Source organism: Lycium barbarum, chromosome 7 (assembly GCF_019175385.1).
Source record: "Lycium barbarum isolate Lr01 chromosome 7, ASM1917538v2, whole genome shotgun sequence".
Taxonomy (NCBI): Eukaryota; Viridiplantae; Streptophyta; class Magnoliopsida; order Solanales; family Solanaceae; genus Lycium; species Lycium barbarum.
The window spans coordinates 93,942,655-94,014,743 of NC_083343.1; the positions used below are offsets into that span (position 1 = coordinate 93,942,655).

A 72,089-nucleotide genomic window follows, 5' to 3' on the forward strand; every position below is an offset into this window, starting at 1 on the left:
CCCTAGTTCTTCGAATAAGTGTAGAAATCCCTAGAATTGGTTAAAGTTCTAAACTTTGTTATTAAGAACCTATTGTAGAGTGATTGTTGAACTGTGGAAATTCTGTTGGAACCATTTTAGCGGGATTTTAGGTATATCTCTTTTTAAACATACTCCTTCGATCTGTTTTTATGAACTCTTTGGTTGTGGTTTGTGTGCGTGAGAGACAAGCCCACATTAAACCTTGTTTGTACTATACTATATATACCTCATGATTGTCTTCCTCTCTAAAGGATGATTTAAGATTGAGATATCAAGCTTTGGTATTCGAACTTGAATTACCCCATAAGGGATGTTTAAACTTGATAATTGAAAAGCTTAACTATATCATGTGAGTGCTCTATAATGGATTATGTTGAACTTGAAACTTGTTTAAAGAAGTGAACCCGGTATCCAAAACTAAAATGACTCACTATAAAAAAATGGATAATTTACAGAGGCTGAAAGTTGCAATTCGCGGAGGTTTTAGCCTCCTCTAGCAACTAGCGGAAGCTAAAACCTCCGTGAATTGCAACTTTCAACCTCCACAAATTACCCTTTTTTTTTTTTTTTGTAGTGACTTGATGTACCCCTTGTTGACACCCAATTTTGTCCCACCTTTCATTCGAAATATCTATTTACGCTTCTAATATTTTTGGCAACTTAAGAAATAATATTTTACTATAATTATTAGCTTTTATTAATACCGGCGTTTCATTATTCTATTGCAGTCACTAGCTGTCATCATCATCATCATCATATTTTACTTATTATTATTATTATTATTATTATTATTATTATTATTATTCTATTGCAGTCACTATTGTTATTGTTATTATTGTTGTTATTCTTATTCTATTGTTATTGTTATTATTGTTGTTATTCTTATTGTTGTTATTGTTATTGTTGTTATTTTTATTATTGTTATTGTTATTGTTATTGTTATTCTTGTTATTATTATTATCATTATTATTATTATTATTATTATTATTATTATTATTATTAGTTATTATTATTATTATTATTACAACTTGCATTATAATCACTTCAGCATTTTTTACCATCTTATGCACACGCATCGCATTTATTTTTCGCATAATTACATAATAGCGTTTATTTACTATTGAACTTTAGAAAATGTTATGGCACGACTATTACGACGTCGTATAATTTTATTTTATCCGGGCACTAATAATTACATATTTTATATTAGGTAATATTTTAGTCCGTATTAATTCAGTCCATAATTAAATCCTAAAAACTATTTGGGCTAAGGCCTAATTCGTGAAACCAGCCCACATTTTAATTCACTACTCAGCCTACATTTTATTCATCAGCCCCATTTTAATACCCGGCCCACATCTTTCAGCCCACTACTCCTTTTGGTCCGACCCAATCCATTATTTGAACTGACCCGGTCCAGCCCAGTGACCCGACCCAGGTCAGTGAACAAAAGAACCCCTAGGGTTCCTTCACTTTCATCCGCCGCACTCCCTTTTTTTTCCCCTTCCTCTCTTCTCCTCTCTCTTCTCACTCCCTCTCCCTTCTTCAACAAAAATAGCGAATCCGCAGAACCCTTTTCGTGGTCACAGGCCATGCACGGCCAAATTTGGGAATGGAATTAATGCTCTGTACCCCCCCCCCCCCCCCCCATCCGGATTCAACCTTTGAAGGAGGTGAAAATTTTGTCTTCTCCTTTTTTCTGTTTTCGATCTGAACGACCTTGATGAGTTTTTGTCTGTTGCGATTTCAAATCGATTTCGTTTACCAGTTCCTTTTATTTTCGGGTACGAGGGTTTTTAATGGCTTTTGTCTATTTCTTCCCTTTCTGATCAAGGTCTGAGGTATGGACAAGATCTGAACGTTTGTACCTGGAGTGTAACGTTGTTGACCAAACAAATCCCGCCCAAAAATTCAAATCCCAGCCTAAAAAAAACCTAGCAGTTCCCCTATAAATAATTGCTAGATTGAGTCGTTGAGGAGAGGTTCAGCCGCACAAAATTCCCCTAAGAAAAAAAAGAGAGTTCCTTTTAGCCTCCTTGAATATTCTGAAAATATAAGCTTTAGCCGCCATCGAATCCCTAAAAATACGAGTCTTTTTTAACTAGAGAAATTCCCTAAGATTAAAGTTCTTTCAGTGGCCGAAATCCTCTAAAGAGAGTTCTTTTACAGCCACCCAAATATTTCTAAAAACATTAGTTTCTTCTTAGTAATTGTAAGAGCTCTAAAATCGAGTCTAAATCTTAATTTTGGTCTTCTTTCTTTCATCTGTGGTTGAGCGTTCGAGGGTAGATCGAAGACTCGAAGCCCCACTTCACTGCACCCGAAAAAAGTAATTCTCCATTCCCTCTTTTATTTCTGTTGCATTTTTTGTTGCTCTGTGTTATTTTAGCTTATTGTTCCGTGATTCAAGCATGTTAGTTTTAGTTAAGTTATTTTAATTTGATAGAAAAGTCTGATTCTGTGTTAGTCTGTTTGTGTGATTAAGCATGTTTAAGTAGGATAATGTAGTTTAGTTTGTTTAAGTATGTGAACAACTCTTCTTTATTTAGTTGATTTTAGTTTTAGCAGTTTAAGATGTGTTCGTGTGTTTATGCGCTAAGTTTCAATTCATGTTTAGTTTCTATGTTAGTTGACTTAGTTTATACAGTTAAGCCATGCTTCTTGTATGATATTTTAGTTTAGTTGGTTAGTCTTCACATTAATTCAAGCTTAATCTGTTTTAGTATGTCTCATGTATTAACCTAGAGTAGTCTTTTAAATTAAAGTATGCTCTTATGTGGCTATATGGTATTTGGATTTGGTTAGTCATATTATAGCCTTATGTGTCCTAAAATCTACTGTTGTAACTCTCCTTCTAAATTTTCTGCATTTTTTGTCGTTCTTTAGTTGTTCTGTTAGTTTAGTTTACGGTTTGTATGTTGTTGCTTGAATTAAGTAGCTCAGCATGTCTATAAGTGTTAAATTAAGTCCAGTTTGTTCAAGTAGGTTAGTTACACTTCGCTCAGTTTAGTTGTGTCTAACGACAGAATTATGTATGCTGGTTTGGTTGTTTCTTATTCCTCACTGGCTGTTTATGTGGTTGGCCGCGACTAGTTGCTATGCCAATGTAGATTCATTGTTTCATTTGTTGAAGAATTGTACTATGTTTAGCCTGATCAGTTTTAATAAAGATGAATATACCTTACATGATTTGGTTGCTGAAATTGCGAACATAGTTGAAGGAATGTCTATCATCCCTAATCGCCTGCGACTCACCTAACTACTAGTGTGTGCTTTACAGTAACTTGCTATCTTTGGTTGGTTTATTTTTACCTTTCTAAACCATTTTGAGTGCTACTTGGTACCTGAGTCTGCTTAAAATTCTTTGGAGAAACTTGGTTTTCACTCATGAGCATCTTCGTTTCAATTGTTGGATTTTTACCTTACCTCTGCTTATGTGCTTTTGATATCAAAGTTGGTTCTTAAAAGATAAATTAAGGTTGCATTGTATTAATGCGCTATTGTATATTGAGGAAGAACCCTTTTGTTGTTTGAAACCTTTTTTTTAGTTTGATATTTAGTTCAGCATTCATGATCGATCTTAAAGTCCCTTTCTGAGGTCTGTTAGGATGAGTAAATACTCACTGTAATGAACCAAACTAGATCACGCTGGATAATGCATTTTTTTTCTATGAACTTGCTAAACTTGCCAACTGCCGAGATGCTGAAGCCCGCCCCTTTAAATTGTATGGTTGCTTTCCTGCCTACCTATCCGTTGGGCTGCTGCATTTGTTTCAGTTCTTTTTTTACTGTTTTGTTTAGGAAGCCGTTAACATATTCATTAAAGCAGTTTTGCTGTTTTAATTAAGTCATTAGGTCGTTAATGGACTGTTGTAATATGTTCACTAAAATCATATTATGTTGTTGTATGTTCACAAATATACATAGCATGTATACAAGTCTCTGATTTATTTGTTTGAGTTTACCTTTTACATGTTTAATCTTATTCGTTGAGTATATACTAATCTTTTTCCTTTCATTTTTATGCATGACCATCATATACGAGTCCGAGGGACTCGTTCTTCTTGCACATTCGGTGTTGGGCTAAAAGCCCAACGAAATATTTTCCGTGTCCAGCCCATCCGCAGCAGTGTATAAAATCTCTACTGGGCCGAGGCCCAACAGCAGCAAACAGATCGTAGCAGCTTTAAAATGGGCTGAGCCCATGCTCGATTGCAACAGCTCTTTTAAAAAAAAAATGGGCTGAGCCCATTTAAATTATCTACTCTATTTATTTTGTGCATTTAATTTGTATTATGCAACTAACTCTTTGTTTGTTTTGTTTTCTTAGTTTAGATAAATCCTAATGAATTATTAGGTTTAGTTTTAGTAATGGGTAGTTAGTTTAAGGAAGACTAACAATTAATTCCATAAGTTTTATTCTCTTCTTTTCATGTTAAAACTATTTATAACGTCTAATATTTATTTTATTTGGAATAATTGATTTGCAAAATGGCATGACTATATATTTTAAGTAAAGGGAATCATATTTTTATCATAAACATTTCAAAACGTCACTAGTACGCAAGTATAAACTCAAGTATATTTTACAAATGACTCTTCAAATTTGAATCAATTACGCATATTTTTAGCTAAGCATAGTTAATAAGAAATAATAAAAGGAAAAAGAAAACTCACTTCCTTTTGAATCCTATTTATAAGCCTAGATTTTTCTACATTGCTATATTCATATAACATAATTTATCCAAAGTTTAAAATTGCTAAATCTCTTCTCAAAAGCTATTATTTATGGGCAAATTATCATATTTCCTACAAGTCTTATCTTGATTAGCATCTACTATATTTTCATATAAGGTCTTAGCAACATTTTAAGCTTTATTTTAAATAGCATTTAAAATCTTCTTTTATGCGAGCTATTATATTTTCTACAAGTATTATCTTAAATAGCATTATTATTGCTTTCATTTAAAGTCTAAGCAATTTTTATAAGTCTTATTCTAAAATAGCATTTAAAGTCTTCTTATTATATTTTTTGTAAATCTTATTTTTAGACAACATTTTTATTTTTCTTTTAAACCCTTAGCAATATTTCCTAGCCGTTCTTTCTAAAATTTAAGCACTATATTTGCACCTTTAGCCTTAATTAATTAACCTAAGTTGGACGGTAACCATAATTAATGGATTCAAAAGGATGTCTAACCCCTTCCCTTTAGGATAATCTAGAACCCTTACCTAGAATCATAAGTTAAGCAGACCATTAACGGAGGTTTAGTTAGCTTTAACTTAGTTAATAAATTAAGTATTCTAATTCACCGTTAAACTAATTAGGCGGCGACTCCTTAAAATAAAACAAATAGGAATCACCAATATGTTGTACCTATTTTAACCCGTTTAAAATGGGGTATAACACCCCCATAATGGGATGAGGAACATAATCCTTAATGAATAATGTGGCTATCATGATATGACTTGTGATTCGGCTTCCATGCCATGATTTGAGTGATTCGGCTTCTATGCTAGGATGGCGATTCAACTTCTTTGCCATGATTTATATTGTTTGTGTTTGACCTAGTTACTCGGGAGGAAGGGTAGTCACTATGAATCCTAGTGGGGTTAGCCTAGCCATTCGGGAAGAAGAGTGGCCATCGAGGATTCGCAATTCCGGTGTGGTCTCTCCCTAGCTATTTGGGAGGAAGGTAGCCATTGGGGTTGATAACCCCGATGTGGTGCTTCTATGCGGTTTAGGGAACCTCAAATAGTCGTCCCTTCGTTATGTTGATTTGGAACTGTATCGGCATGTGTTATACTTTGGTTGCCTGTGAGTGGCTTGTTGATAATCTTGAATTCATGATTGAAAGGCTTAAACATGATAAACGACATAACGAGCTGAAATTGATTTATTTCTTCTTTAAAGAATTTCATTAATGGTGTTACTAAGTTTGGTGATTTATTCTAACTGCTTTTATTGACACCGTTGTACTGATCCTTGTTATATTATTGAGTTATTCTAACTATTGTCCCGGAGACACTCACTGAGTACCTAGTACTCAGGCATACCATTGTTGTTTTGATGGTGTGTTAGGTAACGTTGAGGAGCAAGTTCGTGATACGCACACGGATTAAGAGAGCTTGCTTCTTTCTGGACTATTTGGTGGGCCCACATGCTTGTTCGTGGGGCACCATCCTATCTTAGTTATTGTTTTAGTTTCCGGACTGCGTCCCGAAGTTAGATTATGTTTTATTTATCATCTTAGAGGCTCTATAGATAGACATTATTTCTGTGGGTAGTTGTTGAAGTCATTGCTTGACTCTTTTAGATGTTGCTATGTTTTATAAAGATACATTTATGACAGACTTCTGCTGATTTTTCTTTTTAATTATTCTTTGATGGTGGGCATGAGTTACTTAGCTTTTATAACGTATCGATATAATTCTCGAAAAAGATCAGACGTTTATTGATTTTATAAGGTGCTTCTGGTATTGTTCATAGCATCGGATGCTTGTTACGCCTAGAGTGGGTTTTGGGGCATGGTAATAGCGATGCTGAAGTTAATGAGAATATTGGTGCTCTGGTGATGAGGTTGTTTATAAGAGTGATGTTCATGAAGAGCTAAACTTAGTTAAAGCAGATTTGAAGAAAGGTCAAGAAAGACAAAATTTACTGGGTATTTTCTGGGAGAAGTAATTCGCATAGATCTAGTCCGATAGGGGGGATAGTATACATTCAATCTGAATAAGACACTGACATAAAAGACGAATCAAGCAAAAAAGGCAGAAAGATGGTAGCTTTCTTAAGTGAGAGTTCTTTTTTTGGCGTTAGTCTAACTGTTCTCATTCTAGTTGGTAAGCGTGCGAGTAAGAGGATAGTAGGTGAAATTTTATGAATTGAATGATGCAGACATAGACGAAATTAAGAAAAATCCAACTGGTAAACTAGTAGATGATGAGCCTTTCCATGACAAGTCAGATGCAGATAGTTTTGAGAGTGGAAGTGAAGGGGAAACAAGTGATCGTAGATCAGTTTTGAGAGTGGAAGTGAGGGCGAAACAGGTGATGGTAGATCTAATATTTTAAGAGCAAGGAAGAAGCACAAGAAGGTCTCATATGATCCAACATGGAAGCATGTTGTGTGTCAACTAAATATGGTCTTTGGGAGTGTTCGAAAATTCAGGAAAGTTGTCAGCAGGTATGCAATTAAGAGAGGTTGTCAACTAGATGAGATCCATAATGATAAAAGAAAAGTTTGAGTGTGTTTGGTATGGAGGAAAACAAATGTTTTCCAATTTTTTCATGTTTGGTTGGTCAAAATATCTTGTAAAACATTTTCTCTAGGAAAATAAGTTCCTTGAAAATGAGGAAAATTACTTCCTTAATGGAAGTAGGGAAAACAATTTCCACAAGTAACATTGCAAATTTGCAAGTTCATTGTCTTCTCCCCACCCACTCAACACCCCCAACCCCTCAACCTCCCCATACCCCGCCACCCCCGATCACCCACTCCCCATCCCCTACACCACCCAAACCACCCTCACTTAACCACCCCTACAACCCCACTACCCCACCCCACCCCACCACTTAACCACCTCCTCCTACCCCCACCCCCACTACCTTCCCACCCCTATAACTACCCCTACCTCTGAGCTCCCTACCACCACCCCTTATCTCTCAACTTTGCAAAACCAGGCACTTTGTGAAAGTAGTAACTTTCAAAAATAGCAACTTTACAAAAGTAGCCGCTTTTTAAAATATTACTTGCGAAGAGTAGCTACTCTTCAAAAATAGTCATTTTGCAAAAGTACTAGTTAAGAAAATAGTCATTTTTAGAAAATAGCCACTTTGTGAAAGTATATACTTTTTAAAAATAGTCACTTTTTGAAAGTAACCAATTTTCATAAATAGTCATTTTGTAAAAGTAGTTACATTTAAAAACTAACTACTTTGCAAAAGTAGCCATTTTTTAAAATAGTCTCTTTGCGAAATTATTAAAGTTACCATTTTTGCAATGTACCCTTTCTAATATAGTGGCCACTTTTGTAGTAGCCATTTTTAAAACGTGACACAAAAATAGCTACTTTTGTGAAGTGACAATTTTTGAAAAATGACAAAAAAGTTGCTATTTTTGAAAATTTGCATTTTCGGTCATTTTTCAATAAATATATTTTTTCAAAAATAGCCATTTAATGTCACTTTTCAAAAAAGGGCCAATTAACAAAAATAGCCATTTTTGTGGCACTTTGAAGAATGGGTAGTTTACAAACATAGCCACTTTTTTTGGGTTGTCTTTCAAAGCGTAAAATAGTCATTTTTTTGGTTGTCTTAGAAAAAGGCCACTTGCAAAGGTATGTACATATTTAATTATCTTATAAAAATAGCGACTTTGTGAAAGTAGCATCTTTTTTCAAAATAACTTTCATCTTTTTTCAAAATAAACACAAGAAAATAAGTATGAAAATAACTTGTTTTCCAAAAAATCGTTTTCTAGGAAGGTTTTTTCCATGAAAAACATTTTCCATCATACCAAACACACCCTTTGAATGTCCTTGGTTACTTTCTGCTTGCAAAGATTCTAATTTTGTCAATTTTTGTTTATAAGAACTTACAAGTGTTATAAGACCAACACCAATTCACTGTGCAACTACAAGTATTTAGCTAGGTACTATACAAGAAGGACTATTTGTAAAAAGGAAAGCAAGAAAGAAAGAAAGAAAGAGAGCTTTTTATACTCTTCAACAGTAGAAATATTTTACAGTAGCAGTAAAAATCGCCTTCACGCGAAATTGTTGTGTTTCTGCGGAAAAAGTAACAATCGCTGGAGATGGTGATTCCGGCATGAATCCTTCTCTGCATCATATTATGGTGGTGGGTTAACGTCCCACATTGATTGAAAAATGAACCGGTGATCTACTTATATGGACTTGGACAATTCTCTTGTAATAAGCTCGCTTTAGGGTTGAGGCCAAATGTCATTTCTTACATACATTAAGTTTTGACTTGAGGATTCAGAATATTTCAGATAGCCTATCAAGAAACAAATCCAATATTTGATTTCTTTTGGAGTATTATCATATTCAACTTTACAATTCGCGTATTCAATAAAGTCAAATCCGAATGTCCAATTCCTCACTTCACTAGATAGCGAACGCACAGGCCCAACACTACGATGTACATTACACATCAATGTATGTTCTAGATTTTTGTTCCTTCAAATTATCCATTTTAATATGATATAACACAAGGAATGAAAATTGTAGATGTCTGTATTATGTTCATGCTGACATGTCTTCAATTGAATCACGACATTTGCCTTTCAACAGAGCTAATGTTACATCTCGAAAATTTCGGATTTGTTGCCTTGTGAGTAGACTAACGTGAGCGTAAGGTAATTATGAAACTCTTACCATATTAAGGGAAGTAGTAGATAGCTTAAGGTGCATACTATAAAATTTCGAAGTCATACAAATATGTAAAGTTTAGTTATAGAAGGAAGTGAAATGTAAGTCGTGTTCGGAAAGGTTTCCGCTATAATTGAGCTAATGTCTATTTAGAAATATCTTGAGGGGATGCTATAGGGCCTATTGTATGGTTAATGAAGTGTTATATAAGTGCCAAGAAGGTTCCACGAGGATTGGAAGTCAAACGAGTCGACGAGAATGAAATTCGAAAATTCCCAGTTGTACGGCCATTTGTACGGACCGTATAAATTATACGGCCAGTATAATGATCCGTAGATTGCTTCCAGAGAAGGGTGATCCCTGGTGGGATTATACGGTCCAATTATACGGACTGTATAATTGGCCGTATAATCGGGTCGGGTCAGATTTTTTATTTTATAAACATGGACGACCCACACTTTATTTTTCATTTCCCACTTTCTCTAAACTCTTCAAAGCTCTAAAACCCTTCTCTAAGCATCTTACACTCAAACCCAAGAGATTACAAAGATCAAATGGCAAGAATCAAAGTGTTCATGGGTTAGAAGGCTTCCTAGGGTTGGCAGATTTCAAGATTTACTTCGGTATTGTAGCTAGGGTTTTTGCACAAGTTGATAGTTGCGCAAAATCTTGTTCCTATGGGATAAAAAGGTTAGTCTTCATGTTATTAAGAATGCTTGGTTGTAGCAAACTTGGTAGAAGAAGAAAGTAGAAAATGAAGTCTAAATGTAGCTTTTATGATGTTTTTGAGTAGCTTAAATTGTGATTCTTAGTATGAAGTAGATATGTTCTTGTTATAAAAGATAATAATGGTGATGAGGAAGCGTTGTATGAAAATGTGCAAAAATTGGTATGAAGTAGCTAGTATGAGTTGACTATGAGAGTGCATATTGAAGGTTTAATGTAATGTGATTACTTGATTATGATATTGTGGATGTTTGGAAGTTGTATTGTAATATAGTGGAAGTCGATGAAATAGGGGAAATGCTGCCCAATTTTCGTTATATCATGAATGGTTCTAGTTTGGGTTTAAGAGTATCCTTAAGGCTTAACTAGGGTACGAATCCTTCTAAATGTAGATTTCTCAAGCTTTGACGATGAACATTAAATAGTTAAGAAGACAGCGAGGTATGTAAGGCTAACTCTTCTTTCATTAAGGCATGCTTCCTTTGCTATGTACCTTTTCATGGGTTCTAAAATGTTTCCAAATGACTACATCCTTAGCATTACTAAAGTACATGACTCTCAATATTTTCACGATGCCATTGCCCCCTTCTGTTACATCTTTCCTTAGAGGATCAACTATCATATAAAGGGGGGCCCCCTTTATATGACAGTTGATCCTCTAAGGAAAGATGTAACGGAAACGATGTCGTGGATAATACTTATGTACTAGTATGTATACGTGTATAAGAATGAATGGCTATTATGTGACACCGAGCTTATATGGTCGGGTATGATATTTATCGCGCGCACACCACTGCAGTTGGGTACGGATAACACTGAGCCTTGGTAGGGCCAGGTATGTATAACACCGAACCTCATCAGGGTTGGGTATGTAAGACACCGAACCTCTACGGTCGGGTATGATACTTCTGAATGTATGAAATGGAAGTTTCCCATTAGAAAGAGGGTAAGTAAATATGACGAACGTCGCTAGAGGTATTCTTAGCTCTTTCATTTCATGACCCGTCTATCTTATGCTATTTCTTATGCTTTCATTATGTTATTGATTATGCTTTAAATACTCAGTACATTATTCGTACTGACGTCGTTTTGTTTTTGGACGCTGCGTCATGCCCGCAGGTGGACAGGAAGACACACTTGATCCATAGATTACCCGTTCAGGGACTGCATAGAGGAGCTCAATTTCATCCGGAGCTACAGTTGTTGGTATTATTCTTTTGGGTACATACATAAGGGCATGGCGGGGTCCTGTCCCGTCTATGTGATATTACATACTCTCTTTAGAGGCTCGTAGACAGTTGTATACAGCTAGATGTCTTTTGGCCTTGTCACCCCACATTTTGTATATTATGTTGTTAGCCACGTCGGCTTGTGTATACATGGGCATTGTTGTTGATGATGATATAAATGTGTCGTTGCCCAACGTGATTAGTATTGTTGATGTATAGAAATCTTGAGTAGGCCATGTGGCTCACCTAGATGTGAATATGAATGTACGATATGGCGTGCCCGGATGGGTTAGCATCGGGTGCCCGTCATGGCCCTCCGGTTGGGTCGTGATAAAAGTGATATTAGAGCATTTCTGTCTTAGGGTGTCTACGAGCCGTGTCCAGTAGAGTTTTTTTTATGGGTGTGTTGCCCGCCACACTTATAAACAGGAGGCTGCGGGTATTTTTAGAAATGAATGACCTTCTTTCTTCTTTGATCGTGCGATAGAGCCATAATATAAGGATTTCCCTTTCCTTAACCATATATTATGTATTTCAGAAATGCCTGTAAAGAGAAAAGCTACGGCAGCCCAAAAGGACAAGACAGTGGCAGAAAAGCAGGCCAAAAGAGTACCGCCAACGGTTATAGAGGAGGGTGAGTCCCAGAATGCGGCTCAATCACAGTCCTCTCGCTCATTGCCTATTTCTGAGGAGCATGAGAGAGCCTCAGCACCAACTCCTCCACCAGATGCTTCGGGCCAAGATGTGAAAAAGGTCATTCATTTACTCACTTAGTTGGTTGCCGCTCAGACCCAGGGGCAAGGTATAGGTCAAGGTGATAGGGCTGTTAGTGCAAGAGCCCGTGATTTTATTTGCTTAAACCCACCGGAATGCTTCGGGTCAAAGCCAGATGAGGACCCTCAGAGCTTTATTTATGGGATGTTGAGGACACTTCGGTTAATGCATGCTTCAGACATTGAATCGGTGGAGCTAGCATCATATCGATTGCGGAATGTCGCGGTTCATTGGTATACGGTTTGGATGGCTTCAAGGGGAGTTAATGCACCGCCCCCGGTATGGCAAGAATTTGTTGATGCCTTCCTCCGACATTACTTGCCTCCAGAGATTCGGCAGGCTAGAGCCGATAAGTTCTTGAATCTTAGGCAAGGAAGCATGAGTGCTTTAGAGTACAGTGTCCGCTTCAATTCTTTGGCTAGGTACGCTCCGGCCATGGTAGCGGATATGGGTGATCGAGTGCACCGATTTGTGAGTGGCTTGGGTCCACATTTGATGGACAAATACTTGACTGCGTCCCTTCAGGACAACATGTATATTTCACGCATTCAAGCCCATGCCTAGAATTTAGAGGAAGGCCAACAACAGCAAAGAAGTGAGTGTGAGCATGACAGAGGGTATACCAAGAGGACTAGATATTTGGGTCCGATTAGTGAATTCAGAGGAGGGCAAAGACAGCAGTTTTCTAGGCATTCAGGCAATTTTATAACTAGTGCACCTCCACAGTTTACGGGCCAGAGATTTGATAGATCTACTCACTCCGGGCCGAGTCATAGTTTTAGGGCTTCAGGTTCTCATTTAAGAGGCGATTCGGCTCAGGCAAGGCCACCCGTGCCATGATGTTCCCAGTGCGGAAAGCTATATTGGGGCCAGTGTCGACTAGGTTTAGAGGTTTGCTATACATGCGGTCGGCCAGGCCATATCATGTGTGATTGCCTCTCGATTGGTGGTAGGCGTAGGGTCCAGCCTTCAGGATCGACAGCCGGGTCTTCATCATCTATACGCCCTATGGGGCCGCAGGCACCAGTCAGCCATGGTAGAGGTAGAGGGAGAGCTCCCAGTTCTAGTGGTCCTCAGCACCGTTTTTATGCTTTGGCTGGACGGCAGGATCTTAAGTCTTCTCCTAATGTCGTCACAGGTATATTGTCGGTACTTTCTCATGATGTATATGCATTGATAGATCCGGGCTCCACACTGTCATATGTTACTCCATATATTGCGGGTCGATTTGGGGTCAAACCGGAGTCAATCAAACCTTTAGTGGTATCGACACCCGTTGGTGAACCGGTAATAGCTAGTCGAGTATATAGAAACTGTGTAGTTATGATTTGTGAACATCGTACTATGGTTGATTTACATAAGTTAAAAATGGTGTACTTTAATGTCATCATAGGCATGGATTGGTTGGCTTCTTGCTACGCCAATGTTGATTGTAAAACGAAAATGGTTCGCTTCCAGTTCCGGGAGAACCAGTTTTGGAATGGAAGGGGAATACAGCATCCCCGAGAGGTAGGTTTATTTCCTATCTCAAGGCAAGGAAAATGATTGCTAAAGGGTGTATCTACTATCTAGTTCGGGTTCAGGATGTAGATTCGAATCGTCAACTCTCCAGTCTGTCCCCGTGGTGAACGAGTTTCCGGATGTATTCCCCGATGAGCTTCTAGGCCTCCCTCCTTAGCAGGAGATTGATTTTGCTATTGATGCGCTACCGGATACCAAGCCCATATCCATTCCTCCTTATAGAATGGCTCCTGCAGAGTTAAAAGAATTAAAGGAGCAATTGAAGGACTTGCTTGAAAAGGGTTTTATTAGGCCTAGTTCTTCCCCGTGGGGAGCACCCGTGTTGTTTGTGAGGAAGAAAGATGGCTTTTTGCGAATGTGCATTGACTATCTGCAACTGAATAAAGTGACGATCAAGAACAAATATCCGCTTCCAAAGATTGATGACTTATTTGATCAATTGCAGGGTGCCAAATGGTTTTCGAAAATAGATCTGAGATCCGGGTATCAACAGGTGAGAGTTAGGGAGAAGGATATTCCTAAGCCGACTTTCAGAACAAGATATGGCCATTTTGAGTTCCGGGTAATGTCATTTGGGCTAACTAATGCGCCGACAATATTTATGGATTTGATAAACAATGTGTTCAGGCCTTTCCTTGATTTATTTGTGATCGTGTTCATTGATGATATCCTGGTATATTCTCGATCCGAAGTAGAACATGCGAATCATCTGCGTACCGTCCTTAAGGTTCTCCAGACTCGAGAGTTATTCGCCAAATTTTGTAAGTGTGAATTTTGGTTGAATTTGGTGACCTTTTTGGGGCATATTATTTCAGCCGATGGTATTCGGGTAGATACCCAAAAGATTGAGGCTGTGACGACTTTGCCAAGGCCTACAACTCCTACGAAGGTTCGTATTTTTTTGGGCTTAGCAGGTTATTACAGGAGGTTTGTAGAAGGCTTTTCTTCTATCTCTGCACCACTCACGAAGTTGACCCAGAAATCAACAAATTTCAATGGACGGATGCTTGTGAACGTAGTTTCCAAGAGCTAAAGAATAGATTAACTTCTGCCCCAGTTCTGACGCTACCAGAAGGGTATGTTGTCTATTGTGATGTTTCGGTGTTGGATTAGGATGTGTATTGATGCAGCATGGTAAGGTAATTGCCTACGCCTCTAGCCAGTTGCGCAAACATGAGAAGAATTATCCGACCCATGATCTTGAGTTGGCTGCAGTGATTCATGCATTGAAGATGTGGAGGCATTATTTGTATGGCGTCTACGTCGACATTTATACAGATCATAAGATCCTCCAATATATTTTCAGGGCAGAAGGAGTTGAATTTGTGGCAAAGGCGATGGTTGGAGTTGTTGAAAGATTATGATGTTAAGATCCTATATCATCCCGGGAAAGCAAATGTTGTGGCTGATGCTCTTAGCCGTAGATCCATGGGAAGTTTATGCGATGTTCAACCAGAGAAAAAAGAGTTAGCTCGTGAGCTCCAGCAATTAGCTAGCCTAGGAGTTTGGGTAGTGAACTCAGGCAATATGGGAGCTACCATTCAGAATTCAGCGGTCTCGTCGCTAGTAGTTGAGGTGAAAGAGCGTCAATACGAGGATCCCATGCTAGTTCATTATAGAAATACACTCCCTGAGAAGAAGAAGTCATCCTTTGAGATTTCGGGAGATGGAGTCCTTCGATGTCGAGGCAGGTTGTGTGTTCCTGATGTTACAGGATTACGCCACCAAATATTGAGAGAAGACCATTGTTCCTGTTATTCCGTTCACCCCGGAGCAATGAAAATGTATCATGATCTTAGATCTATATATTGGTGGAATAGCATGAAGAAAGACATAGCGGAATTTGTAGCCCAATGTCCTAATTGTCAGCAAGTGAAAATTGAACACCAAAAGCTCGGTGGATTGTTGCAAGCTATGGAAATTTCGACTTGGAAATGGGAAGTAATTAATATGAATTTCCTTGCAGGTTTACCCCGTTCTTGACGTAAGTATGATTCTATATGGGTGATTATAGATAGACTCACGAAGTCAGCTCATTTCTTACTGGTCAGGACTACATATGTAGCAGAAGATTATGCAAAGCTTTATATTAAAGAGATAGTGCAACTTCACGGTGTTCCAGTATCTATTATCTCCGATAGAGGGACTCAATTCAAAGCCAATTTTTGGGGACTCATGTGAGTCTTAGCACAGCATTTCACCCGCAAACTGATGGACAAGATGAACGTACCATTCAAACCCTTGAGGATATGCTATGGGCATGTATATTGGATTTTGGAGGTAGTTGGGATGATCATTTACCGCTTATTGAGTTTGCTTACAACAACAGTTATCATTCTAGCATCCAGATGGCCCCGTATAAGGCTTTATATGGACGCAAGTGTAGATCTCCAATTGGGTGGTTCGAAGTAGGAGAGACCAAATCAATAGGGCCAGACTTGGTCCAGCAAGGTATAGACAAAGTCAAGCTTATACAGGGTCGATTATTAACAGCTCAGAGTCGTCAGAAGTCCTATGCAGATAATCGTCGAAGGGACTTAGAGTTCCAAGTAAAAGATTAGGTATTATTGACAGTGTCGCCAATGAAGGGCGTTATGAGATTTGACAAAAGGGGCAAGCTTAGTCCTCGGTATATTGGACCTTATGAGATTGTACGCAAGGTAGGACAAGTGGCTTACGAATTAGATCTACCTCTTGATTTGGAGTCAGTTCACCCAATTTTCTATGTATAGGGGAAACTCTGGCGAAATTTTTATAGAATCCCCAAGAACTTAACATTCGAGGACGAATGTTCCTAAGAGGGGAAGAAGGTAACATCTCAGAAATTTCGAATTTGTTGCCATGTGAGTAGGCTAACATGAGCCTAAGGTGATTATGAAACCCTTACGAGATTACGGGAAGTAGTAGATAGCTTAAGGTGCATACTATAAGATTTCGAAGTCATACGAATATGTCAAGTTTAGTTGTAGAAGGAAGTGAAATGTAAGTCGTGTTCGGAAAGGTTTCCGCTATAATTGAGCTAATGTCTATTTAGAAATATCTTGAGGGGATGCTATAGGGCCTATTGTATGGTTAATGAAGTGTTATATAAGTGCCAAGAAGGTTCCACGAGGATTGGAAGTCAAACGAGTCGACGAGAATGAAATTCGAAAATTCCCAGTTGTACGGCCATTTGTACGGACCGTATAAATTATACGGCCAGTATAATGATCCGTAGATTGCTTCCAGAGAAGGGTGATCCCTGGTGGGATTATACGGTCCAATTATACGAACTGTAAAAATTATACGGACTGTATAATTGGTCGTATAATCAGGTCGGGTCAGATTTTTTATTTTATAAACATGGACGACCCACACTTTATTTTTCATTTCCCACTTTCTCTAAACTCTTCAAAGCTCTAAAACCCTTCTCTAAGCATCTTACACTCAAACCCAAGAGATTACAAAGATCAAATAGCAAGAATCAAAGTGTTCATGGGTTAGAAGGCTTCCTAGGGTTGGCAGATTTCAAGATTTACTTCGGTATTATAGCTAGGGTTTTTGCACAAGTTGATAGCTGCGCAAAAGCTTGTTCCTATGGGATAAAAAGGTTAGTCTTCATGCTTATTTCATGTTATTAAGAATGCTTGGTTGTAGCAAACTTGGTAGAAGAAGAAAGTAGAAAATGAAGTCTAAATGTAGCTCTTATGATGTTTTTGAGTAGCTTAAATTGTGATTCTTAGTATGAAGTAGATATGTTCTTGTTATAAAAGATAATAATGGTGATGAGGAAGCGTTGTATGAAAATGTGCAAAAATTGGTATGAAGTAGCTAGTATGAGTTGACTATGAGAGTGAATATTGAAGGCTTAATGTAATGTGATTACTTGATTATGATATTGTGGATGTTCGGAAGTTGTATTGTAATATAGTGGAAGTCGATGAAATAGGGGAAATGCTGCCCAATTTTCGTTATATCATGAATGGTTCTAGTTTGGGTTTAAGAGTATCCTTAAGGCTTAACTAGGGTACGAATCCTTCTAAATGTAGATTTTTCAACATTCGATGGTGAACGTTAAATAGTTACGATGACGGCGAGGTATGTAAGGCTAACCCTTATTTCATTAAGGCATGCTTCCTTTGCTATGTACCTTTTCATGTGTTCCAAAATGTTTCCAAATGACTATATCCTTAGCATTACTAAAGTACATGACTCTCAATATTTTCACGATGCCATTGCCCCCTTTATATGACAGTTGATCCTCTAAGGAAAGATGTAACGAAAACGATGTCGTGGATGATACTTATGGACTAGTATGTATACGTGTATAAGAATGAATGGCTATTATGTGACACTGAGCTTATATGGCCGAGTATGATATTTATCGTGCGCACACCACTGCAGTTAGGTACGGATAACACTGAGCCTTGATAGGGCCAGGTATGTATAACACCGAAACTTATCAGGGTTGGGTATGTAAGACATCGAACCTCTATGGTCAGGTATGATACTTCTGAATGTATGAATGTATGAAATAGAAGTTTCTCATTAGAAAGAGGGTAAGTATATATGACGAACGTCGCGAGAGGTATACTTAGCTCTTTCATTTCATGACCCGTCTATCTTATGTTATTTCTTATGCTTTCATTATGTTATTGATTATGCTTTACATACTCAGTACATTATTCGTACTGACGTCCTTTTGTTTGTGGACGCTGCGTCATGCTCGCAGGTGGACAGGGAGACAGACTTGATCCATGGATTACCCGTTCAGAGACTGCATAGAGGAGCTCCATTTCATCCAGAGCTACAGTTGTTGGTATTATTCTTTGGTGTACATACATATGAGCATGACGGGGTCCTGTCCCGTCTATGTGATGTTACATACTCTCTTTAAAGGCTCGTAGACAGTTGTATACAGCTAGATGTCCTTTGGCCTAGTCGGCCCACATTTTGTATATTATGTTGTTAGTCTCGTCGGCTTGTGTATATGGATGGGCATTTTTGTTGATGATGATATAAATGTGTCGTTGCCCGACGTGATTAGTATTGTTGATGTATAGAAATCACGAGTAGGTCATGTGACTCACCTAGATGTGAATATGAATGTACGATATGGGGTGCCCGAATGGGTTAGCACTGGGTGCCCATCATGGCCCTCCGGTTGGATCGTGACAGCTAACCAGAAAGGCCTTCAACCAAAAATTAGCTTCGTAATGCATTGGACATCGAAGATATCAAATCAATGGAAAGATTTAATTAGCATTTTGATTCATATAATAGAAGTGTAAAGGCTCGAACAGATTTATATTCAGTAATTATAATTACGTTAAAAGTACAATAGTATGGGGAATAAACTGCAAAAGAAATATTCATAGCTTTTTCCATGCAGCGGAGTTCCAACATTCGTTCTCCAACTGCATAGCTAGCATTCTCTAAGATTTTTGTCATTAAATAAATCATATTTGCATCTACAAAAATGCATTCACCAGAATTATTGTTAGAACATTACGGCATGCCTTAACCAAGCTAACTATGCACTCCCTTCTTTTTCTTTTAGATTTTCATTTGGTCTCAAATATTGTAACATAGAAATGTGAAACCAAAAGCATCTTTCACATGTCTTCTTAAAGAGAGTAAATTTATGGTAACACTATCAGAAAGGTTCAAGATTAAAGAGTCGTCAATTATCAGGCATCTTCAAAAAAAAAAAGTATTGTTACTTGACCAGCCATCAAGAGAAGCAAATACTCTCATCTTCCATGAAAGAGACTTAGCCTTCAATTAGAAGATGGATCATTTACCTGCACGTGTTTCCTTTAACACTCTTCGAGAAAGGTATTAGAACATGTCAATTATAGGAAGAAGCCAAGCAAGATATCTTATCTAATCATTAAAATGACTTTGGTGCTAAATAGAGAGAAAGTTTGACTTGTTACACAATATTATCTGGTATTTGCAGAAAATTAGAATGGAAAAGTACATTTTAGGTTCAAAACTGCAAACTAACCTATGTGAGAGACCTGTCCAACATGTTGATAAGAGAAATAGTATAAAAATTAATCTTCCCTTGTACCCAATAATCAACTCAAGTTTGATTTACCGGCGCTAGAAGCCGATTTTCAGTTACATTATGGCACCCTCAGAGCACATTACTCCGCAAAAGAGATGGACAATAACTGGCACTTTTAAAACCAAATTAATCAATAAATTTTGTAAACAAAACATCATCCAATGGTTAATATAACAGAGTTGCGAGAGAGATGGGAGAAAGCACACTGAACATAATGACATATAACATTTGCAGAACTTCAACAGATATGTTCGTCACCCCTAACAATCAGATTACCCTTATCTCACTCGTTGTCAACTTATCATTTCAACGGCCTCCTTCAAGCTAGGTGGTGAAACAAGGTTCAGCACACCTAGCTTGGATAGCAAATAACAATGCCGAGCATTTCCAGGTCCTTTGTCAACTAATCTGTCTCAAGTTCATTAGATGGGATGTATTCAAGATGAACTAAATCTTGTTGCATCTTCTCCCTTATGAAATGAAGTCACAAGTAGAAACTCAAGTCGTTACTTTCTAAGCTTTCTCTAGGACTCCTTTTAAGTCAACATTTTGAGCATGTACCCTTTCTCGTCTAAGAAATTGTTAAGCATAGATGAAGAAAAACTCACGAAGTAGTAAAGGCTTAACACCAAAGTACGTAACAGTTGCTTTGTTTGTCACAAGCAGGGGCGGAGCCACATTGGCTCCAGGGGGTTCATCCTCGGTGAAAAATTACAGTGTATTTTTAAAGTTAAAATTATTTTGTTATGTATATATAGTAGATGTTGACCCCCCTGACTTCTTCGTGTATTTACCTTTTAGAATTTTTGAACCCCCTGGATGAAAATCCTGGCTCCGCCACTGATCACAAGTAGCAAAAATAGTAGAGCAAATTTTCTAGGCAAACTAAGGAAAATTTTACATTGAGATATTGACATAGGCATCAGTCATTATCATAGTTGAGTTTTACGGCAATATAATTGATTATACAACCACAAAAAAGTAGTAATAGATCAAAGATTATGAGTAAAAAACTTATCCTTGTCTGATGTTATTCCACCAGTTCAAGGATTTGACGGTTAACATCTCACTTATTGTTACATTGAATCAATCTGGCTATTGATTAAAAAGTAAATGAGATCGCTCACTACAGAATTCACCTTTTCATTTATGAAGTTCGTTGAACTCCTCAGTCGCTCATATCAGCCCCAGCCTTTGGAAGAAACTAAGTTTATTTCTCAAATTTCAGTGATTTTATTTTCATATATTTTGCTTCATGTTGATCACTTATTCATCATGATTCTCTTTGCATCGTTGTAACGTGATATAGGTAGGAAAAATACGTTGTTTCTTGTGTTTATTAATTAATTTTGCTCTGAATTCAAATTAAAGTTCCATCATTTTGATTTCCATTTGTTGGGTTTGATTGATTTCCTGGACTGTTCCTACTATGTTTTTTTTTTTTTTTAATTAAAATAAGGATAAAAATCACGTGCATTTTCTAGAAGGCTATATATTCTTTTTGCAAGGAGTTGTGCTCTTTGCACAAGGATATTGAGGTGCTGATTCAAGAGTATTGTGAAATCCGACTAAAAGTAATGTTTGATATACACGACCTATCAATTGGTGAGGAAGATATATCACATAACCTCGTGCTTAAACCATTGTAAACTATGCGGGAAAATAAATTTAATAAGAACCAAATTTATCAGCAACTTCCACATAGCACTACAAGCTACCGTCTAATCTTTCTCACATGCTTTTCATAACTCTACTTGAAGCAATGACTTCAAATCAACATGCAATTGTACATTCAATGTGAGCCGAACATCAGCAAACAATTAAATGTGTAAGATATAGTTAGTGGTGAAACTTACCTGGTGCACAGATTATGAGAAATAGTCATTCATCTCAGGATGAGCTTCTAACAGCTTCAGTAAGACTAATGCATACATGCAGGCACTGAAAGGGGTAATCCGCACTCAATTAATACCAATTCCTTCCCGAGTGGTTTGGCAACAAAATCATTATGTCAAGGTTGTGCTACTGAAGGAACTTTCATCTTCCATTTTATGTCCTGCCTGTTATCCATGGAGAAGCAGAAATTCTGAGGAAAAATCAAACGGATATAGAAATTATATGACTTATAATTGCGTCTTTGCCCAGTAAGATTTTTTAAATATGTTTTCAGATGTTGGAAGTATCAGTAGTATATTAAAAGATAAATGGAGAAGCAATCGGAACCTGTAGCAAGTTTGAGAGTGACGTCACTTCGTTGGGAGAGACTTTATCTATTCATTGACAAATTTACTTCCCACCTCCAATTTCGTGAGTAGTGCCTCATTTCCTATATTTGCATCTTCTAGCAAAGGGACCTGCAAACAAAAGAAAATTTCCAGTTTGTTTCATAAACCACATCCAACATGTTAATCCATTTACTTAAGAACGAAGAAGAAAGTACCTTTTGAATCTAATACAGGCAAACTATTAGTCTCTTAAGAGAAAGTATACCAAAAAATAGGCAAGCTAAAAATTCGTAATTTCACAATGTGTATCCGAAAAGGGACTTACTTATTACGTTTATTCTTTTTTAATTGTTTCAGGCATATAATCAGATACCTTAGAGGCATAATGATTTTATAATGTTAAGACAATAACATGAATACTTATATTACCCAAAGTCATAAACAATATGTGAAATTGAGAAATTTAGAAGTTAGAAAATAAATCCTCAGCTACAGATACAACCATGTGGCATTTTCCAACAAACCAATCGAGAGGACCAAAAAAAATAAAAAGAACTTATGGGAAAGAGCAGTAGAAGCAATGATCGAAGCAACCAAATCAAAGTCCTATCAGGACATAGGGACAAACCATTGCATGCAAAATATGAAGAAACAGAAATGATTAGCGTTTTTTCTCAAGAAGACAATATTTCTTTTCTGCTTAACAGGCTATGGGTCTCTGGCTCAATATTACAAATAAATAAGAGAGAGTGGTTGCAGGAAAAATAAACAAAAGCAGAGCTTGGTTTCACAGTGCAAGAGCAAATAATGAAGAGACTTAGTGAATGTAAATAATTCAGACGTCCAAAACGAACAAAGACGCACACAGGTGTCCCTAGAAGGAAAAACTCAGGGCTAGTGTAATACACGTGTCCACAGGAGCGGTTAAATAATTCAGTCACCAATTGCTCTTTCACCAACTAATTGTCCTATTTTAAAGAATAACTTTACTGTCATTCCAGAAATTTACATCAACCCGCGCACAATCTCCTACCAAGATTTCATCTTTTCACATGCAAGAGAGCTCCTCATAATAATTGACGGTAAGCAAGGTAAAGATCAAAGAACACATGCAACTGAAATATTCACCTATCTGTTTTAGAAATCAAGCTCATAAAAATAGAATCTTGGAACTTACATTCCTACCATGTATTGCCATCACCATCACGTCTTTTTTGCAGAACACTCTCCCTACAAAAATTTACACATCATACAATTATGAGTCATGGTTTCAAGCTAAAGGCATTCCAAGAAATAAACGACGAAAAGGAGGAAACCGTAAACTGCAATATTGAAGAGAAGAATTAACAAAAGGAAGTGGTGATTAACTAAAAAATTCATCCTATGCTCCTTAATTCTCACTAACTCTCCAGCTCCGCCAATTTTAAAATCCTAAAGAGGAAAGGGATGATTGAGCAAAAGTTTCTCAAAATGAAATACAAGTATTACCATTGTAAAATTCCAACTTCTCCCTTTTTAAGTACATTATCCCCATTGCACATGTTAAATACAGTACCACATTTGTTTGAGAAGCTTGAATTAAATGTATCTTCTGCAAACTCATGCAACACTTTTGATTAAATAATTTGGTAGTATTTTTCAGTGTGAAGAACAAATGAAATGCATCAACCACAATTATTTAGAACTCCACATATAAAAGATCATTGTTTATAGTATTTTCACTAAATGATAACAACTGGGTTCCTTCTTGGTCATATGAGGAAGCAGATAGTTAAACTGATACAAAAACCCAAAGCATTAGATACGCTAACCTTCAATTGCAAAAAAAATACTGGAAGTTAAACCGAACAAAATATTAAAACAACATGCCGAAGTTCTGAATTTTCCTGTCGACTTCCCTCATTTTCATATAAATCACCAGTGGCTCTCAATGGTGGCTTCCGCGGACTCAATCAAGCAGGCCAATTTGGCTACTGCCAATACAAAGGGAAAAACCCCAAAAATCTGAGACAACAAACCTAAAATTATCAACTGTCTGTATATTTGAATTCGGTAGCAAAAAAAAAATAGCAGAAGAAAGCAAAGAAGACAGAGCAATGGGAAAAGCTAAGAAATTAAGAAGGTGAAAGAACAGAAAACTACCTAACTAATCCTCCGCCTCTTAGGGTTAAATACACCCTAATTTCTAAGGCAAACAGCCCAAAAATTATTTAATTGGATCCAGTTAACATTATAAAATCACTAAGAAAAGCTGAAAAATTCAAATTTAGAAAGTAAAACTTAAAGAAGGAAATTCGATACCTTGAAACCATGGACCCTGCGTATCACTTGCTCTGCAGATGCTGAAAAACTAACACCACAAACATCAGAGTACTCAGATTCTTAAGAACCTTTCTCTATCAGATCTTCCAGAATTTAGAGGGGGAAAAAAAAGAGATAAAAATAGAACACCTCGCGAGTTTCTTTGCTTATTAACGGCCACTGACATCTCCAATTCAGAACCCTAGGTCAAAATTACAAGACCACAAAAATACAACCCAAGTTCCGTGACAAGAACAAAAAACTCAGAAAAAGAAAAAGCATATTAAACTCATCCAAAAATAGATGAAGCGGAGGAGGATAGAGAAATTTGCGGAGAATTGTGAAAGAGAAAAAGAATTAGTGAAGGAGACGAGAACTGTAAAGTGTTGCTGTGGCTTTTGTACAATATGAACACGTAATTACCAAACTACCCCTGTTCGTCCATGTTCGTCCTCCCCAACTGTGGCTTCTAAATATTAGTAAAGTAATATTCATTACTGTTTGCATCACAAATACAACTTTGAACACTTAAGAGATGTTACCCCTAGAATCAAGAATCACATGATATCCAGCTTCATCTTTTCCCGTAGTAGTACCTCATAAATTATCTGTAGCCACTGATTGGAAATTACTGACATAATTGAGTAATCAGTAATTTTGTCATCAATGCACGACCAGAAAAGACACTATCATTTCAATATCAATACATGACCTTAAAGATGAGCTTAATGGAGCGACATGATCAATGAGGATTCATATAATGGACTGCAATTGCGTGGGATCGAGGCATGGTACTAGTTGTTGACAAGAGATCAATTCGCGGATGCCAGTGAATTCATGTTTATTTTCTAATCAATTGCATAATAGGACATACAACGGAAAGTAATATGAAAAGCTATACGTTAGATAGTACTATTTATCACATCGTTACAAATTTGAACTAGTCACAAATATCCTAAGGAGAAAATTTGGATTCTGATTCACAAATAGCTGGAGCATTTTTCTCTCCTACTATACTACTTAAAACACAAATATGAACTGACAACCTACAGTTAGCTTCTAGCTGAAATCAAGGAGTGGAACTTTTAAATGTTGATTCGCAGTCAAGTAGTTATATGGTAGAGCACATAATCTTCCTCCATTCCGTCGCAGAAGGAAAAGGATATCGAATGATCGATTCACCATTGAGAACATTAACCCCAAAAAATGAATATTGTGGTGTTCTAACAGCGGCAGATCAAACAAAAACTTGCTGAGCCTTTCTGATAATAAGAGGTACTGCAGAGAATTAAGCATGAAGAGCGGCAACTTCTTGAGACAAACCATCAACTTCCTCGTTTTGTTCTTCAATTGGCTCTTCCTGTGGAAACATTATCAATAAGAATAAGCCCTTTCAGATGAGTGAAGGAATGTGTAAAAAAAAAGCAAGAACAGAAATTCAATTGGTTTTTATAACAAGATACTCTCATCACTTGGTTTATTGAGCGTACAGTTATTGCTACTATGAAAGGGAGCGTTGGAGTAACTGGCAAAGTTGCTGCCATGTGACCAGGAGGTCACAGGTTCAAGCCATGGAAACATGGACCCAGGATTTAAGGATCGTGGATGCCTTATTAAAATAAATGCTAATATAATCCTGAGCAGAGGTTTGAACCCAGGTTCCCGGCCACCCAAATCTTTAAAGTTCCACCTGGAACCAAAGCGCTCAGCCGTGTTTTTGGTTTCTAGGGTGCTTTTTGAGTTTTTATACCCAATTTTCATATAGTTTTTATATAACTATACCTAGTCTACGCCGGGTTTAACGGGTGCTAGAGCGCCATTATATTGGGCATAGGTCCGCCCCTGCCGATCATACTAGCAATCAGACCAGATATTAAAAAAAGGAATAAACACAAAATCATCCAGAATATTGGTGTTTGACCCCACATTGTGGGATTCCACTAGGTATTGTTGTTGTAGTATCCAGAATATTGGTGTTATGAAAAACCGATATGATTCTCTAGTGCTCAAAAAGCTACAGAAAGATAATGCTTGAATACATAACAAGGGGAAAAAAATAAGATTCACTGTAATCACCAAAAACTGAGCAACAGGAAAAGAATAAAAAGCTTACCTGTGTGTTTCTTTTTTTAACTACCACACACTTAGAAGCACTGATGCTAGCACTCTTCAGCAAGCTACGAGCACTGTGGTCTGATCCCTCAGACAGCGCTGGTGGACTCTGAAGAGTTGTTGAAACAGTTCTCTTTTCACAATCATTATTTTGGGAAGAGGCGTCATCTTTTGGTGCAGGAACTCGTTCTCTGCAGCGGAGGTATTCCAAAAAGAAAACAAGTTCACATGTTAACTGAATATGTCTGACCAAACACACATAATTCAACTTTTAAAGTACCAAACCAAGCTAGCAATCTATTAAAATACTTGAATTTTGGTTAAGTATAGTGGACAAACTAAAGAGTTTAATAACCACATCATCATCCCGAAATCAAACAGGATGATAATCGATTTAAAATCGCACGTAAACAAATCCAAAGGTCCCTTGACCAAACAAGACTGGAGATATCCAAACAATAAGAGCTAACTGGTAAGTCAATTCCCAAAATAACGCAACTCTATAATCAACACCCATATGTAAAAGCACAAAGTATATTTGAAAAACTTTGTTTTCATTTTGATATTCTTTTAGAGAAACTACTCAATCTAAGTTTTTTTAGTGTAGCATCTAATGTGGACGGTTTAGATACAGAGAAAGTAATTCCTTAATCTGCAGATTCCTAAAAAAACATTTTTACCAATCTGACGAAAAGAACCAGAGATTCGACCACGCACCTAGGCAAGGAAGCATGCTGTCTCTGAAGCGGAGTGCTGCGTTCACCTCTACTCTGATGCTCCTCAAGATGTGCAAATTGTCGCTTGAACCGATCAACACCACTAAATCAACATAGAAGAAAGACCATGATCAATATATCTTGAAAAGCAATACAAAATGATGTAAATTTATTTGGCACATTACATCAGCCTAATTATATGAAGTAGGGAGTCTAGAAGACAACAATCAACTACATGTGACAGAGAAAGAATGATGAAAAGCACTCATTTCTTTGCAAAGAAGGATGACCAGTTAGATCCAACACAAGACCTAGGATCAGACAATCACTAATCAGAGTGAAACCTTGGGAACTAAAGTTTCAAATTGTAGCAAAGGTGACATTAGGTGATTTTTCCCATCTGCCTAAACCTTGGTGGTCAGAGTTACCTAGTACTTGTGCTAGTGGGAGATAGTGGATCCCAGTGGATTAGTCGAAGTCCGTGCAGAGGTGGATCTAGGATTTTGAGAATATGGGTGCACTATTATAAAGCGGTGTATCCAGTATATAAATTTGAACAGTTCAACAAGATAGACATAAGATTTGAACTCCTAAACTCAATTAGAAAGGTGCACCCAGTCATCATTGCATTATATAATACGTTGAGCTTGGGTGCATACATATATAGTATTTTTAAGCAAAATATAACACTATTAAACGTGATTTAGGGAGGGATCATGGGGTCATGTGATCGTAGGAACAACCCTCCCCCCCCCCCCCCCCAAAAAAAAAACAAAAGATATGCCCCTGAGTCCGTGTATGCTGGCACGGACACCGCCATTGTCGAGAAAACTAATATGAATATTCTTTTGTTACCCTCATGTTAAAAGTTTGCAGCAACCATATACTTGCTGAAAACTTAATTCCTTTGATTTCAAGAAATTCACTACTGTGTCTATCTGTGGGGAGGGTGGGAGGAGAACAACTTCCAACAAAGCCAAACACAGTATCTTTTATGTTTGATATGACACCCAAACTTAGAACTAGACAAAATGATGATTACTCGTTCAATAATATCTGCAATCCACTATGAAATATTAATAATTTATCACTGACTAGATGATGTCCATGGTGTGCTATCAGGAAATGAATAACTTATACTGACAGATGAATGATGGTTCCTTTATAGAAAATAAGTAGTCAGAATTAAATATTGAGATAGAAGAAGAAAGGCAGAAGACAATATCAAAAGTTAACCCCTAGAACCTAATTTATCCCCATGAAAGGAGTAGAATAAACATGCAAAATCGAAAGTACAACCCCGGAAAAAAAAACAATCATCAAAAAAGGATTGTCAACGTGTACTTTTATAGGGAAAAAAGTTGTGTATGTTTTGTGATGTTCTTCCATCTCTGAACGAGTAGCGACTACACTCCAGTAAAGAACTTCGAATACCGGCTTTTAATGCATGCAAAAGAGGCAGGTCAACTATTTTAGGAAAGAAGCATAAATTATTAGAACCAGCTAACCTTGGGTACATAAAGCCACTAGTCTGTTCCCCACCAGAAAGATACTCCTGAAGCATCTGAGGATGATATTCTAAAATCTGTTTGTTCAAGACAAGTTTAAAGTCAGTCCTTTGGTCCATTTCACTAACAAGGTAAAGCCATTAATACTACAGAAAGCCGCACCTCACGATATATGAGTTCTCTAACATCATCTTTTGCCAGTTTCCTCTTCTCAAATTCAAACTCAAGCTTTGATATTGGTGGTCTAGATGGTTCACGATCAGCATTTGATAAACCACGGAAGTAAGGATCAGCCAATCCCTAAGAAAAGGCAATATTAGTGTTTCTAAGTCAATTGGACTTGAGATTTTCATTTAGTAGATGAAATAACATTGGATTTATTTCCAATCACTACCTCTTCTGCTGATGGCCGATCTTTAGGGTCAAATGCGAGCAGTCGTTCAAGTAGGCGTAATGCCAAGGGATCTGCATTTGGAAACTTTTTTGTAAATGGAACCGGCTGTTTCTTCCGCATGCTACTGAGGTATCTTCTTGCCTTTTCATTTCTAATCTGCCAGTTTTGAATGAAAACAAGTTCATAAAATAAGAGAAAAATAAAGTGACACCATGGAACTTCTTAGCAACAATTTTTTCTACCTTATCTTCTAAAGATAACACATAAATACCACCCTATACTTGTCCCATTTTTTCAACTGTATACTTTATTTTAGCATATTTGCTCAAAGTGGTATAAATACCACCTTTTGGACCAACGTGACAACTGTGGTGTTTGCACAAACTGTGCAGCCCGTGAGAAGCCTAATTTTTACTTTCTTTTCTTTTTTCTTTCTTCGTTTCTTCTCCCCAACAACTGGTCTGCCACTTCCACCACCAAACCTCCTTCGCTAATCAGCAGAAACACAAGCTTTCTAATTCTCTTTGCCACCTTCATTCAAGTTTTAAGAGCTCAACCACTGCAATTCAACCAGCATTTTTAACACTACAATTCACAAGCCATTGTCCTCATCTTAAATTCACCACTATGCCTTACACCACCTTCAAGAGGCATCAACATCACATCTTTGTGATCACAGGTCATTCACACAAAACAAAACCACCTCCAGTACATGTCAAAACACCCCAAAAACCAGTGACACCACTGGCAAAAATCTTTCAGGATGCTGAAGGACCACCAGAAAGAGAGCATCAGTCACAGCACCTGAACCCCACACGTACAGGGCAGTAGAAACCAGGAAAAAAACATCACCAGCAAGCTTCCCATCACTACCAGAAATCTCCAAATGGCATCACCTTCATCAGTTTTCATGCCATAGATCACTGCCCTGTCTCTCTTTTCAATTTTTTTACTTCAGCAACAACCAACATGGAACACCACAGCTTCTCCGCCTTCAACCAACGAAGCCCGACAAAACCACAATTTTGGGGTGATTTTGATTATCAACAATGGTAGTTTCGGGGATCTATGGTGTGACGAAATAAAACGGGTGTGATGATTTTTTTTAAGATTGATGGTGGAATAAAAATTGAAAGACAGTAAGTAATATAAAAAGAAAAGAAAAATTATGAGGCAAAATATTATTGGTGCGTCACTACACTGCCATTTATAAAACTGGAGTTGGTCGCAAAGGCTGGTATTTATACCACTTCAAACAAATATAGGAGTGTCATAGGGACTGCACTATATAAGAGAATGACTTAAGGCAATTGCCTTATACTTTGACTATTAATTCATGTGCACAAACCTCCCTCTTAAAAGATAAAGTTAAATATCCACTTGTGAAAATGGGACAGGTATAGGGTATTTTTATAAGTATCATCCTCATCTTCTGTTCTCATACATATCTACTTACTAGTATTGAACACATACATTGACACAAAAAGCATGCACATTATTAAAGAACAATATGAGAAAGAAAAGCATATATTATGAGAACTGACCTTTGCAACTGTTTCAGGTGGAGGTGTCCCAAGCAAATCTGTGATTAGGTCTAATTGATGCACCACATTCTTTCCAGGAAATAATGGTTTGCCAGAAAGCAACTCTGCAAATATGCATCCGATGCTCCAAATATCAATAGCAGGAGTATACTGCAAATAGAGAACTCTCAGAGACAGTATATTTCACATGTAAATGCGTCTATGAAGATGTGTCAACAACAAAAATAAAGTCTTCACGTGTATGATAAAGTTGTTTCATAGTGAAACCACATCTTTCCACATTATATTTCTTTCATCAAAATTTGGCAAGGAAAAAATCCTAGTCCTTAAAGTGTATAAACTGTAGGTCCCCAAGCCATGTTTCAGTGTAAAATGCAAGAGAAGTGGCTTCTTAGCATCTCATCTATTTTCTCAGTCCACGTCAATGCTGGAACCAGACTCAAACTAAACTTGGAAAAAGAAGTTCTCAGAAGGCTAACTGAGTCTGACTCATTCATGCTCAAATCCAATAAAAGTGTAGTGTGCTCTGTGCAAAAAACTAAAGCCCATCTGACAACCTATTAGGCTCCTCTGAAATGATATTTTTATTACTTTTTGAAATTTTCACTTTTTCGAGAGATTGATACTCATTACAGAAGGTGGAGCATATGCTATAAGATGGATATTCTGATCATTGATCCAATTCAAAGATATTACGCTAGAACCTAAGTTCTTGAATTCAAATTTTCTTTTTCCAACAAGTAACTCCATAGCTTATCAACTATCCTTTCACCTCTAATGAGAGAGGTGAACCTATAATTCAACGTAGCTAGCATAGGATAATAATATCTTCTCCTAACAAGAATAAAGAACAGATTAGCGAAACAAAGTTATAGATCTCATAATAATGTGACTTTTATGTATTACTACTGAGATTCTCCCCTTTGTTCTACTTCCTTTATCCTTTCGGTTTTTGCTTCAGTCAATTTTTCAGTCAGTGCATTTTCAAGTTGTAATCAAATGAATCTAGATTGCAGGCATTGTTAAAGGCTGCAAAGGCATATGAGTACATGCAGTGTCAGCCACAAACCTTTTATTGTGAAAAATAATTGCTTTTGCTAGTGTTTTGCCCTCCCCAAGGAAACAGAAAGACTATAATATAATCTATGAATCTCAAAGGAAAGCAAAAGACTAGAGGAGAGGAGTAACATAATAACAAGGAACAATCTTGATCATAATAAATTGATGCTAAGTGCAAAAGTCTGGAGAAGTAGCAAAATAATGGGAAACAATCTTCAATGTAATACATTAAAACCAAGTGTCATTAACTGTAATCAACTGTGCATTGCAGTTGTTGAATATATGGAACAGAATGAACAATTAAACTCTGAAATTTATTAACAGAATGAACAATTAAACTCTGAAATTTACTGCCATTGCAGTTATTGTATATACACCTGCAGAATGAACAATAAAACTTTTAAAAGTGATAAATGAATCTTACCTTAGAGAAAAAGGAGCCACATAGTTCAGGAGCACGATACCATCGAGTTGCAACATAATCCTTTAATACATTCAAAAAGATACATGTATAAGAAACACGAGGCAAAAAACATGTATAAAAACAATGGAGAAAGGAAACTTTTTAAATTTGAACTTACAGTCCAGAAAATAGCTGATGGCACATCATTGAAAGATACACGAGCAAGCCCAAAATCACATATCTTCAACTTACAGTCAGCATTAGCAAGAATATTTTTCGGCTTTAAATCCCGGTGGAAAATATTTGCTGTTAAGGGGGCAAAAATGGCAGGTTGGTTATCACAGAGGTAATTTTAACTTGCATAGTTAGAGGTAGTAAAAGGCACATTACAAAGAACCAACCTGTATGAATATATTTTAGTCCACGTAGAAGCTGATACAGGAAAAACTGATAATGCTCATGTGTAAGATCATTATTGGCCTTAATTACCTGATGGAGATCTGATTCCATCAATTCAAAAACAACATAAATATCTTTAAACTCTCTTCGAGAAGGAGGCAACATAATGTGCTTTATTTCTACAATATCTGGATGCCTAAGTAGCCGAAGAAGCTTGATTTCTCTCAAGATTCTTGTAGCATCGGAAACATGGTCAAACACATCATTAATTTTCTTGATTGCAACTTTTTCACCGGTATGGGTGTCGACAGCGGACCCCACAACTCCATAGCTGCCTTTGCCAATTACTTCCTGAACTTGGTATCTACTTGCCTCTCCATATTCAGTAAAGAATTCCGTCTCCAACGTATTCTGAATAACAACATCCCATTTAAAATAAATATCATATATCTGAAAGCTAAAATAGCAGTATTCCCCCCTACTCTTACCCATGTCTCAAATTATCTATCATAATTCTCTTTTACACGCTCCTTAAAAAACATTAATTAGGAGGGCGTTTTAACTATGTTACCCTTCATTGTATTTGAACAATCATAATTTCAACCCATAATTGAGGTGTTTGTAGTCTTCAAGAACAATCGCTACTAAGGGTAAAACTGGAAAGAAAAAAATTGTTTTGAACCTCTAAAACAAATGATCTGAGCGACTATTTTTAAAAACCACGAGAGATATTTGAGACGGAGGAAGTAATAAGAGATGATTAGAAGTGACTTCATGTGCTAGAAATTACAAACACACAATGAAAACAAAAATCTAAGCAATCAAGAAAGCTGGTTCTTTGACATGACTTCCCCATTGACCAAAATCCATCTGATACTTCCCCTTAAAACTTAATGTTATATTGTCAACCAAAATTCAATCTTTTTACATATATATATGTATGTGAAATACAGACATCAAGATTCAAGACAGATCATCCACATCAAATTAAGCAGTTAACAAATACATTAAAATCAACAAAAAGGGGGTCCACAAAAGAAAGGAAAAAAAAAAGACCTTTTTGATAGGATCCATGGTGGGAAAATCGATCCTTTTGGGTACTTTGATGAGATTTAGACCAGTAATATCAAAGTCTTCAGTAATGGTAAATCCTTCTTCTTGTAAATTGTTGGTTTTGTGTAGATCAATTGTTAAGATTGAATCATCATTATTGTTATTGTTGTTGCTGTTGTTGTTGTTGTGACGACGATGGAACCAACGAAGAACGCCATCCACAAATGTACCACTACCCCCCATATACAAATAATACTAACACTTGCTTCCTAAAGTTTCGTGTTGATTCTTGATTCCTCACCACAAGATCTCAGCATTCCTCGCTGCTTTCTCTCTTCTATCTTTGTTGGTTGGCTTTTATATTTCTGTGGAAGGAAAACAAGTTGGCACTTTAGTAGTGTTTTAGGACAGCCGTGTTACACTGGCAGGGAGATGTTTGTTTCCACGTTCCTACTACCTTTGAATTTTTTGATTTGAAACCATATTGTTATGCAAATTACGCCTACCATGTGAGTCCGAAGTCCGAACCTAAATGGCCCAACAGAATAAATGAACCAAAATACCCTATGAAAAAAAAAAAAAAAGTAATCAAAGTATCCCTGCACTAAATAAGGTGGGTTAAACAAGCCAATAATTCTATTGATTTTCAGTAGATTTTACTGCCAGTCTAGTCTATACTTATTTGACGTATAGTTGCATAGCATAATAATATTTTGCATTATATGGTACCTTTAAACTCATTCAAACCTTATATAAAGCAGATTTTAGATGAAGGGAAAACGCAAAAACTCATCCAACTCGTAAATTAGTAAAAATGGAGGTGTATTGGGTAAAATTTGTAGAACACAACTGGACGAATGTCGTGCTAACACGTGTCAGCAGGTGTGACTCAAACACATGTTGGAGGAGACCTAATAAGTGTGAAGACGTTGAAGGACCCGAATGCAAATTACAGCTACCAACTGGGTAAGAGTCTATTTGGATTAGCTGAAAAAAAATGATTTTTAAGCATAAGAGCTTAAAGTACTTTTTAAGTGCTGAAAGTTATTTTATAAATAAGCAGTTATGTGTTTGGATAAAAGTGCTTAAAGGATTTTTAGAAGTAAAGATAGTATTCGAATTAACAGAAAATATAAGTGATAAAAGGGTAAAGTTGTTGGTCAAACCAAAATAGCTTTTAAGCGGAAAAAAAAATGGGGTTGAGCAACTTCTTGGTTTTGACTTATTTTAAGCACTTTTAACTTAATTTAAGTTGTTTTCTATTTTACCAAACACTCAAATAAATTAAAAAATGACTTATAAGCTGGTAATCCAAACGGGCTCTAAATTGGTTTCCTACCTTTTTAAAATGTTTGTGACCATATTACTCTGCAAACTATAGGTACTAAGTGGACAAATTGTTTTCCTACCTAAAATGGGAAAATTTAATCTCTGACCTATAATTGATCTTTTATTTCTTGACAAATTTATTTTTAATTTTATGTTCTTATTTTACAAGAGATTTTTATTTCTTTATTTTTAAGAAATCGACCTCCAGAGGTCAATTTGTTTTGCGAAAAAATGAATTTAAATAGTATAAACAAAAAAAAAAATCTTAAACCAACAAGCATGAATAATCTCGTTGTAGAATTGAATCCTACCACGATAAAGATAAAGACGGGAGTTTGATACCCAAATGATGAATATACACACACTAACCCCACTTCTTTCTTTTGCCTAAACTTTCGTGTTGATTCATGATTCCTTACCCCAAGATATCAGTAGGCATTCCACGGTTTCTCTTGTATCCCTCAACTCCTTTTATTTTGTTATTTTTTGTGGATACATACTATAAGATATGACATATGGGAAGGAAAGAAGTTGTAATAATAATAGCGTTTAAGGAGTTAGGACAAGCGTGTTACACTGGCTGATGTTTGTTTCCTTGTTTCCTACTACCTTTGAATTTTTTTGAAACCATATTGCTGTGCAAATTACGGATATCAAGCGGCCTAATTGATTTCCTACCTTTTTAAATGTTTGAAACCATACTACTCCCTTACGTTATTTTTTTATTTCGGTTCAAAATAAGTGATTTATGTCATCAATTAGAAAGTAACATTAGTTTTTCAAATTTTTACCCTTATTTACATATCCCTAAAGAGTTTTAAAATAATCCAAATTTCTATATAACTTAGTCAAATTATCTTCTGTTTTTTTTAGGAGTTACTCTGATTGTTGTAAAAAAAATATCTTATTTTTCTTAATAGTTTGTCCAAAAAATTGACACATTTTTATACTTAGAAACAATTTAACTTTATGAGTCGATTTACAGCCACATAAATATCTAAGGCTTGTTTTGAACCACACATTTTAAAAAAAATCTTTTATTTCTTAAACTCCATGCCAAGTCAAATTAAGACAATCTTTTTGGACGGAGGGAGTAGTATTTTCTTAGTTACTGTGCAAATTATACCCACTTCTCTTCTTTTTCCTAAACTTTTGTGTTGATTCTTGATTCCTCACCACAAGATCTCAGCATCAACGGTTTTTGTTGTATCCCTCAACTCCTTTTATTTTGTTATTTTTGTGGGTACATACATATATGATATATGCAGGGGGGAATTTAGATGGAAAATAAAAAGGTAGCATCAACTGAACTCATGGTCACCCAATTAAATTCGATATATTATATGTATAATTTTTAAAATATATTTAGTATTATCTTTTGAAATTCCTACTACAAAAGGTTTAATAGTGTACTTACTTAAAAGTTAAGTTATTTACCTTGAGGTTGAAGATCAATCCCCACTTAATATATTTTTTTTATCCTTTTTAGTGGTACATCTATCTAGTAATTCTAGATTCGCCTCCGGATTATGGGAAGGAAGGAAGTTGTAATTATAGTGTTTAAGGAGTTGGGACAACCGTGTTCCACTGGCAGATGTTTCCATGTTCCTGCCTTTGATTCTTTTGGAACCATATTGTTATGCAAATTACTGCTACCAAGTGGCCAAATTGATTTCTTACATTTTAAATCTTTCAAAACATATTATAGTCAACCTATGCTTTGACTGCTTTGTTTGTTTCTTCTTCCTCTTTTTTTTTTTTTTTAATCAATAACAACATTTGACATTTAAATACTATTTGACTATTAAAAAATAAAATGAGAAATTTTAACTTTCATGAAATTTTAAGTTTCATCACACTTTTTGTCTAAAGAATGAAAATCTTTAATGATTGAAACTATTTATTCGTGTAATATTCTTTGTCATAAATAGTGTATTAAAATATTAAAAGTTGGTCAAATCTCTACACCTATTATTGGTAATCTTAAAGATTCTAGTTTTATAAAGATGGTTAATTACTATATTATCAAAAAAGAAGATAATTGTTATAGCTGAGTAAATTTACAAAGAGTGCATTTTTATAAAGATGAATGTCGTTGTTATAGGTTAAAAAAAAGGTTGTTATAAAGAAGTAAAAAAATATATATAACATTTATCAGTTACAATAAAAAAAACTTGACTATTATAATGAGTTACTATCATTAAGGATGTTGTTATAGAGAGGTCTAGATATCAAGTGAATTATTTAATCTAAGGCTTCAAGCTCCTGGGAATTGGGATGGTAGTTAAGGAATGGAGTATTAATTTTGTATTCCTTTTCAAAATTGTTTTTAGTTTGTATTTTTTAAGAGATTTTTATTTTTATACATAAAAGATCTGAAAAATAATACATAAAAAGTCTTATTAATTTTGTTGTATTCATATAATTGTCTATTTTCGCATCGAGTCAAATGAAAAGAAAAAAAAAACTGTGAGTATTAATTGCTTTATTTGGTTATTTTTTATTTTTTTTCCCTCAAATTTGACACATTCCAAGACAGAGGAAGGTGGATAACACATGCAGCTTATTGATCTAGGAAAAAAGGGCCAAATAAACCCTCTACTTTAGTTTATTAGTCAACTTGTCTTCTGTTAGTCAAAGTAATCAAATATACCCATCCGTTAGTCAAAGTGTACACATGTATCCTTAAGTGGATGGAAACTCCCAATTGAACCAAAATTAACTATTTAACTAAAAATACCCATGCCTCATATGTTGACCCGTCCCGACCCATCATCAAATAAATTCACCCCGTCCTAATATACTCGTTATGAGTGTGTCTACGCGTTCTATTCTAGAAAGAACCTCAGTCCCGCAGATTGATAAACAATAAAATTTCTCATAAGATTGATTTTTCATGCCTCTTAATAAAGAATGGGGCCTTCAAATTTTGCATTCTTTCAAGTTTCAACTACTACTTTTGGTAGGGTGGTTTAATGAGTAAATATTATGTAAACTTAATAATCAATCAAAGTTGCTTAGGCCTAATACTTAATTGACAGCAAGAAAAAATAAGAGAAAGGGCAAAGGTGCAAATATACCCATCAATTTTGTTATTTAGAGCAGATATACCCTTCGTTACAAAAGTAGAGTACATATATCCTTACCGTTAAAAAATGATGCAAATATATCCCTGTAGTTACAAAACGGTGCAAATATACCCTTTTCGCTAACATGATTTTTTTTAAAATTATCTAGGTTATTTTTTATTTAAAAAGGTAAAATACATAAATATCCCCCAACGTATATTCGGATTAATTATGACGCACCCAACCTTTGCGGACAACCTATTACCCCCCTGGCCTTATTTTTTCAGTATTTTTGTGGCCTTTTTAGGCTGACGTGGCACCAAAAAAATTATAATTTAAAAATAGCGAGTGAAAGCAGTAAAAATAGTTTTTGTACTTTAATAAAATTAGTTTCTAAAAATTTATTTATATTTTATCCTCTCACCCACGCTCCCTTTCTTCCACATTTCAATTATTAAAGCTACTAATTGCAATTTTTCAAACCCTAATTCTTTATGCCCAATTGTTAAAGCTTCAATCTTTATTGATTTTGGAGAAGATTTAGCTTAGTTGGAGACCAACTCAAATGCTAAATGCGAGTCCTTTATCTTAACAAAATGTGAGTCCTTTATCACCACCGCCACCACCGCCACGTCAACACCACCACCTCCAAAATCTGTGCATTTTGCTCCGAAAACGATAACCTTGGAGAGTAAACACTCTAACCACGATAAAAACAACGATAAAAAGCACGATAAATCTCATGGGAAATCAAAAAAAGAAGGCAAATTCGGGGAAGAAACTAGGATTTATGTTTGTTGGTGTTGCTGGGTCTTGCAGGTGTGTGTGTGTTGGGGTTCTTGTTGATCAAGAGAAGACAATTAACTTTGAGTATTTGGTTTTGTTTCTTTGCTATATCCGTACAATCTCGAGTTTTTTTTTTTTTTTGGGGGGGGGGGGGGGGGGGGGGGGGCGACGGCTTGAAATGAAGAAGAGGAAGAAGAAGGGGGGTTTATGATGAAATTGAATGTGTGTGTTAATGGAGGAAGAAATGGGTTGAATGTTTCTTGAAAATAAACTCTTTATGATTGATAATTAAATTGAATGTGTGTGTTAATAGAGAAAGAAAATGGGTTGAATGTGTGTGCATTAATGGAGGAAGAAAATAAGTTGAATGTGTGTGTGTGTTAATGGAGGAAAAAAATTGGTTGGTTAATTTCTTGAAAAAATATTTATGATTGATGAAAGAAATTGAATGTGTGTGTGTTAATGGACGAAGAAAATTGGTTGAATGTGTGTGTTAATGGAGGAAAAAAATGGGTTGAATGTGTGTGTGTGTTAATGGAGAAGAAAATGGGTTGAATGTGTGTGTGTGTTAATGGAGAAGAAAATGGGTTGAATGTGTGTGTGTGTGTTAATGGAGGAAAAGTATGGGTTGATTGATTTCTTGAAATGAAGAAGAAGAAGAAGGGTTTAGTGATGAAGAAGATAAAATTAATGAAGGGTTTAATGGTTAATTAGAGGTTAATTAGTGTAAATATAATTAATAAAAGAAAATTCAAATGAAAAAAAGAAAGAAAAAGTAGCACCAATGTGGCAGTGACGTGGCACTGAAGTGGCGTCGATGTGGCGGAGAGTGTGCAACACTCTCCACTGTGCAACTGGGCATTAAAATTTTTTGGTGCCACGTCAGCCTAAAAAGGCCACAAAAATACTAAAAAAATAAGGCCAGGGGGTAATGGGTCGCCCGCAAAGGTTAGGTGCGTCATAATTAATCCGAGTATACGTTTGGGGGGGGAGGGGGGTCTTTTTGTATTTTCCCATTTAAAAAAATGCCACATGAGTTTAAAAAAAAAAAAAAAAGAGTCTACCCATTTTCTTTGACTAGACATACTTTTCTAAAGCCACATAGTAAAAGAAATTTTCTGGTGGGTCGAGTCTGGTTCGGTCAAAAAAAATATCTCCGTAACTTTAAAAAAATAAATCTACCCATTTTTTTAAACGAACCAGACCCGACCCACAAGAAAAAAAATTATTATGTGGCTTTAGAAAAGTATGTCTACTCAAAGAAAATGGGTAGACTTTTTTTTTTAAACTCACGTGACATTTTTTTAATTAAAAATAACCTAGATGATTTTTTTTTTAAAAACCATTAGCGAAAAGGGTATATTTGAACTATTTTGTAACTACAGGGGTATACCTGCACCATTTTGTAACAGTAAGGATATATATACACCACTTTTGTAACGAAGGGTATATCTGCTTTAAATCACAATGTTGAGGGGTATATTTACACCTTTGCCCTAAGAGAAATAACATATGGGGTGAATTTATTTGGTAATGGTTCGGGGCGGGTCAACATATGGGGCATGGATATTTTTAGTCAAATGGTTAATTTTGGTTGAATTGGGAATTTCCATCCACTTAAGGGTACATGTGTACACTTTGGTTAACGGATGGGTATATTTGACTCTTTTCCCGAAATACAAACCACACGAAGTAATTATAGCAAAATAAGAAAATAAACAATACTCCCTCTGTCTCAATTTATGTGATACACTTTCCTTTTTAGTCTGTCACCAAAAGAATGATACATTTCCTTATTTGGCAATAATTTAACTTTATAATTTATATTTTACGCTTATCAAGATAATCTATAACCACACAAATATATTTGACTTATTTTAGACCACAAGATTAAAAAAAAATTCTTTATTTCTTAAATTTCGTGCCAAATCAAACTATATCACATAAATTGAGACGGAGGGAGTAACATAATTAGAAAATATAGAGAATAAGAATCTCTTACCTAATCATAACACTAATTATAAGCCAAAGCCAACTTTAAGATCTCAATTCCTCCTTATAATTGATTAATCTTCTTATAATTGTTTAACCTTAAAATGGAGAACAATTAACTTTATGCGTGATGCCAAAGATATGTGGCTAAATTCAATTCGAGATTAAATTGCGAGATAAGCCAATAAGTAAATAAAGAAGCAGATCTGACCAATTATTAATTATGTCTGGCCTCGGGTATAGAAACCAAGGTCGATACCCTCTGTTGAGTACTTACGCGATGAATAATAAAGATGAACTTAGGAACAAATGGGAATGGTTTCAAATGATTATTATTGCTTTTTGATATGAACTCTTTCTCTCTTTCTGTTGTCAACCCCCTACAATGGATGGGAACCTCCTCTTTATATAGTAGAGGAGTCCCAACCCTAGTACAATTCTGAATAAAGGAAAGAAATTTGGTGACAGCTGTTGCCGAGATCGACGCCGAAATATCCGGTTGAGGGCGGATATTTCGGTCTTCTCCTTATGGCAGTTAACCGCCCTTCCTTTAACGCCTCATCCCAGATCGAGCTCGAAGCCTCGTTCCCGATGAGCCGGTCATATCGTGCCCGAGCATAACCATGACAACGGGAAACCGAGCATGTCCGTATCCTCGATTTTACCCGTATACAATAATAAAGAAAGTCAGTGATAAGTAATTGATAACAACATCAGATTAATTAGAACTAGCGTCGAGATTCCAAGATAGTGGCACAGAACGAAAGCACAAAAATGATTTCAACCAAATTGAACTCGATATACCCTTTTTCAGTAAATTTGACGTGTGGTCACACATTTATGACTTTTTTTAATCAAAGTCACTTAACTATATTTTTTAACACAAAAATCACATAACTTTGCTCTTACTAACACAAAAGTCTCATGTGCTGGAAAATTCTACTTCCGGTGGGTGATAATCTTTTACTATTTTATTTATCTTTATCTTTTTTACTATTTTAGTTATTTTTAATTTAGTAAATACATATTCAAATAAAAAATCCGACCAGATTCAATCCAAAATCCAAAACTCATATCCGGCCGGTAATAATCTTTTACTCTTTTTTTTTTTTTTTTAAAAAAAAACAGTAATAAAAACAAATTCAAGTAAAAAGAATCGAGCCAACCAGGCCCCATCAAAAATTCATATGCAGAAATGACCATGCTAAAAGGGTCAATGAATTTTTTTAAAATTATTTCACAGTTAAGTGACTTTTTTCCTTTTATTTCATTTTTCAATTCTAATTTCTAAACTTCCTGAGCATTGGATAAAATAAGCAATGACTTCACAATTCTTGATTCAGCACCTATGATTTTGAGTGCATATTACATCTCGTTTGGCGAGATGATTCCATGGTAGTCAAAGCTGAAAAGGACTCCAAATCTCCAATAGCCTTCATTTGTCTCGTTTTGCGGCTACATATTTTTCCTTCAATATTTTTGTCACACATTTTTAGAAGTTACATTATAAACAAAGAAATTGTCAGTAGTCCAAAGCACAAACCATATTATGAAACCATCAAATGTGGTGCAGTGGATGGACTAGATGTCTCGATTTTGAATTTTAAATAGAGATGGGCATTCAGACAATCGAATAGGATATGAAAATTTTGATTTGAATATTTAGTTTTCGGATCGAAGAAATTACAATCCAAAACCAATCCAAATAAGTTCGGATTTGATTGCATTTTGAGCCTTTCAGATTGATTATTTCGGATTTTTGGTTTTTGATTTTTAAGCCTTTAAAATATGCCATAACAATTGACTAACAATTAACTGCCTGAATTCACTTAATAGTTAGCTCCTTAGAATGTTAATTTTCTACAGTTAACAAGGATTGATGCCACCCTACCATGCCGTGTAATTCCATATTAAACTTGATATGTAATCGATAGGGTCGTAGGTACTAATTTTGTTAGACCTTTGAAAATTGAACTTATTAGTATTGAGCATATATGATATGAGTAGGGATGAATATAAGGCATAAAAAATTCAGATTTCGGATATCCAAAAATTCATAGTAGCAAATCCAATATCCAACCCGAAATCCATAATTTTTTTAAAAAAAATTCATAATCCAAAAATCCAAACCAAATATAATACATTTTTTTGCGAGGATTGCCCTTCTTTTGGGGTGGTCTTTAAATTTTACCCCTCATATTTGTGGTCTTTAAATTATGTCCCCCATATAGCTGGTCTTTAATTTTTGCCTATCACGTTGCAACCCTGAGCGTTCACGCAGAAATCATGAGGTTCTGGGTTCGAACCCCCGCTCAAACATAAATTAAAAAAAAAAATTGCAAGGCAAGGTTGGGTTGCGTGTATGTCAAATTTATACTCATACTCAAATTAAACAAAAATCATACTCAAATTAAACAAAAATCATTTTTCATTTGAAAACATAAATACTTTTATATACATTGGCCTTTTGGCTATCAAAACAATACATATATATACATAATAGCAACTTCGTGAGACCATATAACCCACACTGCGTATCTACGAGCCTCTACTGGAGTGCTAGACATAAGGATGGGACAAGACCCCGTCATGCCCGAAATATACATGTACACAAAAGAATAATCATAAGCACCTCCGAACAATGGAGTGCTCTCAAATCAACTGCTAGTTCCTATGAGTCTGGATCAGGATCACCTCCCTGTCTACCTGTGGGCATGAACACAGCGTCCAAAGAAAACGGACGTCAGTACGAACATTGTACTGAGTATGAGAGGCATAAACAATAATGATACGTCAATGAAATAAAGAAGTATCAATAAGGAGCATTTGTGTCTGACTGTCAATCATAAGAGAAACAAGGCATGCTAGCTTACTCATAATCATCATCATATCATGTATGCAATAATGTATAAGTATAAGTATAAGCATAAGCTGCCCATCCATATAGGTACAGTGTGATAATAATTAACCTGCGTCCAGGCCTCCCGCGTCCGGGGTATAACCGGCCCACTATAGTGGTGTGTATGTCTGTCCGTCCATATAGGTACGATGTAATATCATCATCATCATATGCTCATCATAGTATGCTTATCATAATATGCTTATCATAATACATGCATAAAGACTCAAGGACAACTATACTTTATCGAGGTGACGTAAGGTCGTGAACCCCCGATTCCATTATGGACATCTATAAGTATCCTGCCTCATCTTGAAGGAAATAGTATATAAGGTGAGTGTATACAATAACTGACATCATTAACTTAATAGTATTCTGCCTCACCTTGAAAGAAATATATGTATAAGGTGAGTGTATACAATAATGATATTATTAGCTCAATGGTATTCTGCCTCACCTTGAAGGAAATAGTATATATAAGGTGAGTGTATACAATATATGACATCATTAACTCTATGATACTCTGCCTCACCTTGAAGGAAACAATATATAAGGTGAGTGGATACAATGAAGGACATGCTTAACTTAATGGTATTCTGCCTCACCTCGAAGGGAATAATGTATGAGGTGAGTGTGTACAATATACGACATCATTAGCGTTATAGGAACGTCTTATCATGAACTCTATAATCTTTATACTTAACTCATCATCATCATTATTGAACTCATAATGTATCTCTCGTCTCATATGGCTATTCATGATCATGGAGTTTCGACTTTCCGGGATATAGAGAATTTATGGAGAGGAAGGAGAATCATACCATCGGATTCATGCCATAGAAAGAAAGGAATAGCCTCACATACCATTTACGTTTAAATATTCTACCGCTTGCTTGTTCTCCTTCAATGCCCACGTTTCTACCTTCAAGAGAATTCGCATTAACGTTAATTAATCGACTATAAGAACGTGTTACTATTTCTAGGGAAAATTGGGCAACACTTCCTTTGTTTATACAACATTTCCCATATTCTATATCAACTCCCAAACATTCATAACAACCTTCACAATACAATAGACAACAATCATCATTCATTTACATTATCCGCAATTCACCATTTCCTCTTCAATTTCTCCATAATCGTGGTCACAATTCATTATTGCATTTTCTCACATATAATACTTATTCCACGTTTTAAATGTCATTCGTAACATATTTACAATCACAATACATCACTAATCATGACTCAATCTCAACCTTTACTCACCAATGTCACTATTCATACCTTCATGACCCATTTCGTATACCTTTCTACAATCCAAGTGTTTTCAACTTCCAACACCTTAAACAACAAAGAATGATCATAAAACTCACCTTAGATGATGAAGGAACAACCCTTGAATGGAACTTCTCTTCTTGCACCAAAACCGTAACTCAATTCCCTTGAGTTTTCTTGATGTAGATGAGCTTTCACTAGGTTTCATACACTTGATTTCGTGGTTTTGATGTAGTTGATCATGGATTTCCCTTGATTTCTTGTATATGATGTTTGTGGAACCTTCTAGAGGTCTTGACAGATGAGGAAGTGTGTGTGAAAATGAAATAAATGAAGTGGGAACACACTTATATAATCAGAACTTATTCAGCTCGTCGGGACTTCTACGGACACTTTCACGGTCTGTGGAACACTTCACGGTTCGTGGAAGTGGTCGTGGTTCACCACTGGCCAGACATCATCTCTGCTGGGTATTCCACGGACCAGTACACGGTCCGTTGAAGGTTTCACGGTTCGTGAAACATAGCCGTGGAACTCACAGCTTTTTCCGAAGTTGTCCGCGTCATTTCGTTTGATCTCCAATCCTTATACAACCTTCTTAACACTTATTTAATACTTCATTAATGATCTAAACATCCATATAACTCGCTCTCAAGGCCTAGCCAAATAATTCTTAATGCAATAATTTTTATGAAACCTTTCCTAAATCTCACTTATGCTCCACTTATTCTTATCAATCCTTATTCCATCTATTCATGTAACTTCAAGATCTTAACGTACGTATTCTAAAACTACCAAATATTCGTATAGTCTTGAGAACTTCCTGTTACCCTCAAGCTCGCATTGGTTCATTCATTATGCGACGTCATGAAATTTCCAAGGTGTAACATTCTTCCCCCCTTTTGGAACATTCGTCCTCGAATGTTAAACACTCGGGAATTCTACATAAATTTCGCCAGAGTTTCCCCTGTAATATGGCACTACCATCCTGTCGCAACAACCTATAATAATATCGCCTCACAGGGCCACAACACAATAACAATATATATATATATATATATATATATATATATATATATAACCAAAAGCATGAAAAGTAAGCATGCATACCTCATAATGTTAGTGTTTCATCTTGAATCTCTTCAGGGGGTTGGAATAAGTGCGGGTACTTGGACTTCATACCCTCTTCTGCTTCCCAGGTCATTTCTTCCCGGTTATTGTTTCGCCACAAGACTTTGACTGAAGCTACTTCCTTATTTCGAAGTCTTCGTACTTGCCTATCTAAGATGGCAATAGGAACTTCTTCATATGCTAGCTTTTCTGTCACTTGCACATCATCTATTGGAACAACTTTGGTGGGATTTCCGACACACTTGCGGAGCATTGAGACATGAAAAACTGGGTGAACTGATTCAAGCTCTGAAGGCAAGTCAATTCATAGGCTACATGACCCACCTTACGGATAATTCTATAGGGTCCAATGTATCGAGGACTTAACTTCCCTTTCTTGCCGAATCTCATCACCCCTTTCATTGGCGATACCTTTAAAAATACCCAATCGTCAATTCGAAATTCCAAGTCTCGTCGGCGGTTGTCCGCATAGGACTTTTGGCGACTTTGGGCTGTCAACAATCGATCTCGGATCACCTTGACTTTTTCGACCGCTTGCTGAATCAATTCAGGGCCTAGTAACTGTGCTTCTCCTGTTTCAAACCATCCAATTGGAGACCTGCACTTCCTTCCATATAAAGCTTCGTACGAAGCCATTTGGATACCAGAATGATAGCTATTATTATATGCGAATTCGATTAGAGGCAAATGATCATCCCAACTTCCTCCGAAATCCAGAACACATGCTCTTAGCATATCCTCCGAGGTCTGAATGGTGCGCTCGGCCTGTCCATCGGTCTGCGGATGAAATGTCGTGCTAAGCTTCACTTGGGTACCTAGACCTTCTTGAAAAGACTTTCAGAACTTGCCTGTAAACTGTGCTCCTCTATCTGTAATAATGGTTAGTGGAATACCATAGAGTCGCACAATTTCTTTAAGATACAACCTTGCATAGTCTTCTGCTGAGTATGTGGTTCTGACTGGAAGAAAATGAGCTGTTTTCGTGAGTCTGTCCACGATCACCCATATGAAAATAATACTTGCCTCGGGAACGAGGTAATCCCACAATAAAATCCATGTTGATCACTTCCCATTTCCACGTAGGGATTTCCACTGCTTGCAATAATCCTCCTGGCTTTTGATGTTCGATCTTTACTTGTTGGCAATTTGGACATTGGGCTACAAATTCTGCTATGTCTCTCTTCATGCCGTCCCACCAGTATATCAACTTGAGATCGTGATACATCTTTGTTGCACATGGGTGGATAGAATACCGAGAATAGTGAGTTTCTTCTAGAATTCGGCGGCGCAACTCTGCGACATTTGGAACACATAGTCTGCCTCGGTATCTAAGAATTCCATTCATGGAAACATCAAATGGGGACTTCTCTTTTCCATGAGATGTGTTTCTGTAATGGCACAATTGAGGATCATACTGGTGCTCTTTTACTTCCATATTCAGGGATGAAACTGTGGGATCATTAATACCAATCCCTGCACTGCCCGAATCAATTACACGTACTCCAAGATTAGCTAGCTGGTGAAGCTCATGAGTCATTTCTTTCTTTTCCGGTGGAACTTCACATAGGCTACCCATTGATCGGCGGCTAAGCGCATCAGCTACCACATTTGCTTTTCCGGGGTGGTACAAAATATTCACATCGTAATCTTTTAATAATTCTAACCACCGCCTCTGTCGCAGATTCAACTCCTTTTGTTTAAAGATGTACTGAAGACTCTTGTGATCTGTATAGATATCAACATGCACACCATACAAGTAATGTCTCCACATTTTTAATGCATGGATAACTGCAGCCAATTCGAGATCATGAGTTGGATAGTTCTTTTCATGTTTCCGCATCTGTCTCGAAGCATAAGCAATAACTCTACCATGCTGCATCAATACACACCCTAACCCAACGCCAGAAGCATCACAGTACACCACATAACCATCTGGCCCTTCTGGGAGTGTCAGGACTGGAGCTGAGGTTAATCTGTCCTTCAACTACTAGAAGCTGCGTTCACAAGCATCATTCCATTGAAATTTAACTGACTTCTGGGCTAGCTTCGTCAATGGGGCTGAAATAGAGGAAAATCCCTCTACGAACCTTCTGTAATAACCTTCCAATCACAGGAAACTACGGACTTCTGTAGGCGTCGTAGGCCTTGGCCAAGTCTTCACAGCTTCAATTTTCTAAGTGTCGACTTGAATGCCATCATCTAAAATACCATGGCCCAGAAATGTTACAGAATTCAGCCAAAACTCGCACTTTGAAAATTTTGCATATAATTCTCGGGTTCGAAGAATTCCAAGAACGATACGTAAATGATCTGCATGTTCTGATTCTGTGCGAGAATATACCAGAATATCATCAATGAATACTATCACAAATAAGTCCAAGAGTGGCCTGAACACATTATTCATCAAATTCATAAACACGGCCGGAGCATTGGTCAACACAAATGACATCACTCGAAATTCATAGTGGTCATATCTCGTTCTGAAAGATGTTTTGGGAATATCTTCTTCTCTAATACTCACTTGATGATAACCCGACCTCAAGTCTATTTTAGAAAACCATTTGGCACCCTGTAGCTGATCAAATAAATCATCAATCCTTGGAAGAGGATATCTGTTCTTTATCGTCACCTTGTTCAACTGCCTATAATCAATGCACATTCGTAGAGAACCATCTTTCTTTCTCACGAACAAGACTTGTGCTCCCCACGGAGAGGAACTGGGTCTAATAAACCCCTTCTCAAGCAAATCTTTCAACTGTGCTTTTAACTCTTTCATTTCTGCCGGAGCCATTCGATAAGGAGGAATGGAAATAGGCTTGGTGTCCGACAACACATCAATGGCGAAATCAATCTCTCTTTCTGGAGGAAGACCCGGAAGTTCATCTGGAAATACATCCAGAAATTCATTCACTACCGGAACCGATTGGAAAGCTGGCGACTTCGTTTCGGTGTCATGAACTCGAACTAAGTGATAAATATAGCCTTTAGCTATCATCTTCCTTGCCTTAAGGTAGGAAATAAACCTACCTTTTGGAGATGCTATATTATCCTTCCATTCAAGCACGGGCTCTCCCGGAAATTGGAATCGAACTATTTTCATCCGACAATCAACACTAGCATAACACGATGCCAACCAATCCATACCCATAATCACATCGAAATCTAACATTTCCAGCTCAATTAAATCAGTTTTGGTCTGGCGATCACATATAACAATTACACAATTTTTATACACTTGTCTAGCTATCACGGGATCACCAACCGGAGTAGATACCTAAAGGTTTAATTGGCTCGGCTTTCACCCCAATACGACCAGCAACATACGAAGTAATATAAGAGAAAGTAGAACCCGGATCTATCAAGGCATACACATCATGGGAAAATATGCATAATGTACCTGTAACCACATCTGGGGAGGACTCAAGATCCTATCGTTCGGCTAAAGCATAAATGCGGGGCTGAGTGGCACCTGAAGTAGATGCTACCTCTCTGCCTCTACCTCGACCTGCTGATATCTAGGGAGTCTGTCCTACCGGGCGCACTGAAGATGAACCAGCCACGGATCCTGTGAGCTGAACCCCAACTCTACCACTCATCGACGGGTAATCTCGCATCATATGCCCAACTCGGCCACAGGCATAGCAAGCATCCGAACCCTCGACACCGTCCGGAATGTAACCTATCGCACTGACTGCATTGTGGTACTGGGGGTCTCCGCTGGCTATAATATCCCCCAAACTGAGAGTCAGGGGCCCTAAAACTCTGACCCTGTCCTGAACAAAAGGAGCGGTCAAATCTCCTACCTGCAAATCGGGGAGGTGCACTAGTCACTGACTGGCAGGAGTGTCTAGAGTAAGTCTGCCTCGATCCCCCTCTATAATCACTGCCTGCCCCCATAGATCTGGCCCTCTTGCTTTGCCTTCTATCACTATCACGATCACGATCACCTTTCTGTGGTTGTTGTCGTTGTCCTTCTAAATTTTGGGCATGGGCTTGTATTCGGGAAATATTCATCCCATCTTGCAATAAAGCCGTTAAGCAATCTTTAAATAAATGTGGCCCTAAGCCACTCACAAAGTGATGCACTCTATCCCCCATATCGGCCACCATAGTTGGAGCATACCTAGCCAATGAATTAAATTGAAGGTTATATTCCCGGGCACTCATGTTTTCTTGCTTTAAATTTAGAAACCTATCCGCTCTAGCTCGGCGGACCTCGGGTGGCAAATAATGGCGAATGAAAGAATCTACAAATTCTTGCCACACGGGAGGGGGCGCATTCTCTTTTCTCGGTGCTATCCAGTTATTATACCACAATACCGCCACATCTCGGAGTCTGTACGATGCCAACTCCACTGATTCAGTCTCGGAGGCATGAATAATCCTCAAGGTTCTCAGCATCTCATCAATAAAGCCTTGCGGGTCTTCATCCGGCTTTGACCCGAAAAACTCCGGAGGATTCAAACTCATAAAGTCACGGGCTCTAGTACTAGTTTCCCGATCACTTGAACTCACATTCTGCCGCTGTGCCTGGGCGGCAACCAACTGTGTCAATAGATGAATAGCCTCGGTCACTTGTTGACCCGAAGCAGCCGGTGGAGGAACTGGATCTGAAGCTCCCCCTTGTTCTTCTACATTGGGCGGGGTGGAGGAAGTATTAGATGGAGCCTCATTTTGTGACTCGCCCTCTTCTACGTTCATTGGCGGCTCTCTTTCTACCCGTCTTTTTGTCGCAGTCTTGCCCTTCTGGGCGGCTGTAGCTTTTCCTTTTGGCGGCATTTCTGAAATCATAACACACTATTAAGAAGGGAAAACCTTATAGCACAACTCTATCGCACGATCTCTTTAGATGAAAGATGGTCATCTTTCCTAAATGTCATGTAGCCTCCTGTTTATTAGTGTGACGCGCAACACACCATAAACAAGACTCTACTAGACACGGCTCGTAGACACCTTCTAGGACTGAACTTCTCTCTGATAACACTTTTGTCACGACCCGACTAGGGGCCGCGACGGGTACCCGTGGCTAACCACCGAGCACCGCTCGTTCTGCTACTCATTATACTCAATAGGCCTTCTTTTATCAAATTCATACTCAAATTAAACAAAAATCATTTTTCATTTGAAAACATAAATACTTTTATATACATTGGCCTTTTGGCTATCAAAACAATACATATATATACATAATAGCAACTTCGTGAGACCATATAACCCACACTGCATATCTACGAGCCTCTACTGGAGTGCTAGACATAAGGATGGGACAAGACCCCGTCATGCCCGAAATATACATGTACACAAAAGAATAATCATAAGCACGTCCGAACAATGGAGTGCTCTCAAATCAACTGCTAGCTCCTATGAGTCTGGATCAGGATCACCCCCCTGTCTACCTGTGAGCATGAACACAGCGTCCAAAGAAAACGGACGTCAGTACGAACATTGTACTGAGTATGAGAGGCATAAACAATAATGATACGTCAATGAAATAAAGAAGTATCAATAAGGAGCATCTGTGTCTGACTGTCAATCATAAGAGAAACAAGGCATGCTGGCTTACTCATAATCATTATCATATCATGTATGCAATAATGTATAAGTATAAGTATAAGCATAAGCTGCCCATCCATATAGGTACGGTGTGATAATAATTAACCTGCGTCCAGGCCTCCCGCGTCCGGGGTATAAGCTGCCCACTATAGTGGTGTGTATGTTTGTCCGTCCATATAGGTACGGTGTAATATCATCATCATAATATGTTCATCATCATCATATGCTCATCATAGTATGCTTATCATAATATGCTTATCATAATACATACATAAAGACTCAAGGATAACTATACTTTATCGAGGTGACGTAAGGTCGTGAACCCCCGATTCCATTATGGACATCTATAAGTATCATGCCTCACCTTGAAGGAAATAGTATATAAGGTGAGTGTATACAATAACTGACATCATTAACTTAATAGTATTCTGCCTCACCTTGAAAGAAATATATGTATAAGGTGAGTGTATACAATAATGATATTATTAGCTCAATGGTATTCTGCCTCATCTTGAAGGAAATAGTATATATAAGGTGAGTGTATACAATATATGACATCGTTAACTCTATGATACTCTGCCTCACCTTGAAGGAAACAATATATAAGGTGAGTGGATACAATGAAGGACATGTTTAACTTAATGGTATTCTGCCTCACCTCGAAGGGAATAATGTATGAGGTGAGTGTGTACAATATACGACATCATTAGCGTTATAGGAACGTCATATCATGAACTCTATAATCTTTATACTTAACTCATCATCATCATTATTGAACTCATAATGTATCTCTCGTCTCATATGGCTATTCATGATCATGGAGTTTCGACTTTCCGGGATATAGAGAATTCATGGAGAGGAAGGAGAATCATACCATCGGATTCATGCCATAGAAAGAAAGGACTAGCCTCACATACCTTTTACGTTTAAATATTCTACCGCTTGCTTGTTCTCCTTCAATGCCCACGTTTCTACCTTCAAGAGAATTCGCATTAACGTTAATTAATCGACTATAAGAACGTGTTACTATTTCTAGGGAAAATTGGGCAACACTTCCTTTGTTTATACAACATTTCCCATATTCTATATCAACTCCCAAACATTCATAACAACCTTCACAATACAATAGACAGCAATCATCATTCATTTACATTATCTGCAATTCACCATTTCCTCTTCAATTTCTTCATAATCGTGGTCACAATTCATTATTGCATTTTCTCACATATAATACTTATTCCATGTTTTAAATGTCATTCATAACATATTTACAATCACAATACATCACTAATCATGACTCAATCTCAACCTTTACTCAACAATGTCACTATTCCTATACTTTTCTACAATCCAAGTGTTTTCAACTTCGAACACCTTAAACAACAAAGAATGATCATAAAAATCACCTTAGATGATGAAGGAACAACCCTTGAATGGAACTTCTCTTCTTGCACCAAAACCCTAACTCACTTCCCTTGAGTTTTCTTGATGTAGATGAGCTTTCACTAGGTTTCATACACTTGATTTCGTGGTTTTGATGTAGCTGATCATGGATTTCCCTTGATTTCTTGTATATGATGTTTGTGGAACCTTCTAGAGGTCTTGAGAGATGAGGAAGTGTGTGTGAAAATGAAATAAATGAAGTGGGAACACAATTATATAATCAAAACTTATCCAGCTCGTCGGGACTTCTACGGACACTTTCACGGTCTGTGGAATACTTCACGGTTCGTGGAAGTGATCGTGGTTCACCACTGGCCAGACATCATCTCTGCTGGGTATTCCACGGACCAGTACATGGTCTGTGGAAGGTTTCACGGCTCGTGAAACATGGCCGTGGAACTCACAGCTTTTTCCGAAGTTGTCCGCGTCGTTTCGTTTGATCTCCACTCCTTATACAACCTTCTTAACACTTGTTTAATACTTCATTAATGATCTAAACATCCATATAACTCGCTCTCAAGGCCTTGCCAAATAATTCTTAATGCAATAATTTTTATGAAAACTTTCCTAAACCTCACTTATGCTCCACTTATTCTTATCAATCCTTATTCCATCTATTCATGTAACTTCAAGATCTTAACGTACGTATTCTAAAACTACCAAATATTCGTCTTATAGTCTTGAGAACTTCCTGTTACCTTCAAGCTCGCATTGGTTCATTCATTATGCGACGTCATGAAATTTCCAAGGTGTAACAGTGTATGCCGGACCCGGCATACACTTGCTAAGGAATTACCAAAGTTATGTCAGACCCGGCGTACTCATGCCTTATGGGCAGACTTGGCATAAGTATGCCGAGTCCGACATAACTTTGGTAAATCCTTAACAAGTTTATGCCGGGTCCGGCATACTTATGGGCAAACTTTTAGTTAAACCTTAACTTAAAGTTTTTTCCTAGTTATGTCTTATGGGACAGACTTTTAGTTAAAGCACAACTAAAAGTATGCCCCATAAGGCATAACTGGGCCCCTGACAGGATAGGTGAGGAATCACTCTGGATCTTCTTTTTTTGGGCTACAACTTCGCCGAGCCGACTAGCATCCCTTTCCACTGTGCATTTTTCGAACAAGGAAGACGACTATATGATCGAATTCAACTAAAAGTATGCCCCATAAGGCGGAACTTTTCCTTAAGGCATAACTAAAAATTTGCCTTATAAGACAAATTCTATGTCTTAAGGAAAAGTTATGTCTTATGGGCATACTTTTAGTTATGCCTTAAACTAAAAATCTGCCCCATAAGACATAACTAGGAAAATACTTTTAGTTAAGGCTTAACTAAAAGTTTGTCCATTAAAAGTTTGCTCATAAGTATGCCAGACTCGGCATAAACTTGTGAAGAAATTACCAAAGTTATGCCGGTGGGGGCATAGCGAAATTTAAACTCTTCCTTGCGATTTTTTTTAAATTTTTGACTGAGTGGGGATTCGAACCTGGAACCCATGGATTTTAGCCGAAGGGCAAAATTTAAAGATTTCAAATATGAGGGGCAAAATTTAAAGACCACCCCAAAAGAAGGGCAATTTCTGCGAATTGCCCAATATAATATCCTAAACGTTCGAATTTCGGGTTGGCCCAAATGCCCACCCCTAATCCTAAGTATGAAAAAATTCTTGGTAGAGAGCTTCTCCCAAGTGGGTCCTATGCAGCGGATTTCGGAATAGTGAGGCTCCAATGCGAATATTGAATACAGAATGAAAATGAAAAAAAAATGAAAAAAATGTAGGAACTATGGACCTTGTGGAGGACACAAGCTCAGCGGATAAACTTCTGACTCATAACGACAGTGACTATCACTTTATTTTTTTAATAAACTACTATAACACTGTGCATATAATTGATTGGTGTCTCATCTTAATTTGATATTGTATATTTTTATATATTAAAAGGCTAATGGTATGAACTCAAAACCTAAATTACTAGTAGAATGATAATTTACCAGTAAATCTCTTTGTACGATTGTCCCGATTTTAGTTGTTGTACATGTTAGTTTAGCCGGTTTTTTTATTTTCGTTTGCTTTTGTTGTTAATCTTTTAAATCATTATTGGGAATTAAAATTTTCTCAACTTTAGTTGGGCATATTATCAATCTAGATATTTTTGCATATTAAATTATAGTTGAACCAACTGTAATTGATTAATGTAATATAGTTAGAGTCTCAGATTTTGACATTTATTTTTAATTTGAAATGATAGATCAATACAATTTGCGAATAAAATAATATTTGCTTAAATTCGCTGTGATGGTTCGGGTGACCAACCCAACATAAAGACAACTCCCAGCGTTCTATACTAGATTGGTAGGCACGGGCCCAATACATGATGATCAAAACAGCTGAACAACTTTCTCTACAACATTTATACGCTAATGCTGTGTAATGTCTACATTGTCATGTGAGAAAATTGGGCACCATCACTTGTTCATAAATCAAAGATTCAAAATTTCAACAACAATATATACGACAGTGAAAGATGGTCTCATATTAGATTTCGCATGTACTTCAATATGATATAAGTAAAAATGACATGTTAAGAAAAGTTAGGGGACATCCTATGAACTTCTTGTTCTTTCTATAGTTTTGGCAACATTAATGAGGAGTCCTAATATACAATATCAAGAAATCCTACTTCTCCATCTTCAAATCTCCAGAGCACTGCTTGTGCTTCTATACGACTGAATTTCTTTGTTATCTCATATTCTCATTTGCTTAAGAATTTATCATTTTTGGACGGAGCTTACAATATTCTTTCTGAAGCTCAGGGAAGACAACGCACCAACTCCACTGCAGGGATCTAAAAAGAAATAGAAGAAGAGTTCTTATCCCCCCTCCCCCCCCCCCCCCCCCCCCCCCCCCCCCCCCAAAAAAAAAAAAAAAGGAAGCAAAATAGAAGAGTTGGAATAGCCCATAGGTTGCATAATGCACTAAAAAAATAACAGAAGATTATCGACAAATAGTAGAAATCAACTCATATATACATTAAACTAAGAAGATCAGGTATTTATGGGTACTACTTCCCCATTCGTACAAGGATCAGCATTGAAGATAAATTGACCTCTTAAGTTGCTAAGCTAGATACTTGCTGTCTATGTTAGCTTCAACTTGTATTACCATAAAATAACACATTGGTCAAAGCCTGAAACACACTCAAGTCAAGATTGTCATAATATAAAATGCCAAATTCTGAATACCTATCACACCGTCCCTAACACATCAGTAGCAACTGTAGTACTATATACCCCATACCCCCAGTACAGAAACATACAATTCCAAATTCACAAAACTCCTTTACATTTTTGGTTCTACCATTTCAATTATATTGCGTTCTGAGATATTTCTTGAACTTTTCATTTTCACATGTTGAAATCATTTCTATGTTGCACTGCACTAAGAGATTAGAATCTATGGAATTACATGACACTTTCCCCCTTGAAACGTAACTCTTCCAAACATTTGAAGTTCTATGTGATATCCAGATGAAATTCTCAATATCTTAACCACAGCTTCTTCACTAATTGTCTCAAAAGTGAAACAACCAAACCAAACAATAGAAGGGAGTAAGGAAATAAACCATAAATCCAGCCAAAAAAAAAGTTGTCTTAGTTAAGCATGTTTTTCCCCTGTTCAGCCACCAAACTTTATAAACATTAACAATTGGTAGCTTAAATCACACCTACCTACTTTCAAGTTTTAACAATTCATAATTTTTCATTTGGGTTATAAACTTAAGAAGGGTAAAGAATCTTGAAAGTAAATGATAGAATCAAATGGAAATTTCATTAGTATTAAATCAGTCAACTACCCAACCATTTATAGCTCGAAGTATACCTTATTACGTGGATCCTCAACTTTAAAAGACCAAAATATTTATACCTTATTACGTGGATCCTCAACCATTTATAGCTCGAAGTATACCTTATTACCTTATTATGTTTTATGAGATCTGTATGTACATAGAGAAGTCTCGTGGATATGTTTGAGAAAGGGTTAAGGGGCTAATGGATATTGTACATAAAAGTAGATGATAAACTAATTTTGTAATCTCTGGCTAAACCAGATTTATTCTATGTATAGTCCAAGAAACATTCATCAAAATACTTTCTACTCTAGTAATTAACAGTCATAGCATCTATAATTTTCTATCCAAGATATCGCCTTAGTCGATCATACTAAATCGCAAATGTACGACTTACAGATTCCTAAAAGGCTATGCAAACGAATCTAACCGATGTATAGTCGAAATGAAGATTTTATCGAGCTCTTTATGGGCATCACTAATCTCACATGCGGATAACATGGATGTAGAAAATCGAACAATATAGAGCAGAAAAGTAATAGATATCCAACCAAAAAGGACTTACCCGAACTGATTCATCTCAATTTCACAATTTGGGTTTAGCAGAGTAGAGACATGAAGTTAACCTCAGAATCAAGAATGAAGGGGAAGGACCGAAATGTTCAAAGTACACCCGTTTTCAGATGGAATACACGTACCCAAGCTAGAAGGAGAAGAAGATTTAGGATTTATCAGTAAATTAATTCATAATTCTAAAAGGAGCCATGTTCTTACACCACAATTGCAGAAAAATATCAGTGAAACCCTCAATTTTGGGATACATTTATCTCTATTATCTACCAATATCATTAGTTGTTAATAAGCATCCACTGCCAGTAAAATCTAAGGGGTCGTTTGGTAGATTGACTCATTAGTGCCGGGATTATAATCCCGAGATTAATTTATTCCATCTATTAAAATTATTTTATGATGGTATAAAATAATCTCAGTATAAGTGGGATAAGAAGGTATAAGCTGGGATATCCCAGCACTAATTTTTGTACCATATTTAGTACAGGATAAATTTATACATTCTACCAAACATGATATAAAAATTAGTGCTGGGATATCCCAGCTTATACCTTAAACCAAACGGCCGTAAGAGAAAATTCTATAGGCATGGCGATGGAATGGAACATGACAAAAGGTAAAGTTTAGGTGATTCTAGAATTATACAGAAAGCTACGAATAGGTCTTAGCTTTTAGGGTGGGACATGAAGGGAGTTTATTTTTCTACTATTAAGAACAGCCGGTTGGGCTCACTTTCTCGTCGTCCGTTCCAATTTAATAAAAAACAATTATGATCCTCATATATATTAAACAACAATTAATATTAAAAAAAATTGTAGGCTCCATAATTCATATATATATATATATATATATATATATATATATATATATATATATATATATATATATATATATATATATCCTTTCCAATTTAATAAAAACAAATTGTGGGCCCCATATATATTAAACAACAACTAATATTAAAAAAATAGTGCAAATTAATAATGTCAAAAAAAAAAGTGCACCTCATATTAAAAATTCAAACAATATTCATGTAATTTCCAAAGTATCTCATTAAGTCAATAATGATGGATTCATTGCCACGTGCGTATTCGAAGCAAACAGTAATATAATAAAGTTTTAAATACGGAGCACAAACTACAATGTTATATTAATCGTGTTTTGAACATAGTATCCCATATTGACAAAATCAAGCAATATATATTAAAAAAAAGTGAATCCCATATTAAAAAAACAAACGTCAAAAAAAAAAAAGTGCAAAAAAAATTGTGGGCCCCATAATTCTATATATATATGCATAAAAATAGTGCAAATTAATAATGTCAAAAAAAAAGTGCACCCCGTATTAAAAAATCAAACAATATTCATGTAACTTCCAAAGTATCTCATTAAGTCAATAATGATGGATTCATTGCCACGTGCGTATTCGTAGCAAACACTAATATAATAAAGTTTTAAATACGGGGCACAACTACAATATTATATTAATCGTGTTTTGAACATAATATCTCATATTGACAAAATCAAGCAATATATATATAAAAAAAAAAGTGCAAAAATAAATAAATTGTGGGCCCCATAATTCTAATATATATATATAGGGTGCACTTTTTTTTGACATTATATATATATATATATATATATATATATGCATAAAAATAGTGCAAATTAATAATGTCCAAAAAAAAAAAGTGCACCCCGTATTAAAAAGTCAAACAATATTCATGTAATTTCCAAAGTATCTCATTAAGTCAATAATGATGGATTCATTGCCACGTGCGTATTCGTAGCAAACACTAATATAATAAAGTTTTAAATACGGAGCACAAACTACAATATTATATCAATCGCGTTTTGAACATAATATCTCATATTGATAAAATCAAGCAATATATATATATATATATATATATATATATATATATATATATATATATATATATATATATATATATATATATATATATATATATATATATATATATATATATAAAAGTGCAAAAATAAATAAATTGTGGGCCCCATAATTCTAATATATATATATAGGGTGCACTTTTTTTTTGACATTATTAATTTGCACTATATATATATGCATAAAAATAGTGCAAATTAATAATGTCCAAAAAACAAAATGCACCCCGTATTAAAAAATCAAACAATATTCATGTAATTTCCAAAGTATCTCATTAAGTCAATAATGATGGATTCATTGCCACGTGCGTATTCGTAGCAAACACTATTATAATAAAGTTTTAAATACAGAGCACAAACTACAATATTATATTAATCGTGCTTTGAACATAATATCTCATATTGACAAAATCAAGCAATATATATATAAAAAAAAGTGAATCCCATATTAAAAAAATAAACAATGTAAAAAAAAAAAAGTGCAGACTTTGTATTCGTAGCAAACACTAATATAATAAAGTTTTAGATACGGAGCACAAATTACAATGTTATATCAATCGTGTTTTGAACATAGTATGTATGTATATATATATATATATATATATATATATATATATATATATATATAGTGCAAACTAATAATGTCCAAAAGGATGGGCCCTACACTAAACAACACCAAGCAATCTAAAAGATAAAAAATAAAAAAGAAGAAACTATATAAAGCATGGGTTTAGACCCATGCTTCGTCGTCCATTGTCCCTTAAAAAAAAAGGTGGGCTCCATACTAAATAACACCGAACAATAAAAAATGAAAAAAAGTGGAACTCACCATCTCCAAACTCATGGGGAAAAAAAAGTGGACCCTATATTATCAAAATCAAGCAATATCAAAAAAAAAAAAAAAAAGTGAACCCCATATTAAAAAAAATATAATGTTAAAAAAAAAGTGCTGGCTTTGTATTCGTAGCAAACACTAATATAATAAAGTTTTAGATACGGAGGACAAACTACAATGTTATATTAATCGTGTTTTGAACATAGTATATGTATATATATTATATGCATAAAAATAGTACAAACTAATAATTCCAAAAAAAAAAAGTACACCCCACAAAGGGTGGACCTCATACTAAACAACATCATGCAATATAAAATAAAAAAAAAAAAAAAAATGGAACCCACCATCTCCAAACTCACTGTAAAAAGAGTGGACTCCATATTAACAAAATCAAGCAATATCCAAAAAAAAAAAGTGAACCCCATATTAAAAAAAAAATAATGTCAAAAAAAAAAAGTGAAAACTTTGTATTCGTAGTAAACACTAATATACTAAAGTTTTATATACGGAGTACAAACTACAATGTTATATTAATCGTGTTTTGAACATAGTATATATATATATGCATAAAAATAGTGCAAATTAATAATGTCCAAAAAAACAAAAGTGCACTCCATATTAAAAAATCAAACAATATTCATGTAATTTTCAAAGTATCTCATTAAGTCAATAATGATGGATTCATTGCCATGTGCGTATCAATCCATTAGTTGGAGCAAATGAAATTGTTTTTCTTCAAAAAGTTAAGTAGTTAAATGATAACGTCCAAATCCACCCTATTAATTAGAATGGGCACGGTCGTATGCAAATATAATTTACCCAACTATGAGTCGGGGTCGAATCCCACAGAGAACAATATGTAGGTGATTTAAGCAGATTAGGAATTATCACTAACAATAGCTATGCCCGAACACATCAATGGTGGTTTTTTATAAGGTTTTGATAAAATACGGAAATATAAATTCTAATCTAGAAAGCAAGTAAATTGATCAATGGCAACAAGAATGGAAGGAGGGAAACTACTTCTCAAGTAACGATCCAATCTATTTCACGAATTGTAAATAATAGCAAGTTTATGTTATTTAGCCTCGGATAATGACTCTAAATTAACTTCTTCCGAAGATTAACTAGACTACCCAATTGAAGATCCCTCAAGCAATTAGGAGCATTAAGAACACCCGAATATGGCTACAAGTGGTATTGCCTATTCCTAGGTCAACTTCCATTAGATGAGGGTTAACGCCCCAAATTCATGTTAATTATCCTATCCCAACTCCGTTTTTCCTCTTCCGAGTTTCAAACAAAGTAAATGGGCGAGTTCAAAGGTTAGCTAATCCCTTGAAAACATTCATGAACAAGAATAATTAAAATAGCAAAAACTTACTTGATTAAGAACAATGCAAATGAATAAATAAGCACAACAAGAGTGTCAATCTTAATTGTCACCAAGAGATTTCCATCAACAAGGATTAAAAAGAAGAAAGAACAATTTGTGTAGGAACCCTAGCTTCCAACTTGTGGGAGCTGCCAAAGATAATCTGATATTTTGCCCTACTTTTCTATTTATATGAACTGGGATGGAAGGCATCGTCAAAATCCGAGTTCTGGTTGAAAATTGCCGAAAATCCTTCATCGCGATCGCGCCATGTGTATGCGCGATCGCGTGGATGACGTCAGCTTCCCCTGTTCCCTTAATCGCGATCGCGTGTAGATCCTGCGCGACCGCGTGGAATTAACAACGCGCGTAGGCGCGATCGCGTTACATTCCAGCGCGATCGCGTGGAGTACAATTCCCGCGTGGGCGCGATCGCGTGGGTACTCTGCGCGATCGCGTAGAGTATTTTTCCACGGCTCTTTTCCAGAACTTCCAGTTGATTCCAGTTTTGCAACTTTTTTGCTTGTTTTCCACACTTAGGCTCTAGGGACCTCGTATTACCTGAAACATGACAAAAACTACGTAAAATGACATAGACTTGCTTAAAAACAAGTAAAACTTATAGTTAAAAAGCATCGATTGTGGTGTAAAATCACGCCACATCAACACCCCCAACTTAAAGTATTTGCTTGTCCTCAAGCAAGCCATACAAAACCATGACTCAATCTAACACCTAGATATTATAGAATAACAATGTCTACATTGGTTTTGACTCTGAACTACCGGCATGCATGTTTTCCTTTAAACGACCACCCCCAACTCTCTACTTTAAAACAATATGCATAACTCAAGAACACTACGACTAACAATGAAGCTTCAATGAATGACATTACATTATCGAACATATTATGGTGCACACAAACGCTACTTTAGGTGGTCACTTTATTTTGTTCAATTCTCATCCTTATGCCCTCACATAGACCAAAGAATGTCCCAACACACATATATACGACAAGAATGGGACGAAGACGAAAGAGAAGAGAAAGACACTCACACTCACAACGACAATTCATATTTACACATGCAAATACCATAGGCTTGCCCTTATTTTCTATGTTTTCATCCTAGGCTCGTTCGGTTGTGATCACATTAGGACTTGTTTCGGCTTGTAATGTAGGTTTAGGGACGGGTCGGATACTTTTTGGAAATTAGTGACTCACCCTCCTTGAACACTACAACATCTTGTCACCTTAATTCGCCTCTTTTCTTTCCACCCCTTTATTTTCTTTCAGTTTTCGACCTCGATGTGGTTTTACTTCTAACCAACTTACAATTCTTTTTGCGTTACAATTTTCTGATTTTTTTTTCTTATTATATATATATATTTATACGCAACTACCACATCGAATCTCCACTAGCAAACTCCACCACCCCCCAACTTATGTTTTTAACATGTACTCCACATTTAATTCACCCCCAACTTAGGCATTTTGCCTCCTCTAACTAGTAGCATCAAGGAGGGAACGGGTGCGAAGATGGATTAATTTCACAAAGGGTAAGGTTTCATAATTTGCTAGCCAAGAAAAAGGTCAAAAAGGCTCAAAAGGGAAACTAAGGGTATTTAACACTTTTGGTAAGGCTTATTTAGGCAAAGTGACTATTTCAACAAAGAAACCCTAAGATCATTTCACAACCAAACTAACTTTCGCATTTCAAACAAGACCAACCGGGCAGGTTCTAGATTATACATGCATAAACAGAATCAAACTAATACTTCACACACACATCGGCATAAGGACAATAATTTTTACACTTGTGACTTCCTAAGTAGTAATTCATCACACACAACACCCCAATAATCACAATGTCATATAAAGAATCAATCATGTCAGACAGTAACTGTTCTAAGTATGCATTTTTGAAAATTTCGAGGGGTCCAAAAATTTCAACAAAACACAATACATGCCATTAGTTGCCAAGTAGTACCAAATAAAACAAAATTACTCTATTCAACCTAAGTAAACATCCTAAACATGCCAGTTTCAACAAAATAAAACTCTCCTCAGGAAAAGAACTCTGGCAAAGAAAAGCCGAGGAGGTTCCTACCCCTAACCAAAAAACTTGCAGTGTCCTCACTGCAGTACATCAACACAGAAAAAACTTTTTTTTTTTTTTTATACCTCCTAGCACTGCGTGCTATGGTCATCTCTGCTCACTCTCTGAACTGGAGTTGCTGGGCTCTGGCAGGACAAAATCGTCCTCATTTTCCTCCTCGTCGTGCTGTGCTCCGCATACACTCCTCAGAATGCTCATCATTTTGTTCAGGAATTTGCTTTGCTTCTTGGCATGCTCCCTTGCCTTTTTCTGCCTCCTCTCTATTTTTCCTTGCTTTTCTTTGATATGCTTCATGTCCTCCACCACACCTGCTAATGTCGGACCAATAGGAACAGAGGGAGCTATAGATGTGCCTTCGCCATGTGGGCCCGCAGGGAGACTAGCTACTAGCTGCTGGATCCGATTGTCCACCCCATGGACCTGGGTGGAGATATATTGGAAAGGCCTGGCGGCTTCTTGCAGTGGTGGCAAGATTGGTATAGCCATGGGAGGGGCTGATGCCCCACCAATAGAATCTGATGCAGTAGATGTGAACTGCTCAAATGATGATGTTGCTATATCAATCTTCCTCTTCTTCTGTACATTACCAGGCCCTCTCTTTTTCAACGGATAAATCGGTCCAGCAGGCCCTTTTTCTCTGTCGCCTGGTCTCGTGGGCACTCCATCAGTGGAGCACAAGTAAGTGATCAATGATGGGAAGAATAAGCTCTTGGTCCGTTCAAGCACCACCTCCCGGATTTCCTGCATAATGAGTCTCCCCACGTCAACAGGCAATCCTTCCATCACAGCACAAATTACTTTAGCCCTCTCAAGCGGCACCTCTGAATCATGTTTTGAAGGCAGCACCCTGGATGTGACAATATCAAGCCAAGTTTTGGCTTCAGCGGTGAACTCTGCAGAGTCAATCCTTTTCTGCATTGTGTTTAGCCACTTTGGTTGTTCCCCACCGTGAAGGTGGGTCACAAACCATTGTTGCCGCAGGTTTTCGTACATCTGTGCCATCTCGCTGTTGTCACCATCCTGCAGATTATAATAGGCATTGATTCTTGAGGCATTGCACAGGACATCCACACCTCTGACTTTGACAATTGCCCTATGTGTAATGTCTGCCTCTGCAGCATTTGCGTAGAATTCCCGCACCAGGGTATGATTTGCCCTGATTGGTTCATCTGCAAAGCGTATCCAGCCGCTTGTCACCAACCTTCCATAGAACTCGGGCATCTTTTCTTCCAAACTTTCTGTTACAAAGCCCCTCTCTTCAATGAAGCTCTTTCCCAGCAGTCTATCATATAGCTTTGAACATTTTGCTGACTGGAAGGTGGTGGTGTCATAATATTCAATCAATGGTACTTGGGCAGCACTGGATGATGAAGCCATTTTTTGAGTTTAAGTACCTACAAAGCAAACACAATGCGTATGAACACCTATAATGATGTATAATGAGGAGTTGGGTTAAGGACATTTGGGCACCCAAGTTTGGAACAGCTCTGTGCGAGCATTCTGTCTGTGAACTGGGACTTTTCCTTCAACGCGATCGCGTTACAAGGCAGCGCGATCGCGGCATTTTGCGGTATTCCTCCAGCGCGATCGCGTGATGAACTGGCGCGATCGCGACATTTTTATTGTCTCATTAACCGCGATCGCGGTTCAACATTACGCGTTCGCGTCAGTTTTGGTCATTTACTCAGCGCGATCGCGCCAGTACAGGCCGCGATCGCGCTGAATCGTTTCAGATTCAGCGAAGCATTTTCACAAACAGGTTATGGGCATCAATTTTGTGCCTTCAATTCAACGATTTTAAGCTTGTATTTTGCTCCATTTTTTTCTTCATATCAACACCCATCTCTCAACTCACATTACTCATAACAAACAACACTTCACATGACAAGAAATTCAGCAATTTCATCACATTTTCATGCTTAAACAAGTGGAAGAAAATTTTTCTTTCACAATTTCTAACATGGAAAGATGATAAAAACAACCCTAGGATCAAGACAATGAAAGAATCACATACCTTGTGGTTGCAAGTTGAAGAATTCTTCTTAAAAATTGAAGTTGAATTTGAGAGAAAATTGAGAGAATTTTTGAGAAAAAGTGAAGGAAATGATGGGTTTCTACCGTTTTGCCTTTCTTTACTCTGTTTTGAAAACTGAAAACGCGCCTCTGCGCGATCGCGTGGTGATGTGGCGCGATCGTGTAGAGTAATTTCTCTTTTTTTTTTTTTTTTTTTTTTACCGCGATCGCGTGGGTTCTTTGCGCGATCGCGAAGAGTAAAATTCGCCCAAATTTTTCCAGATTCAGAAAATAAGTACAGAAACCAGTCTAACAAATTACAGAAACCAGCAGCTACTGATTTGTGGCTGTTCTGAAAACTCCACCTATTCAAAACAACTCCAAAAATTGTGAAATTTTGCAGATTAGTCACAAATCATAAACTAAACAATTCTAAAAAATCAAATTTCAAAAAATGATTAAAAATTTTAAAAACGATGGGTTGCCTCCCACCAAGCGCTTAAGTTAACGTCGCGGCACGACGGATACCAACTTTACCGCTTTTCTCGCCATTTGGAGCTTATGAATTTGCGCCCCAACTTTGAATCAAGATTATGATGACGCTCATGGGGCGGTGGCAGAAAAACAAATAGGCCAACTCTCGGATGTCTCATTTTGCACTTTTTGGCCTTTGAGTGAGGAATGCCATTTTGTCTTCTTGGCATAGCAAACTTTAAAATAAAAACGCTTTCTTCTTCATATCCAAAATTCTCTATTGGCTCGGTTAGTTCAACTTTCATATCATCAACCAAGCACAATGTTGAAAAATGGCTCGAATGTGGTCCAACGCGCTCAAATTCCAAGTTTGCATGAATTTTGACATTCTTACCCATTAATGAACTAGAGTCTTCAAAAACGATGTCATGAACTTTTTTATGCAACTCTAGTATCATTTCTTCAATCTCGGCATCATTCACTATTCTAGGATTTGTTGGTTGGTAATTTATGATTAGCCCTTGAAAATCAATAGTGGCCACTCCTTCATTGGAAACCAACTTAAAACTACTATCCATGGCCTTTTGATATTGAGTGTTACATTCCTCAATCTTTGCATTCAATTCGGCCTCCAATTTTTGGATAGCAATTTCAAGTGACTCCATTTCTTGACTTTGCTCAACATGCATTTTTAGATATTCTTCCATCATCCGTGAAAAGCCTTCACGGTGATTTTCATAGGCTTCAAGTTGTTGAGCTTGATTCATTAGCCAATCTTGGCTCAAAATTTCCTCTTTGTCAAGTTTTTCTTCATGGTGAGAATCGTCCAAAGCTTGTAAAAATCCTAACATGGAGAAATCCATGTTTTGGACAGTTTCATCATCTCCATGTTGAACTACTTCCCACCAATTGGCCACAATCTTCCCATATTTTTCATTTCTCGCCATAATGCCATTCAACATTTCCTCAATTTCCACTTTTCGAGAATTGGAAATTTCTTCTTCATGACTTAGCTCATTTTCTTCAAGTTGAACCATTTCTTCAATTTCACAACTCTCGTTGTGGTCACAAGAATTTCCGAGCTCATCTTGTAAATTTGAAATCTCTTCTTCAACTACTTCATTTTGAGGAATAGGCACATCCATGGAAATTGAAAATTTTTCATCCTCAAGTGATTTGTTCATTTCCAAAAATGGATTGCCCGACGAGTTCTCGCTCCTCCTCCCTTTCCCGGTCAAAGTATGCTTGGAGCAATTCCATGATACCTTCATATTCGGTACTTTGCCCTTCGTTTGCCATATCATTGTTCCTATCAAACTCAAAAGCACAACTAGCATTTTCGTTAGAACAACTAGGGGGAGGGGAAGTGAAATAATTGGGACAATCACCCCAATGTCCACCTTGACCACCACATATATTACAAATACTCTCATCATAGGATTGAGACGGTGCACACATCTCTCTCCCGGGAGCATATTCACAATCTTGCCAAAAGTGGGGTCTTCCACAATATGGACATGGGTCATCAAAATATGGATTACAACCATCAAACCCATTTTCATTCCAAGATGCCATTTTTTTTTTTATATATATATAATAAAACACAGAAAACACTTATACAAATATTTACGGGTTCGGTTCAAAGCAAGTTAGCTTATTTCCTAGATTAGCCAAAATACACCAATTGTTCCCCGGCAACGGCGCCATTTTTGATAACGTCCAAATCCACCCTATTAATTAGAATGGGCACGGTCGTATGCAAATATAATTTACCCAACTATGAGTCGGGGTCGAATCCCACAGAGAACAATATGTAGGTGATTTAAGCAGATTAGGAATTATCACTAACAATAGCTATGCCCGAACGCATCAATGGTGGTTTTTTATAAGGTTTTGATAAAATACGGAAATATAAATTCTAATCTAGAAAGCAAGTAAATTGATCAATGGCAACAAGAATGGAAGGAGGGAAACTACTTCTCAAGTAACGATCCAATCTATTTCACGAATTGTAAATAATAGCAAGTTTATGTTATTTAGCCTCGGATAATGACTCTAAATTAACTTCTTCCGAAGATTAACTAGACTACCCAATTGAAGATCCCTCAAGCAATTAGGAGCATTAAGAACACCCGAATATGGCTACAAGTGGTATTGCCTATTCCTAGGTCAACTTCCATTAGATGAGGGTTAACGCCCCAAATTCATGTTAATTATCCTATCCCAACTCCGTTTTTCCTCTTCCGAGTTTCAAACAAAGTAAATGGGCGAGTTCAAAGGTTAGCTAATCCCTTGAAAACATTCATGAACAAGAATAATTAAAATAGCAAAAACTTACTTGATTAAGAACAATGCAAATGAATAAATAAGCACAACAAGAGTGTCAATCTTAATTGTCACCAAGAGATTTCCATCAACAAGGATTAAAAAGAAGAAAGAACAATTTGTGTAGGAACCCTAGCTTCCAACTTGTGGGAGCTGCCAAAGATAATCTGATATTTTGCCCTACTTTTCTATTTATATGAACTGGGATGGAAGGCATCGTCAAAATCCGAGTTCTGGTTGAAAATTGCCGAAAATCCTTCATCGCGATCGCGCCATGTGTATGCGCGATCGCGTGGATGACGTCAGCTTCCCCTGCTCCCTTAATCGCGATCGCGTGTAGATCCTGCGCGACCGCGTGGAATTAACAACGCGCGTAGGCGCGATCGCGTTACATTCCAGCGCGATCGCGTGGAGTACAATTCCCGCGTGGGCGCGATCGCGTGGGTACTCTGCGCGATCGCGTAGAGTATTTTTCCACGGCTCTTTTCCAGAACTTCCAGTTGATTCCAGTTTTGCAACTTTTTTGCTTGTTTTCCACACTTAGGCTCTAGGGACCTCGTATTACCTGAAACATGACAAAAACTACGTAAAATGACATAGACTTGCTTAAAAACAAGTAAAACTTATAGTTAAAAAGCATCGATTGTGGTGTAAAATCACGCCACATCATTAAACCATACAGTTTGTTTTTTTTATATTAGCCTGAGATCTAATCTAGATATTAAACTGTTGTATTTGTTATTCCGCCATGTCATTTTTTTGTTATGTTCACTAAAATAAATATACTTAAAATATTTATATTTTAAAATAAGATAGAATTTAATTACTTTTTTATTTTTATTCTTACTCTAATAAATGTGAAAAGAGATTAATGTCGTAAAAAAAATTATATCAAATGGAGATCAAATAATTAATAAGGTAAATTAGTCAAATTATAATTCTAATCGACGTTTTCTTAAAACACCATGCAAAAGACAACATGACAAGTAAAATGAGCTAAACCGAGAATATTTACCAAAAATTAAAAAATAGTATTTCTTCGTTTAAATGAAAATCAATTTCTACTTTGTTTCGTTTTAAACATGTAAAATTAATTTAATAATTTGAAATAGAATTATCCAAATCAAAATTTGATAAAACATAATAAGTATTTTACACGTTTAAATTAATCGAATTAAAATTGAAAGTATCAACTGATACTTAAATATTGCTATTGTTTAATCTCAAAGAGAGGAAAATAGTTTTCTTTTAAACAAGTCTTCTCTTTTAAAAATATTAATAAATTTGCCGATTTTGTATTCGTAGCAAACATTAATATAATAAAATTTTAGATACGGAGTACAAACTACAATGTTATATTAATCGTGTTTTAAACATAATATATATATATATATATATATATATATATATATATAATCACTATTCAAAAACAACTACATACACATAGATGCACTATAATCTAAAGTGTTGGGCCCGTGCGCAGCACGGGCATAGGCCGTCTAGTTAATTAAAAGAGAAGGGAATGAAAAGTAATGGGGAATTTATTGGTATGTTAAATGTAGCACATAGTCCAAAAACTGAAGCATGTGTTCGTCCTCGTACTGCCATTTCTATAATATAGAATTGTTTTTCTATATTTCTATATATAATACTAGCAATACATGCCCGTGCGATGCACGGATCGAACATGTCTATTCACTTTAATTAATCAATCTTTAAGATTTGTATTTTGAAAATAACTTTTAAAAACATTTTAATTTTTATTATATATACAAAATATATTTTATGTATCATGACTTTAGTTGTAATTAAAAGTTTTTGAGATGGAAGGAGTCAGACTTTTTTATCATTATCATGACAATGAAAGTTGTTCATTGATGTAAAAAAAAAAATTAGTAAGAATATGAGGGAAAATTAATATTTTGATTCTAAATTTTTTCTTTTAAATTCTTTAATATTTTATATGTATACCGACAGGTTGATATTCATTTCAATTAAGTAACTGTTCAGATCCAAACATAAGAACCATTTTGGTGTATATATTGGATTAAAATATTTTTATTAAATTAATTATAAAATATATTATAATTTTTTATATTAATTGTTACAAAGAAATCAAAATTAGAAAGATATATGTTATATCATTAATCATCAAATTTTAATTCTGAAATGAAAATATAAAGTAATACATTTTATAAATGTAAAGAAACAATAATCAAAGACTGCAAAGGAGAGTAAATAAGTAAAGTGTTGATAATGAAGGAAAACGGGGATAAATGTCACTCCCTCTCTTTACTTTTACTTGTTAACATTAACATATCAAGGAAAAATAATTCTTCTTCTTATTTTACCCTTCACATTAATTATTTATTTTCAAATCATTTTCTGAAGCTATTGAGACTATATACTAATAAATATGGATATTATGATAAAATATATACTTTATTTATTAACTTTCAAAGAACGTGCAAAGTCAAAAGTGAGCAAGTTATGTGTAGGAGCATTAAAATAACTTTTGGTACAAATTTGCATTGCTATTGTTCGTACTCTTTTCACGTTTAAAGTATTGACAAAGAAGGAAAACGGGGATAATAGAAATAGAAAAGAAGATAAATATAGAATAAAAAAATAGACATATATTTTTAGTAATGTGGCCAAGTAATATGGACGAAGAGAGTACTTCATTTTTATTAATTTTTAAAGAACGTGAAAAGTCAAGTATAGTAATGTGGCCAAGTAATATGAGACGGAAGGAGTACTTCATTTATTAATTCTTAAATAACGTAAAAAGTCAAAAGTGAACAAGTAAAAGTGCATGAAGAAAATAAATATGTTCGGAGAATTAAAATAGAAGTGCACACGTGTATACATGAGAAGAGAATAAACATTCATTATGGCATATATCCATGTGGGATTTATTAATTCTCAAAGAATGTGAAAAATAAAAAATGAACAAATTAAAGTGCACGAAGGAAATAAATTTGCGTAGGAGAATTAAAATTGAACTGCATATGTCTATACATGAGAAGAGAATAAATATTCAGCTAGAACACGAAAAATCAAAAGTGAACAAGTAAAGTGCACGGAGGAAATAAATATGTCGGAGAATTAAATTTGAAATGCATATGTCTATACATGAGAAGGGAATTAATATTAAGTACTATGACACATGTCTACGTCATTTTTATTAATTCTTATAGAACGTGAAAAGTCAAGTATAGTAATGTGACTAAGTAATATGGGACGGGAGAAGTACTTCATTATTAATTCTTAAATAACGTGAAAAGTCAAAATGAACAAGTAAAAGTGCACGGAGGAAATAAATATGTGTCGGAGAATTAAAATAGAGTGCACACGTGTATACATGAGAAGAGAATAAATATTCAGTACTATGATATATGCACGTGGGATGTATTAATTCTCAAAGAATGTGAAAAGTCTAAAGTGAACAAATTAAAGTGCATGGAGGAAATAAATTTGTGTAGGAGAATTAAAATTGAACTGCATATGTCTATACATGTGAAGAGAATAAATATTCACCTAGAACACGAAAAGTTAAAAGTGAACAAGTAAAAGTGCACGGAGGAAATAAATGTATCGGAGAATTAAATTTAAAGTGCATATGTCTATGCATGAGAAGGAAATAAATATTAAGTACTATGACACATGTCTACATGGAATATAAAAATAGTTGGACAAAGTATACAAA

The 72,089-nt window shown here is 36.2% G+C and overlaps 1 protein-coding gene across 1 annotated transcript; it reads right to left on the minus strand.

Moving 5' to 3' along the window:
- Positions 1 to 25,124: 25,124 nt before the first annotated feature.
- Positions 25,125 to 33,891, minus strand: LOC132603578 (mitogen-activated protein kinase 9-like). Its single transcript, XM_060316707.1, has 11 exons — positions 33,433 to 33,891; positions 32,379 to 32,787; positions 32,156 to 32,283; positions 31,999 to 32,058; positions 30,516 to 30,665; positions 28,972 to 29,127; positions 28,740 to 28,877; positions 28,578 to 28,654; positions 27,071 to 27,172; positions 26,355 to 26,544; positions 25,125 to 25,601 (listed from the first exon to the last, which is right to left on the minus strand). Exons 1-11 carry the CDS (start codon positions 33,670 to 33,672, stop codon positions 25,530 to 25,532), a joined length of 1,722 nt encoding a protein of 573 aa, XP_060172690.1. The 5' UTR covers positions 33,673 to 33,891; the 3' UTR covers positions 25,125 to 25,529.
- Between the last annotated feature and the right edge of the window lie 38,198 nt (positions 33,892 to 72,089).

What these genes read in the sequence shown, in the direction of transcription:
- LOC132603578 (XM_060316707.1), bottom strand. Translation starts at nt 33,672, where the DNA reads ATGGGGGGTAGTGGTACATTTGTGGATGGCGTTCTTCGTTGGTTCCAT. An exon ending in CCATGGATCCTATCAAAAAG is followed by an intron (nt 32,788 to 33,432) that starts GTCTTTTTTTTT and finishes GTTGTTATTCAG; the next exon opens with AATACGTTGGAGACGGAATT. An exon ending in CAGCATGCTTCCTTGCCTAG is followed by an intron (nt 26,545 to 27,070) that starts GTGCGTGGTCGA and finishes CCTCCGCTGCAG; the next exon opens with AGAACGAGTTCCTGCACCAA.